Source organism: Abramis brama (assembly GCF_963993115.1).
Source record: "Abramis brama genome assembly, chromosome: 19".
Lineage (NCBI taxonomy): Eukaryota > Metazoa > Chordata > Actinopteri > Cypriniformes > Leuciscidae > Abramis > Abramis brama.
In genome coordinates, this window is record NC_139981.1 from 16,421,850 (window position 1) to 16,482,797 (window position 60,948).

The window sequence follows — 60,948 nt, forward strand, 5'->3', positions numbered from 1 at the left end:
ATTGTTATCTAGTGTGGTTTTTGTCATTTCTGGTTTGGTGCCAGGAACATCCCTCCCAGCCACCTGTCTTTAGATAGAGAGAAACAGAGAGGGAGAGAGAGCAGGGCGAGGGAGAGAGGCAAACTTTGGAGAGAATCTCTTTTGGGCCTCCCATTTGGACACGGGAGAGGTCGTAACCTCCCTCTTTATTTTTCCCAAGGCTGTTGGGCTAATGAAGTAACAACAAACTGGGCCGGCGGCTAATTTGGAGTGGCATTTCCTGGCCCCTCTTGGCCCACGGAGATGTGTTTCATTTTCTCTTATCAGTGCTTCAGTCATGTGGCTTTCCGCATGGACGCCCCTGTCTCCCCCCATCGCTGGCCTAATGGAAACTTCGTTAATGTCATTAATCTGCCGACTAGGACATGCACTAAACACACATCAGCCTGTTTGTACCAGAAAGCACCAGAGGGCTGTTTAGACTTGAGCTTCACACCCAAGAAATGACAATAAGAGAATTTCATCATCTTTATTTGTTTGTGCAGCAAGCCGTTTTGGGAAGATGAGTGGGTTCACGAGTCACATTTGGTGCCCCGTGTAAAGATTTCCAAAAGAACGCAGTTCAACCTGAGAAAAATCCTCAGAGAAGTTAAAATACACACTAAATGTAATGTATAAACACATTTCATTCACAAATGTCCTGCTTAAAGGGATAGTTCACCCAAAAATGAACGTTCTGTCATCCTTTATTCACCCTCATGTTGTTCCAAACCTGTATGGGAACACAAAAGAAGATATTGTATAGATAAATTATTTTTGTTCATATACTCTCAGAATAAGGTAATGATGTGTACATTTAAAGGTACTTATACCCTTTATAGATAAATAAGGTGCACAGATGTACCTTTTGTTCCTTTTTGTCTGAGAGTGTCCAATGTATGGACAACAAAAACGGAGACAATTTTCTAAATATCTTCCTATGCGTTTCACAGAACATGAATGTGAGAAAATGACAGAATTGGGTGAACTGTCCCTTTAACGTCGGGTCCGAGCGCTTCGCTGTCATGCCCGACTCGTGCACAAAGAGACGCTCCCTCCCCTGCCCTGGCCGTATTAAAACAGAGGGCTCGCTTAATACCACCTTAATGACGAGTCAGGTGACTCGCCGAGGCCGCTCTAATTAAGAGGCTTCATTCACACATTCCCTCAACTCCATGAATGGCCACTCTAAGACTGACATGTCATATAGTTCCATTCATCGCGAGCAAAAACACAAGGGGGAGCAGAGCTCAGCTGGGAGGGATGGGTAGCCGAGGGGACATTTTCTTTTGTGCGGCTCTAAGCTTCTGGGGCCAAATGCCAGCGGGCTAACCCCTGCGCTGGCTGCCCATGTGTTTCTCCTTCCTCCCAAACGGAGTAATTAGGAAGATCTTAATGGGTTTCCAGGTTTATTAGTGGCCAAGAAAAGCTTCAAATGTCACTTTAATTAAAGGGGATTCCACAGACAGCTTGTGTGGCAATGTCAACCGCTCGAAAAAATCCTTGTTTGGGCAGGAGGAGTAGAACGGGCCAAGTCTCGAATGCACACAAAGAAACGTGAAGTTCTAAATGGCAGCTGTCTAGACGTGTGGTCAGAGACAAAATAGATCATTTGACCTCAACCAAACATTAAACTGACAGCGATTATCTGCTTATAAATGCCACACATGCGTATACGAGTCCCTTCCTTTTCATATCAGCGGCGGCAATCCGACTCCCCAAAAACCGTCCCATTGAAAACGCGCCCTCCCAAATTATTTTGGGGGATGAATTTATTCCTGGCATATCCTATGCTCGTTCATGCAGGATATAAAATCCTAGATTATTTCTTGCTTGGTTAACCTGCATCCGGTCGCCTCGTTCACAAAACCACTCTAATGTTGCCATTAGTTATGCTTCTATGGTGGCCAAAAGATGAATCCTGAGGTCTCCACATTCAATAAATGTGTACATGAATGGTGGAGGAAGATAAAATATATCTCTGAGATAGAGAAGGGGCCAGTTCATTGCTGGAACGTCAGAGGGGGAGATAATTAATCAATATGAAAATGACATGGGCTCCACTGAAAATCAGAAGCATGTAAAAGCCTCTCTGATCTGCCTTTTTCACCTTGAGGAAGCTTCAATATTAATTATCTTGAGAGAAAAAAGAAAAAAAACACATAAATGGCAACATGGCAAGTTTTTTGCACCACAATACAACACTTCAATATCAGAAAAAGTATAATTGTAAAATATATATACATCATAAATATTTAAATATCTATAATAAATACAAATATTTATATTATTATTACTTTATTATTTAAAGATCCATCCCAGTATATCCCAGATACAATTAAAATAATAATAATAACAATTAAAAAAAAGCCTATAAAAATCTACCTCTAAACAAAAACTGCAAATAGGCCCAACAATAAAAACTATAAAGGTTAGTGTCAATAAAAGTGAGGCTAAAACAACTATGCCTCTTAAAACAGCTTGTAGGACAAACACACTTTAACCTTTAAGCTACAGCTGCTTTTGTGGACGGGGAAGCTAAGTTCAATAACCGGTGTTGTCTCACTGTGTTTTATAGCACAGGTGTGGAATCGTACATACCAGGAGCCTGGAAAGGTGATCTGGTAATTGGCCATAGGAAAAAGACTGTGTGTCAAAGTATTGTCTGTGGTAGATAAGAAACAGGAACTTGCAATCAGGGTTTTACTATTAGTATCATTATTATTATTTGCAACAACAATGGACAGACATATACAAGTAAACTTCAGAACACCCCAGAGATGCAGTATAATCTTCATTCTATATTTGGATGGCAAAATCCATTATATTGTATCTTTAATTATCGAAGCACAAAGTTGGGATGAAATTACATTTTGAAATTATCTGACACTTTCATAGTAAATAAAAACAATAATAAATTCATGAAATCAGATTATGTGTACCTACAGTGTGATCTTCACAATGAGAATGAGACAAATACAAAAAAATATATATAAAAAATGACTACATCTTTGTATCTTTTGAAAATGAAAACGGTGGGTTTTGAGTTGAAAGTGCCCGGCGATTTCTTTTTTTGCACAAAGCGCAGAGACCAGAGACTACCGCCCGTATTTCATGCTGCGAATTGCATCTGGTGGCAGCAAAGCGAAACAGCAAGCTTTATTTTCTTCAGACAGTAATGCTAGCGTACCTTTGGCACAGAAAGCCAGCGTCTCTCATAGCTCACTCGGGGCAACTCAGTCAATGGAACAAAGTTAGAAGAATGGAATACAGTCTCTGAACAAAACACACACATTGGCGAGAGAGCGGGGCAGACCGGGGCTGGAATTCCACTCGCTGTGCAAGATGAGCAATATGGTGACAGGCAAGAGTGGCACAGGGCCCTTACACTGAAGCCAAGCATGTTTTCGTCCTGAAATAACCTGTATTTTCATAAGCAAGGCAATCTTTACAGAGGGCAGGTGAACCCGGTAACCACCTGTGCATCCAACTGCAAAGGTCTGGCTGAGCTTGCCCTGAGTTCATCTGAATGTGAAAGGTGTATTTTGCCAGGACACTTCTTGCGCTGAAAAAAATAAAAATGTTTGAACCAAAGCAGCATTTACAATGACAATAAACAAAGGAGCAAAAAATCAAATCCAATTAAAGCAACTCAAACTACTCAAACTGTGGAGCGATAGCCATGAGCTATTAATAAAGTAACTGTTAAAGTGTCAATAATAGTTGTACCAATGAAATCTTTGTCAATATCTTATTGAAGAAAACAAATGTTCCCAACAGAAATCAGATGCTTGTTTGAGCTATAATGTAGAAATACAAAAGGCTCGTTAGAGATATCAAATGAAAGATAATGAGATCAAGTATAAAATAAGAAATAAAGTCACAATTAAATAGTTGCAATTGTGAGATATAAACTTGTATTTAAGAGAAATAATTTAGTTTCTTGTAAATATGACTATCTCACAATTGCAAATTTATTTATTGTAATTAGGCTATGACTTTATAGTACAGGTGTGACTATCGTAATTGCAACTTTTTATCTTGTAATTGTAACTTTTTTATAGTAATTACAACTTTATATCTCACTATTGTAATTTATAGTCACATTAATAAAAAATAAAAAATTACAATTTCGAAATATAAAGTTTCAATTAAGATAAAGTTACAATTACATTTACAAAAACTGAAGTTACAATTGTAAACTCACAGTTAACTGAAAAGTTGCAAATAGTCACAACAGCGAGATATAAAGTTGTAATTACAATAAAGTCACAACTGTGAACGTCACATTTACAAAAAATAAATTACAATAGTGAGACAAAGTTGCAATTACAAAAAAAAAGTAACAATTGCAAGATAAAAGTTGCAATATGATAAATACGATAAGTATGAAAATACTTTAATACGATAAAGTCACAACTGTGCTATAAAGTCATAATTACAATAAAAAAATTGCAATTGTGAGATAGAAAGTCATATTTACAAGAAACTAAATCTGCAACTGTGAGATATAAAGACTTAAATGCAAGAATAAAGTTACTTGAAGTGATCAGTTGACAACTTAATGCGTAATTGAAAAAATTGAAGTTATGTGGCATTGTCAAGTTCACGTAACTTATTTTTTTCAATTACGCATGATGTTTATTTACTTAAAATGTTTACATCAATGGGTTTCCTCAATTATTTAGTAAAGTCAACTGATCACTTTTTACAGTGTAACAAACAGTGGGCACCCTGAAACAAAACTTTTTCGGTACCTAGTTACGAAAATAGGGATGCAGAGGGATGATTTGCATTACGCAGGCAAATATTCATGAATTTTTTAAAACTATCCAAAAACATTTTTAAACTTAAATCATTTCACCATACACAGCGATGGCAGCACCTTAGTATATTAATAAATGCAGATGAAGGTTGAACCTGTTTTGCTCGGGTTGCATTTTCACCTTTATTTATGGATTCCCTCCAGTGGCATAGACATCATGTTTTGACGCGGCTCTAATGTCAAGATAAGATGAAGAATCACTTCAAGGGTCTCTCTCTCTGACACAAGATAAATGGCAGTTGACCTGAAGACACCGGGAGGTGAGGAGTTTTGTGGCACTGTTTTGGTGCAGCTCTAAAAACATTTCCTGTCTGCCTTGAGACACCACACCTTTGGGCCATTTTAGACATGAGTATATCTCATCTACGAAAACTTTCAGATAAGGCTGAATGAATGAGTGCAATGCATTTGCCTGTCCGTGCAAAAGCGCTTAAGTCTAATTAAGGATTAGGTTTAAACTTGTTGGCTTCTCCAAGTCATTACAAACACAAACAAATAATGTCAGAGCTAGTGACAAATGTCAACATTTAAGATTCAAAGATTTCAAAAAGAGGGGTTTAATTTTGTCTCGCTCTTCAAATTTTGGTTTCAGTGACAAAAACAACATCTCCTCTCGAAACGGAATCTGAAGGAGAAAAAACGTATACGCAGGGAGTTACTCAACTGCATGAACGCATGCCCAATTCTGCTACATTATTCTCTGAGCCGCGTAAATGATCAAACCTGATGACAGTCTCAGTCTGAGGAAGAGACAGAGCCTACAAAAGGGAAAGTGACAGGCCCTTCTACAACAGATGTTTCTACCGAGGGGAGTCTACTCTCCACTGAGCAGTCTCACACATGAGAGACACCCAAAAGCTCTGGAAACAGTCCTGAAAATGTATGTTCACTGGTAAAAACGCTTTCCCCCCCATACGGACTACCCGCCACTGAATATTCAAGGCTTGTTCAAAAACACAGAGGGGTATTAACACATAAAAAGCAAAGTACCATTGCCAAAGTTTGTACAAAAGGCAAAAAAGAAACTGTTAAAGAGCCATCTTAAAGGGATAGTTTACCCAAAAATGAAAATTCTGTCATTCCAAACCTTTCTTTCTTCCATGGAAAACAAAATATGTTAATTAGAAAGACGTTTTTTTCCCCTAGGAACAATCATGGTCATCATTCATACGGGATTAAATATATGGAAAAAAGCAGCTTGAACATTCTGCTAAATCGCTCTTTTTGTGGTTCACATACAAAAGAAAGTCCTGAAGTGAGTAAATAATGAAAGAATTTTCACTTTTGGCTGAACTATCCCTTTAAATCCCACCACACAGAGCGTTTGCCTCTATTGATCCACAATCCAGAGAAGAGCCACACTATTGACGGAAAACAAAACACATTAGAAAGGCCATTTGTCAGAAATGTTGCTCCCCAGATCTATCACAGAAAGAAAAATTTTCCCACTGTAAACGATAACACACGTCTGTTCTTCATTTCCAACAGATCAATGTTAATATGCAGGGGGTCCTGAAGATGGATTGTGGACACACTTTAACCAGTTAAGTGCCAGGGTCATATAAGAAGTATGAGCCATGAAACAAGGTCTTCATTTGATATGAAGCACTTCATACATCATAAGCCATAAGATCTGTCATATATAAACGGTATAGCATGCATATATACTGTATGCTCTATTCGTGTGGAGATTTTCAGAAGAAAGAAAGATGAGTTTATAGTATGACAAGCTGACCTTTCAAATGATTTATATCATAGAACTAAACCTCTCATAGTGGTTTAAGCATGTTTGCCATAAAACTGCCATTAATGTGATCATTTCATATGAAACCTACATAAAAAGCAGAAAATATGCTGTTTTGCACATGCTACATGGCTGCTAAATATCATTTTAGAATCAACACATTCTGACGTGCTTGTTTGTGGTAAATTTACCGCATGTTCAGTGGTCTATTCAAGCATTAAAACTCATCTACATTAGAGTGGGTCGGCGTCCACGGCACAAAACCGCATTATGCCTCTTGTTCGCAGTGGGTCTTAGAGAGCAGTGGCCAGTCTGGTGCCTATTTCCTTGAGACAGGATCTAAGCAGGAGCCAGACGGGAAGGCAAGCATTGCCTTGCAGGAGTCCGGATAAGCCAGCTCTGATGGCTTGATACAGCTCCAGACCCCCAAGCCTGATACCCTGGCCACAGAAGCGGGTCTAAATAATGTTTGCCATGCCTGCAGAATACATGCTACTGTTTGACATTGAGTTTCCTGCTACTAGTCTTTCAGAACAGATAAGAGTCAGAGATCACCACCTGGCAACAAACAAGTGAAAACATGCATAATAATCATTTATTATTATTGAATAAACATAAAATTGTAGTGTAGCATTTAGTTTAAATGGTATATTGTCTCAGAATATAGCAAAGTTAAGTGAAAGACTGTTTAAATGAAAAATACATTAAACTACATGTTCTTCTTAAATATATATATATATATAAAAACTGAATCTAAATTCTTCCCCACTCATATAAGTGATGATGAACTTTAAAGCACAATTTCATGCAGTGTGCCTGTGTGATTCAATTCTATTCATTTATTTCACCATTTGAGGCTTAGGAGGCAAATTGCGAAAGCTTGAAAAAATCTCATTAATAAAACTTGGTGGCTTCAATTACACAATAGATTTGTTCAATTTTTAACAATATCTGTGAGACGAAAAACAAAAATCTGTTGATTTGATTTTGGCACTTGGGTAATTCAATTCAAGATCATTTAATATATAATAATACACATTCACTTCAAAGTATAATAAAGTTAATAAAAAATGTGAAATCGCTGTACCTGAACTGTGAATCAAACATTAATAAAATAATTAGAGATGTGTTCCGACAGACAGCTTCTGGTATTATTGTCTAAAGTTGGGGAAAAGGTAATTAATTTGGCAGTAAATTTATTCGCACCGTGTTTGGCTCCTCTAACGAAGGAGAGGAAATTGCAAAACGGAGATCGAGTCTTCCTCTATTGTGTCTGATCAAATGGAAATCTTTCTTTTTTTAACACAATATGCATATTGTGGATCCCGGCCTTCCATTGCTGGATGACATGCTTGAGCATACCAGTAACTATGAGTGAAAACCCCTTTAATTACTTTTAATGTTTTAAATGCAAAATGTTTTGGATGTAGTTATTCATTTATAACAGATAAATAAAATAATACCATTATAAAATATTAAATAAATGAAAGTTAGAAGTTAACATAAGCTAAAACAGATTTATACTGAAAAAATACGCAAAACTACACCATAATATGTCATTAAATTGTAATTTAAAGGGTTAGCTGGAATGCATGAAAAAAGTTAAATTCATTTTTATCTACAACAATGACATCTATCTATCAGTAATGACATCTATTTATCTACAGTAAATAAAAAATGAATTGACAATAACAAACATAATTAATTATATTTCATAGGAAACTTACTACCAAATTAATCTTGCAAAACTCTTTAAGATTCCTTCTAAAAAAATAATGTATACAGATTTTCACGATACGTCTGTAAGCTCTTGATTTCTCATTTGGTTTCTGAGCGCACAGAGCAACAACCAGGTGTGTAAAACAAACATCAGGGCTGTTAATAACATTTGAACATATGTAAGTGCATTGTTTCTCGTACAGAATGTTAAAGCTCTGTTACGGGATGTGCTTCATGACACAGTGGTCCCAGCAGGTTCAGTACAGGGCCTCAGTGGCCCACCTTGAGCTCAAGGGTTCTGGCACACTGGCAGATGGGACACATCGTGCCTTCAACTGGAAAATAGTTCTCTTGTGTCAGTAATGGCAAATAAGAGAATGCAGAGCAAGACTGGGCGAACTTTAACAGTGCCTCCTCCAGCGCCAGTGAATAAAGAACTAACACGTACTGTTTTGTCGTTTTAGAAAATTAAATAACTTCAATTTAATTTTATCCATACCTCAAACAGCATTTTCATATTAAAATAAAATAAATAAATTATACTATACAAAATAGCTCAAACTCCATTTGGGTATTAAAGAAAGTAGATAAGTAATATTATATTGAAATAAATATTTTTTCCTAAATGTTTGCTATAATCCTCAAACAGCAAACTATTAAACTAAAAATGAACATCCAGAAACTATTTCCTGTACAACCCCATAAATATGCATGTATTCTTTTTTTCTTTTTTACAACCGCTGCAATGTTTTTGTTCAAGTCAGATGTGAAAGTGTAACATGACTCAATGCAGCCACCTAGTGTTCACACCGCGAATCTCACCAAACATTATCTCCAAATATATATCACAATTTATCCTCCAAACTTAAAATCAAGCACCATCTATAGATGTTGGGTAACAACAGACCACAATAAAACGAATATAACTGAAAAGTTAACTGTTCTTAACTGTCATACAGGTCAGACCAGGAATTTAAAATTCAAGTCATCACATTTGTTTTTATTTCAACTATTCATTACTACAATGTCTGTTAGCAAAACAATAGTTTTATATTTTCAGATGTTCCATTCACGGTTTCATGAACTTATTCCACTTGGCTTCCCATACCAAGAAAAAAAACCCCACAAACATACTGCTTTAGACAGATAGATCTTTTTTTCCTATGAATAAGTCAAATGCATTTAAAATTACAAATGCATATTATCTGGTTCATATTAAAAGCTATAGCACCTATATCTATACAGGTAGGCTGTGTTTTTGTAGTCAACATCCTTAACAAGTGAAGTATTAAGCTTAAATGAACACACTGCTATATTCTTAATACAAAGCTACAGTATACATACTTAAGGAATAGGGATGGGTTTCATTTATGCATTCAGTTTGTAAGACAATTCTACATGCAACTGACCCAAGAGGGTTAAATAGAGTCCAGCCAAGATGAGACGTCCTCTCCTAGACTCATTATCAGCCTCATGTACTGTATTTCCCGTACTAATAATGAAACAGTGCAGCTGGATAAAACACACACGCGTGATGAAGCATTAATTATGCAGCGCTAAACATCTATGAAACCAATTTGTAATCAAGAGGCGTGACAGCATACACTAGTGTAATAACACTGAACCACCAGAAACCGCTGGAGCTCTCTGTATCCCTTATATGTGCGCTAACAGATGCTGACCTGGCGTATGTAAGGGCATTACAAAAAATCAGACACTAGAACACCAGACACTGCTTGCTATTAGAGACAGACAATAACTGACATTTTTTGATATTCATACTTTTCTAATTAATCAATATTGGTTCTCCCTAAGTAACATTCTTTGCTAGATCATTAAAAAATAGCAACCAACCATTTATTGCCATTTCACCACTGAGCATTAAACAGAAAACAACTGCATTTCACAGGTAAATTAACTAATTCAATGTATTGTTTGCATAAATTATTCAATTCACATAACAGCCATACATTATCAATGATATTTTTTGTTATTTTTATTATAGTAGTTATAGTTATTTATTTCAACCATAAAAATAGATGTAAAAAATAAATTAAATATGAATAACACTAACATAATAACACTAATAAAAATGTATATAAATATTGTGCATTTATTTGCATTGATTCGTATTGCAATAGTCAAGTTTTTATTTATTATTGAAACAGATGTATATATATATATATATATATATATATATATATATATATATATATATATATATATATATATATATATATATATAAAATAAACGGTTAAAACTGTATCGTTAAACATGAAAATAAATAAAAAAATCTCTAGCTGTTGGGGGGGGGGGCAATTTTGCTTATGGTGACTTTGGCCTTTGTTTGTGAATGAGAGGATGACATTAAGCAATGTTCTATCAAATTATATCCCAATTAAAACTTATAGCAAGCAATCATACTCAAGCACATTCAACCATAGAAAAACAACACAATGCAAAACACATCCAAGTAATGCATCAGAGTCAAGATTTGAACTCCAAGCGTAAAACCCTATTGGGACAACTCTATACACGTAATGCTAAATAATCTGTATCATACAGCAGAATAGTGTATAAAGAGAATAAAATGCGTTTGCGCAAGTCTTTAAATGCAATCAAAACAGTGACACGAGGGTGTGTTTACATTAAAGCGGACGTGACGTATTAGGTTTTGAACCTGAGCGACCGCGCGCAGGGCTAACGAATTAGCGAAGCATTTTACGATTTATTGACAACTTGGCAGCAGAAGTAATCAGTTTTTACGAAAAGATTTTTTTCTTTTTGTTCTTTCAGCTGTGCGATTTGATCCAAAGGTGAGACTGACATGTAAAGGCCTTTGCGCATGTTATGGGACAATGCTAGTTAGCCATCGGCTACCCCTGAGCACAGATAAATCATAATATCGGTATCAAATGTGTCTATTTGACAGCTAATGAATGCATTATTTGTCTGCCTTATTTCTAAAATGTAAACCATAAGATTGATTCTTCAATTGTGTAATTAACGTCGGCTGCCAAAACAGTTTATCGGAATCGCTTGCAAACATGTTTTCCAACACATGTAACGTTAACTTAATAATTTAGTAAAGTGCATGAAAACTGCACTGAATCTGTATCCACGTCGAATCTCGTAAACAATCTATTTTTTAGACTATTTATGCTTTGCATAAGAAAATAGTTTGTTTGCTGTATTTGAAACTGACGTTTTATGCAGACTCTTAACCTTCACATTTTCAGTTGACAACAGTGCTGTCTATTCATAAATAGAGCACAATCTCCTACACGCTGCCACAGTAATGTCGTGTTTGTTTTATGCGACATACTTGCCTTATATAACTTCTCATGATGTGCTTCTCTGACAAGTTGCTATTGCTTCTGTTGTCTTCTTTGTTTTATCCAATTGCAGATAGGATGGATCTCCAAAAAATCATCCACGACGCGCTGTACGACTTCATTTTGTCATATATTCCTCACGCGGATCTGAGGTGAGGGCGTGTGAGTTCATACGTTAGATATTTTTTCCCCCCTTCAATCGTGCAAATCTGTAAATAACGTATTTTTATTTTGACCAGTACGCTAGATGACGTGCTTTTGTCCTATATCACTGGGGTGCTAGAAGATTTGGGATCTCAAGAAAGTGTGGAGGAAAACTTTGATGTCGAGGTGTTTGTTGAAATGTTGGAGGCCTACATTCCTGGTTTCTCGGATATTGACAGGTAATTTTGGGCAGATGTCTTCCAAGTTAAATCCTAACTGAGGTTTACAAATATTTTATATTAAAAGTTTTATCATATTTGAATCGATGCCTTTTCGATTTGTTTTTTACCATGCAGTGTCAAAGTTTGTGAGATGATGTTTAATCTGGCATCAAAGTTGGCCTCAGCCCGGGACACAGGTAATTTTCCTTTCATAACAGAAGTACATTTTTTGTATAATATTATATTGCATTTTGTCATAGCGGATAAAAAAAAAGTCCTCACACCTGAATGACTAATAGCAGGTGTGCAGGACAGTTCAGTTGCATCCCCGCAGCGCCACATGTTTCAGGACACACAAGCCAGACCACACGTCTCAGGCCGGAAGTGAAGACGAACCATAATGGTTTAGACAGCGAGTCTCGCGCCAACTTTTTTTGTGTAATTTTCTTTTGTTTGATGTAGCTATTTTCTCATGGATTAATTTTTTTTTTCGCACGAATTTGATTGGATTTATATTTATGTACTTTTTTTTTATAGCAATATCTGAATTACTAAAAAATACATGGTCTGATTATTTATTGATATTCATTTTGATCAATATAGTTAACTAATGTAACATTATAGTGTTTTCCATTCGACTGTAGGCTATTATAAGATAATATTCACTTCATATTCATTTTGTAACAAATACTTAAAGACACAGAGTATGGATATTTAATGTCAAATATTCATTGCAAAGCCCATTTACTACACCCAATCTAAAAAGTAATCAAACTGTCCGACAAATGCTGAAAACGATAAAGAATGAAAACAATTTTAAGCTTTCCACAGCGCGCGAGTAATAAAATGTGAAATACATGTTATAAATACAATATAAACACAATATAAATAAATTGTTAACCACATAATGACAGAAACATTACAGACAACTCACCTTGCTCTCTGCCATGTTATGTTTTAATAACTCCGCCCCTTCACTTCCAGCCTGAGACGTGTGGCCTGGCTTGTGTGTCCTGAAACGTGTGGCGCTGCAGCTGAATATAGGCAAGAAAATATCCCCCACACTAAACTGATTTGTGTGTGTGTCTTTAAGAATCGGGAGAGATAAAATTAGAGGAAGGTAAATTTCCTCTCTCTGAAAGTTCTGTTTTAACCCACGGAGTGTCAATAGAGAAGTCACACAACCTCACATTACAAGCAGAGGGAGCCACAGCTCAGGTATTGGGCCTTTCAGGAACATTCATAATGTACCAGATTCTGGCAAGCTGGTTTACTAATGAATGCGTCTGGAAATGTGTTTTCAGGTTAGTGAATCTTCGTGGGATAACCAGGAGCAGCATCTTCTCGAGATGTTTCCCAAATGCAGTGTGACTGAGGCCAGAAGTGCATTGTCTATTGCTAAAGGAGACATGGAGGAAGCTGTTCGTCTCATTATTGAGGGAGATGTCCAGCTTGCATGCCCAACGTCTCTCCACGTGAGTTCATTTGAAAAGTTCCATTCACACTGATCATAGATAAAATGATAGACTATTTGCCAGTTATCACTTTAATTTGATTCAAGATGGATGTTTTTTTATATTTTAAAGATGTTAGTGATTTATTTTTTTTTTTTGTTGTTTGTGTAAATCCTTTCTGTGTTGTTATTGTTAACTAAAACTTAGGCTATTAAAAATCATGTTCATTAATTGAAATAATGCTGAAATAAAATATAACTATAAGATGAAAAACTTCAACAAAAAACATAAACGAAAATAAAGTACCAAAATTACTGAAATAAGAAATGAATAAATGAAAAAAATCACATAACAAAAATCTAAATATTAATAACAGGGTTCCTACGCCATTTGGAAAAGTATGGACATATTTTGTTTCCAGACTATTGCCCCTATTCAGTTTTCTAAAATATAAAATTAAGAATTTCAAAAAAAAAATTTAAAAAAAATAATTTATCATACAAGCAGGGTGTTTTCATGACAGACGTTTAGTGATTGTCAAACACGACTGAATGAATTCAAGGCGCACATTTTCATTTTGCAAAACCTCTATTTGGATATTCTTTACCATAAGCAAGTCTCTTTTGAACTCCACTAAACAAATGTGCGTGTGCCACTCAAACCAGCAACAGATAAAGGAACAAACGATAATCTGACTGTACTTCGCTTTTTTGTTGATCGTGCAACATCAAACCATATTTACAGTATCAAACCGATGTGTCAGAGGTGAATATATGCAGGTTATAAAGCGTTTTAGGTTCTTCCCATCATGTTATCACTACAAGAAAACCAATGGAAAAAAAAACAGAAAATGAAATATTTACAGATGACTGTCCTATATACCAAAAATAATGCTGAAAATAATGTTGTATGAACACTTTATGTTAAATATGGTCTGAAAAAATCTACAGACAGGTTTGGAAATTTGAGTCTGGAAAAGAATGGAATTTTGAAATGAAAAAATGTGTATGAACCCAGTATAAAATACTATAATAGTATATAAACAATACTAAAATAACACAGATGCCTTTAAAATGTTATATTTTCAGGCTAACCAAGGGAAGACCATTTCTGCTGAAGTTGATCAGAAACTGAAAGCAAGCATTTTAGAAAAGTGAGTTATCTTGATCTCAGATTCTTTAAAACTATTGCACAAACCTGTTATATTGGATGTCACTGCATGTAGAATAAAAACTTCTCATTTAAACGTTTGGACCCCCCCCCCCCCCCCCCCCCCCATCCCAGGTACATGCTGGTTGATAATGAAGAAGACAAGAAAGTTCACAGACCAGTCACTCCAAAAGATGTGAGTTTTTGCTGTTATTTTTAGTGACTGCATTGCATAACATTGATGAATTGCGTAGATGTTCATTTTCTACATTCCATTTGGTCATCCACAGGCTCCTAAGAAACTGGTGCGCTATCATGGCAGTCAGGTGGTCACTACAAAGGGAGAGCGCTACCATCTAGTCAAGAAAGAAGAACCAGAAGACATGAAGAAGACTTATGTTAGTCTCAAACCAGCACGCAAATATCGCTTTCATTGATGAAAGGCATCTTGTTGAAGGACCAGAGTCAACCCCTCTTGTTTTTGATATTTGTGTCTGGTTATCTGATCTGTTTTTATTGGTCCAAATGTGTGTCCACTTAAATATATGGTGCTGGAGATTTGGTTTCTTGGGAGTTTTATGGGTTTTGATGTGTGAATTTGTTGCTGTTCTGTAAAATCTCCCAGCAGGTCTCTTTTTTTCGAGCCCTTATAAGTTACTGTATTTATTTTTTTAACTACTTTTTACTAAAACATTAAGCTATAGCTAAAAACATGAAGGTGTTTACATTTGACTGTTTTTTTAAAGCCAAACCATATTTTACACATCATTTCAATGAAAGTCTTTGAAATGTTCAGCTAAGTGGTTGTTTTGTTATAAAATCAGCCAATTTAGCTCATTTTCAGTGGCAGGAACATCAGTCTTTGTATTTTGCACTGTTTAATTAAAACGCAGAAATAAAAAGACTCCATATATGTTCCTGAGACTAAATAATAGCAGGGTCTGTGTGACATTTGATTTTTGGGTAACACTTTACAATAAGGTCCCATTTGTTAATATTAGTTAATATATTAACTAACAATGAGCAATACATTTGTTACAGTATTTATTAATCTTTGTTAATGTTAGTTAATACAAAAATACTGTCGTTCATTGTTTGTTCGTGTTAGTTCACAGTGCATTAACTAATGTTAACAAATACAACTTTTGATTTTAAGAATGTATTAGTGAATTATGAAATTAACTAAGATTAGTAAATGCTGTAGAAGTATTTTTCATTCATGTTAACTAATGAAACCTTATTGTAAAGTGTTAGTGATTTTTGTTGCAGTTGTCAACTGAAGGTGAATCTTCCCATACACTGGACAAGCTTTGGACAGACCGAACCTTCACCTGCATATTTCCTAGTTAGTAACTTGTGTAGTTCGCTGGCTTTGCATAGTTTTAGTAATGGATGTGCTTTTTGTTTACTATAAACAACTGTATTGTCATATCCATATTATCACACCAGTATTTTTCAAGATTGTTTGTTTGTGCTTGATGTTCTCTGTTTACATGTTGTCTTTGGCATAGAACCAGTGTCAACGCTACCATTCAACTCCACCATGGCCCTGAAACTTAAGTGCAGTGACTAGAATCAAATATATTAACAGTATTTTTCAAGGACTGATGATGTTTTTGAGAGTAACTAAAGAATTAATGTTTTATGAATCCTGTGTCTTTCCTCAGTTCTGTACTTAAATATGTAAATACTTCTTAAAACTGGTTTAAAAAATGTATTGTTCTAGCTTTAGGTACTTTGAAGAGCATAATGAAATTGTGTCGAAATAATGCTTGACTTTTAGAGTGGGCGAATATACACATCTAAAGACATAAAGGTGAGAAAAGAACACATTTTATGTTTAATTGAAAGACTACATGAAGAACAAAGCTAACGACTTTAACCCCCAGTTTCACAGACCAGGCTTAAGCCTAGTCCTAGATTAAAATGCATTTTTGCACTGATTTAGCTGAAAGCAATTTGAATGGCATATCTTAAATTATGTCAGTGACATTAGTCTCAAGATGCACACCAGTAATATTTTTTCTAAGGCACATTTATAAAAGATACTTAAATGTCCTAATTGAACTAAGACCTAATCCTGGCTTAATCTAAGCCCTGTATGTGAAACCAGGCCTATGCCACTCAGAAATCAGTGCTGAGAACTACAGTGATTAAAGGATCATGCAGATACTTTGAAGTAACAGGTTTTGTTCTCTTTTTTACATGACTAAGGTTGTCCTCTAATGCACAAAGCTACAGCTATGCTTGAACGCCTGTGCAATAATTCTTTATTCAAACTATCTTTTAAGAATTATTCCAGTATATTTTATTCCTTCAAGATCTTTGTAAGAACTTAAATGCTTGTAACAAGACAAATGTTCCCAGAGTTGATTTATTTAATATTGTTTCTGTAATTGGGATTTATATGATAGATGACTGCTATCATTGTCAGTACACTGTTTAACATAATCAAGTTTTGGCAGTATATAAAGTCAGCTAGAACAAGCCCATGATATACCCAAGATCACAACTTTATGATACAAAAACATTGCATACATTTAAAGGATTAAAGTGGCCAGTTGTGTTATTGCTTATTTTCTTCCCTAAACCTGCACTACCATTCAGAATTTTTGGAGTCAGTGTGATCTTATTTTAAGAAATTAAATTGATTGACACATTAAATTGATCAAAAGTGACAGTAAAGTCAAAGGATAATTTGTCTTTGTAAGCATTTGTCCCTCAAATGTTCTGTTGTATTGTCATAAGTTATTTTTTTTTCTTATCTCGTCTTTTTTTTCCTCATTGTTGTCGTTGATCTGTGAAAAAGCAAAAACACTAAAATAAAGGTGTAAACAAAAAGTGACAGTAAAGTCAAAGGATAATTTGTCTTTGTAAGCATTTGTCCTTCAAATGTTCTGTTGTATTGTCATAAGTTATTTTTTTTTCTTATCTCGTCTTTTTTTTCTTCTTTTTTTCCTCATTGTTGTCGTTGATCCGTGAAAAAGCAAAAACACTAAAATAAAGGTGTAAACAAAAAGTGACAGTAAAGATATTTATAATATTACAAAATAATTCAGTTTCAAATAAAAGCTGTTCTTTTTAATTTTCCACTAATCAAGAAAATGTATCATGGCTTCCACAAAAACAATAAAAAGCACAACTGCTTTGAGCTCCGATAATAAGAAGAAATGTTTGAGCACCAAATCAGCATTTTGGAATGATTTCTGAAGGATCATGTGACACTGAAGACTGGAGTAATGATGCTGAAAATTCAGCTTTGCCACCACAGGAATAAATTACATTTAAATTGTAGTAATATTTGACAAAATTATTGCATTTTTGATCATGTAAATGCAGCCTTGGTGAGCATAAGAATCTTCTTTCAAAAACATTTACAAAATCGGTAGTGTAGATAAAAATGTAAATAAATTTCAGCTTTTTAGCACACTCACATTAACAAAAACGATAATAATGACAATCGTAGTTGCAATTTAAAAAAAAACAAAACAGATCAAACCATTCAAAAACTTTTATTTCCTTACAATTCATGGAGACAGTTAACACTTGGCAAGTGTAGTTTGTTCTGAATTACAATCCTTACTGAAATGGTACCATATAATGTTACATTAAAAAAATATAACACCAAGAAACTAAAACATTTGCCTTAATGTACACATAAAAAGAACGAAAGAAAATGCATTTACAAATGCAAAAATTTAATTCAGTGAGTCGCCTACAAAATGATGAGAAATCCCTTGTTTTAAAAACATTGTGGCTGAAACATTGAAGTCATGAGATCAAATTCAAAAGCAAACACACAAAACACCATCAATGATAACATCAACAGTTTAAACCCGTCAATGAACCGATGGTAGGTTTCAAGTTGTAAATCATCCTCCTCTGTGGATATGCTCGAGGCACTCTGCCAGTTTTACTATGCGGACTCAGAACCACAGGAGTTTAGTCATGACATATGGCACCTTCTTTGTCCCAACATGGGACAAAACCTGACAACAGGCGCTCCAGGTGGTGTAAAAGTGCTTTACAGGCTCTGCTAATGCATTAGTCTATTTCTTTAGCATGTAATGCTGCACACATATGGATTTAAGGACTCTTTTTAAGGAGAAATCAAATCAATCAATTTCTCACCAGTGGTTTTCTTACACCAACACAGAACTAGCAATATTGGGTCCAGTAAATGGAAGCAGACAAAAGGCGGAAGTCTTTATACTGCCATGCACTGGCATTTCAACAGTCCGAATGTACACACAAGCATATACTCAAATCCACACATACATATTAACAGACCGTCTTAGCAGCATACTAAAGAGGCTTCAGCTCAGGCCATGATCATATCTGCCCTTGATCATCATGTTCAGCAGTGGACCAACCTGTTGAAAACAGAATAACCAATACAAAAATATGTATTCTGTGAACAAATATATGCTAAACAATGAATTAAATACTGGAAAGAGGAAAAAGGTTATTCACTTTCTGCTCTAGTCACAGTCAAATGTAGGCATGTACAATTTGATTCAGGTTTAAAGCAGGTTAGCCACAAATATACTTGTAATTGGGTTATTGTCAAGGTCAAAATACACAGGGAATTCCTTAATGCATTATTCATATCTGAGGACCTAAAAACGGAAAAGGCTATGATTGACTGTTCTACTTTTCTGTACCTCGTGTGGGTCCCCCAAGGCCTCTCCCAACATCTTCTCTATGTTCCTCATTATGGCCACCTTCTGATGAGCTTTCAAAGGGTACTCTATCCTCTTTGGAGTGGGTGTCCCCTTGAAATATTTGGTTTAATACTGATTGATTTGTGCAAAGATTTATCATGTACGTAAACTAGACTGAGATGGTGCTGCAAAACCATACCTTGTACCAGAAGTTCACTGTGATGGTCACTCCTCCACTTAACAGGGATTCGATGTGATGCCACCTTTACAAAAGAATAAATGCAGACATTTCAGTGTAAAAGTTTAGAACCACTAACATTTTTTTTAAAGAAATGCACACTTATTTATTCTATTTCAAATAAATGCATCAAAGAATCCTGAAAAAAGGGTTTCCGTGAAAATATTAGGCAGCACAACTGTTTAAGTAAGTTCACAATTAATAAGTAAGGGATAATCCACGGCTAGCCTTGCAGAGAGAAAGTCTGAATTATCAATGAATTATAGCATTTATTTGAATTAATTATCGAGAGAGATTCGTACCTGCGTCTTTTCAGCGTCTCTCTCTCTCTATTAACAATGAAGCTGTGAGTTTAATTACTTCAAAATAGAAATGTAACCCCTTCGTTGCTGCTGAGAAATATAATGTAGCGATTCAGTAGCGAAGCTATTTTATTAAAGTCGCGTGGCAGCGTTGATAAATTTATGTGCTCCTGAATATTTGCGCGCTCTGTGCGAGTGATGCATGTGTATGTGTGCTTCAATGAAAACATTAATATAGAACGGTGATAAAACTGTTTTGGAACAACCTGTGCATTAAACGGTTTTATTGCACCTTCCAGCCAATCAGAATCGAGTATTCAGACAGACCATGTTATTGTCTCTCAAAGGCATCAGCGATATCACGTACTATCATCGATACACAATACTATTGCCTATCAGCACAACCCTAATCTCTACTTTAAAGCTATTCTAAAATGAATGAACACATAAAAAAAGTCTTTCACATAGCTTTTAGATAAAATAACATTCAATAGCTATTTATGACAGGCAATTTAGATAAGAGCACCCTGCCCGGAGGAAAGTTGAACTAAAAACAGTTCAGCTCTCAACGTAAAAATTCTCAGGCACACCTGCAACTTTACCCGTAGATGAAGTCATTTATGCAAATCACACAGTACAAGACTAAAGCTTGTTGAACATTTGGAAAATTGTACAGCATTCTATGTTTTTGCCCTAATTCAAATGCAGGGCCTTCTGTGACACTAGGTTAAAAGAAGAGGTGAGATGTTCACACTCATGGGCAGCCATGGGCAAAAAGTATGGACTGTAGAATTACACAGCTGGTTGGCATCATTTTGCCCTCCAGTGACTAGGGGGAGGCAAGGAGTTGGAAGAGGAAGCCGTCATGGCTGATTCACTCTCACAGACTTGAAACTAAGTCAGCAGCCCATGGAAGCAGAGGCTTTCTGAACGAGCCACACAAAACTTAAGTGTGTCATTTCTGCATTACTAACACTTCCTAACTAAAAAATTCCTAACAGCGTTTCCAAACACTCTCCCCTTCTGCCTTTGGTTGGCCAAACAGATAGTCCCGGCCTGGTGTAACTACACACTTCATAATAAAGCAATAATGGTAATCAACCTTTTCTATGTATTTGAAAACAATCTTACCAATACATTGGGATGTATAAGACATCACCCGGTCCCACAACAGCCTCATATCCAACAGCATTTTTGAAATTAGGAAACTTGTCATAATCAGGATTTTCAAAATCAACCTATGAATGCAAAGAAAACAATTAACATTTCGCTTATTTGTTTACGTTATTGTTAGTCTAAAAGAGTTTAATAAAGTTTTTCAGCAAGTGGTTCTCAAACTTTTCAGGCCAAGTACAACATTTAATCTACAATCATATATAACAGCACTATATACGGGCAAAGATTGTGGATTAAATATGTACAAATGTCAGTAAATGTTGCATTTCGTAGGGTTTGTGTTAACTTGACATCTGTAAAAAAAAAAAAAAAGGTAAAAAAAAAAAAAGGTTGGATTAAATTCAATGAGCAACATATTTTTCTTGATATCTCTGTTTATATGTTTAATGGTTTTGTTTTCACCACCACCACTTTGCCCCACTGATGGTCATAAATATGGTGGATGAGTGGAAAATGTCATGTGACTAAAACAGATGAATACAATATTTTTTGTATTAACAAGATACAATGGCAGCGCAAATTACAATATGGTCTATGCAATAAAGCAGTAGACACATAAAGCTATATTAACATTGCAACAAAAATTCTTTTTTTTTTTTTACAATTTATATGCAAACTTGTGGAGTCATGTCACATACCAAAATTTGAGAACCATTGATCTAGGGCGCCATCAAACATATAATACCTGACTCTGTCTGTCACATGGATGATGTACTGGGTAAGGATATAGGCAGTCAAACTGATCCGGAGGAAAGAGGATGCATCTCTTATGTCCTTTGATTTGTGCAAAGAAATTCTGTTGCTCATCATAGTGTGCTGGTGTCACATTGCCTGGCGTGATATTTTAAGAGGAGAAACAAACAAACAAAACTGATATGAACTGACAATTTTAGAAAGACAAATCAACGTTTTATTTCATTTTACTATTTTAAATAATAATCCTAAAAATTTGGATACAGAAAAAGGTGCACTGAAACTGTACCTTCCATGCCTATGAGCAGCAAATTCGAGGTCAGCGGTCCCCAGTTTCGTTTAGATTGCTGTTTGTTAATCCAGTTCCAATTGAATCCGAGGAAATCCACCACAATTTTTCGGCCTACTGTATCATTCAGCGTTTGTTGCAAGTACACTCTACAAATTAAACAACAAAGTCATTTCACATCTTAAAACGTCAAATTAAATCAAGTGATACTTTAGAATGCAATTCTATCCTCTTTAGAAGATTTTAAAAGTTGATATCTACCTGAACTTGCTTAATATTTATCTAGTAAGGTCAACAGTTTAAAGGTATAGAACCAGAAACAAGATGATCACAAATGATATAGCAATAAAGCCACCAAAGTAGAGTATCAAATGGTCAGCGTTGGCAGAATACCACTTGGCAGACTAAACTGCTTAGTCATACAGTCGAGCAATTTCATTTCCTCGATTGGATTTCATGCATCTCAACACTTTTCCACAGTATCACACTTCAACTGTTTATGTTATTATAAATAGCTCAAAACTTTGTAGTCAAGGTAAATTTTAAATATAAACTATACACAAAATGTACACGAATATACACCTATTCAATGCTAAAGGGATGTTTTAACTGTGAAAGGATAAAGAAAGAAAGCAATATTTGTTTAATGACAACAGTCATAAATCACTGTCTACACTTTTGTAGAATTTTTTTTCCTCAGCCAGCAGTTACGAACATGCATATCAGGTACATTAATGTAAATCACATTAACATACCTCTCTGTTCCACCTTGTTCTTCTGTTTGATGCATCTTGTCCACAAACTCAGAAAATTTCATCTCTAGTCGATGAGATTTGGGCACAAAGTCTTGAAAGTTTGCCATTTTCTTCTCATCATAATACAAGAACTTGTGATTTTCTGCTGTGTAAACAGAGAAGTCCCCATTTCCAATGTTCTCTTGCAAGTAGGGTATGTCCCATTTTAGAGCTGGATATACTAAACTGGTGTCTGTTAATACAACAGGTTCCTACAAAAGAAAAACGAAATCATACTTTTTTTTAACAAAATACATCATATTTAAAACAAATTCTTGTAAACAACAGATCAATGAAGCGCTATTCTCAGTTGGTTGGGTGACGTGGGTTATTAGCAGTTTTATTATTTTGTAGGCACAATGACTAAACACACTTCCACACTCATGGCAACATTTAAGTGCAAATATTTAGTCTAGATCTTAAATAATGATAACAGCTGCAAATAAATACTGTCCGGGTCGTGCAGCAACCCCCGCCAACGCTCGTCGTTTATTTGACACAGAATTATACTGATGCCGCAGCATTAAAAAAAAGTGACAAGTGCTACGTGACTAGAAGAACGTACTCTGTTCCAGCGCGCGCGCGGGTAGGCTGCTCTCGCGCTCGGCTGCAACTACACCAGACGACCGCTAAACTAACAAACCACCATGCATCGACTTTTAGGTGTAATCTGCTATCTACTATGTACATGATTTTAAATATTATTTTTATTAACTACTTATTGGACTAATGATTAAGTTAGAAATGTACCTGATCTGATTAAAATTGTGATTATATATATATATATATATATATATATATATATATATATATATATATATATATATATATATATATATATATATATGTAAGGCGATAGAAAGTTAATTAAATCATTCTAAACGTGTTAACACGTACGGACTCGTGCACAGCTACAATAGTCCTATGTCACTGTTTACACTAGACAGCCGTCAACACAACATGAACAACGTGCTTTGACTTTGACTCATCTCATTTTAACGGACTGCCACAGTAGTTCTTAGTGTACAGAGTAAGACTTTGATTATATAATAATATATATAAGGGATTTTTTTCTCATAGCCTACTTTTCCTTTCTGTTTGGTGCAAGAACCCCTCCCTAGGCCATGTAAAAAAAAAACATATATATAAAATTTTATATAAAATAATATGCTCTTCCTATAAAATTCCTATCACTAAGTTATTGGAACAATTGTGTTATATGGTCACAACTTGTAATATTATATAATATAGTTAAAATGTTAAGTAGTTATTTACATTTACTGCAAAAAATGACAGTAAACTTATCACTTTAGCAGAAATTATATATAACGATCCGTTTTAATAATTTTCTACATTTAAAACCTAATATTCAGAATAATCTATGCAATAGGCTATCTTAAGAATAAATTATAACTAATCAAATGTGTCCGCTTATTGGGATATGGAGTAAGTTAACGCTACTGAACGTATACCAAACTCATCAAAGAGTTTCAGCACAACGTAAGACTGTATGTTAAACAAGGACGTTTAATAGTCCACTGCTTGATTTTGGGTAAATCATCCTTTCGTATTAGTGCACCTTGCACCCACAAAATCAGTTGCAGCTCTCCGTTCCTACATTCTGCCGCTTTCTAACTCAATGCAGGGGAAATCTGCCAACATAACGTTAACTTACCTCGTTGTTGATGAGGACCTCGGCACGCGGATCCGTATGGGATAGTCGCGGTATCGGTCGGGTTGGGAAAGTATATTGTCGGAGCTGCGATTCATTCCAGCTTGGGTCGCGTAGATCCGTGAAGGAGCCGGCGGGGGCGGCAGCTTCATCGGTCTCCGCTGGGTCCGCTCCAGCCACGGTCACGGCTGCCATGTCCTCCGCCTGAGGATTGCGGTTACTTCACAATGAAGCTGCGCGAGGCTAGCCGGCACAGCCGTTGAGATGAAAGAGGAGCAGCGAGCGCGAGAACCGCTCCTGGGCTTTCACACACCCCGCCGAAGCACGAACAAACGAGAGCGACCCGAGCAGTCATACAAGCAGCGTGAAAACAGAAATATTGGTGATGTTTCCATAACACCCACCGGAAGTTTTTTTTTTTTTTTTTTTTTTTTCAAAGTAAAAGTCGCTGAAACGTTGGACGCCGGGTGTAAATGAACGAATGAGCGAGCAATAAGGAAACATGATACAAAAAATGTCAATCATTACAAAAATCCAACTCAAAATACCACGGTGCTTCCAAGAGTTGTTGTTCACTGATCTGATTTTTAGAACCAGAATCAATTAGTCCTGAAAGCTGTATGCTAATAGAAATAGAAGCTATGTGAAATGTCTTTTCATATTTTACCCGTTAAAAAAAAAAAAAAAAAGTCTCGCTGTCCCATATAAGACTGGCCATCTAAATCAAAGGTTACATTATTATCTCGTGCGCACACAGCTAGTGGGAAAGAGAAAAATGCAGAGCTGCCAATCGAACAGTAGATGGGGATATTTGACAGCTGCTATTCGTGGTGGTCGGTCATGGGAGAGAAGAATATCCTAGATTCATTCTGGTTAGCTGGATGTGTTTCTTTTTATCTCAACAGATGCATCACATAAAGAGAAATTAAGCTACAGAAAAATACATCCAGTTGATTCAGTTGACATGACTTGGATAACTGGGAAATTTGCAGGCCCAAATATGCTATTAGTCCTGGAAATAAGCCCCAAAACTTTGAACCCTGAGTTTGTTTTTGTTTTTCAGAGACTGGAAGCCTTACAAAGATAATTTGGCAAAACTTATAATACCGGGTTGTTCCAGAGTGTCTGTTTCTGCAGTCTGTCTAAAATATTTAAGAATATCCATCTAATATATATTTCAAACTGTTATGCAAAACACTGACTCTTTCCATCTAATTGACCTGAGGTCACCCTATATATGGGCAGTGTTGAATTTACCCTCTTCAGTGTACAGGGTGAATTCAGGTCAGTTAGAAAGATGATTTGGAATGATGTGTAAATGATGAAAGATTTTTCATTTTAGGGTGAACTATCCATTTATAAATAGCTTTGACCAAATAACAGAAGAGTCTTTTGTATGTAAAAAAAGAAAGAACGAAAAACGACACCAAACAGAGTTAACTTCAGTCGATTTTTACTTTTACTTTTCCCTTTAGCCATCAACCATCAATCATCAATCATGGATGCTTTTCTTGTAACCTCCAGAGGGCCCCAAAACTTTTTTAATTCATTGTCTCTATTTTTATTGTCTCTGGCCTTATATTGTTCAGGGGGTTTCTAATACAGGTTATGTACAATACATTTCTGTATTCTGTAAAATAGGTTGTATCGCTTCCGGTTCTGGTTTTTTGAACGTGCTTAGTTAAATATAGAGCGGTTCCCTTTCGAGATTTGAGCGCTCCGGCGACAAAGAAGACTCAAGTCTGAAGACTCAGACTTCTTCGAGCCGTGGGACAGGAAGCAACGGCAGTCGCACTCAGGAGCCTCTTGAAACGACCTCATGCTGGCCCAGCACCCACGTGTGCCACAACCCTCAGAGTCTCTGCTCTCTTATGCTGAGGACAGTCTTCATCCCCTTGCAGCTCACTCCAGGAAGAGGACGCTTTTCACAGTGAGGTGAGCAAATGGCCGCTCAACCTGCCGACGCTGAGCTGTTGAGGATCCTCAAAAAAGCAGTGGAGGAGCTAGACCTGAATCCCGCAGCTTGGGGTTATGAAAAAGCCGCCGCCCTTTGAGGAAGCCATCACGGCCCACCTCTGCCCTTCATTTTCCTTCCAAACCATGTCGAACTACAACCAACATAACAGAGAAGGCCTTCATTGCAGCAGGTCAGGTAGCTTCCGCGCTTCATACAATGGTTTTCCAGACCAAACTACTCAAGATGGACGAGGATTGATTCAAAGAGTGTTCCGCAACATGAGCAGCTTAGTGGATTTGAACCACCTATGCCTCACCCTCACTGAGATGATATACTCAGAGAAGATGGCTCTGCTGGATGCCCCTGTGAGCCCCCAATGTCTCTTTGGCGACGCCGTGGGGATGTTCTCTGAGAGGTTCTTGGAGGCTCAGAAGCAGTCCAAGGCCATGAGCCACTTCCTGCACAGACACACCGGAGCCCATATGTTTCACACTCAGTTAGGAAATGACAGTGGCTTCCTGCCACAGAGTGTCAAGCCATTTTGAGTAAACACGAGTCATTGCAGCCCTTTTAGCGGTTTTCGAATGCATGCCTTGCTCTGCCAGCAGTGTCACCTTGGGTGCTGAATATGATAGAAAAACGCTATACGCTCCAGTTAATAAGCAGGCCGTCCGGGTTTGCAGGAGCAGGAAGAGCTGGTGCTCTGGACAGAGATACATTCACTTCTTGCCAAACAAGCAATAGAGGTGGTCAAATTCTAGACCCAAGACTGTTGCATTGCATGCTATCAAAGCACTCTTTCAGGATAACTACGATGAAGCAGATTCTCACGCATGTTCAGCCTGGGGAGTGGTTCATATTGGTGGATCTAAAGGATGCTTATTTTCATGGACAGGTGTGCAGATGGCATGTCATAAACCACTTCAAGTTCAATTTCATTTTATTTATATAGCACATTTTATAGCAGCCACTGACTGACCAAAGTGCTTTACAGAAATACAAGATTAAAACAATAATACCATGCATAACAGCACAGCACAGATACAGCAAATCTAAGAGCAGCCAAGAGTAGGAGTAGCAAAGCCAGGAGTAGCAAAAACATTGTCGGACTTAAAATAAAAATAAGAAAACAGAAATGGCAAAACAGTATCAGACTCATCAATAATAAAACAGAAATGGCAGTATCAGACTTAGATAAAAAGGAAGAACAGCATCAGACTCAATAGAGAAATAGTAAAACTAACCAACCTTAATTATAGGCCAAGGAAAACAGGTGCGTTTTTAAAAGTGACTTAAAAGAAATCACGGAAAGGGCTATCCTAACTTCTAGTTCTAACCACTTGGAGCTGATGACAGTTTAGCCCTGCTCTATTTTCTCTTGTATGTTCCGGGCCACTACATTCTCCTCCATATGGACAACATGGCGGTGGTGGAATATCTCAATCACCAAGGTGGTGTGCAGTCTTGCGCATTGCAGAGATTGATGGAATACCGACTGTCCAGAGGGGGTGTAGCCCACAGGGAGTGGAGGCTGCATCTGCATTACTCCAGTCTGCTTACCTAACTTTTCAGTCAAAATATTCTAAGGCAATGATGGCCCAGCGCCATGTTACATAGAGTATAGCTCCACCCATCACGAGCGCTTGATTGGAAATGATCAGTAATTTTTACTTGTTTACTTGCTCAATGCAATAGGGCTTCAGTATTCCAGGAGAAAGAGGTTTCCCCATTATGTCAGCTACTGATGCAATGTCTCGTTCCTTTCCTCGCTTCCTATCCTCGCGTCCCATCTCCACCCGCTTAGGATGGGAGGAAATGAAAAGCGGAGATTGATTAGTTTGCGTCGGAAGAGAACACACACTGCCCACGGTTCTTATCCTGAACATACGCTCCCTTGGAAGGGTTGCCCTGTCAAGCCGCTGGACCAGAAAGCGCAAATATGCTTTTCCTCCAGTCAGAGCCCTGCTGCTTTTGCTGAACAAGGTCAGGATGGAGATGGAGATGTTGCTTACACTGGCTGTGGCCGCTATTGCATCATTTCATGTTCAGGTGGACCAATGCTTGGTTGTGAGGCATAAGTTAGTGACAGGATTTTTGAACGGAGTGAGTCGGTTAAACACCCTTTTTCTTTCTATGATGCCTGTTTGGGACTTGCCGTTAGTTCTGAGATAGTCTCACATAGCCAGACCTTCAGACTGATGGCAGAAGGTCTGGACTCTATCGCAGCTTTTCTTGACCAAGGACCGCCCAAGAGGACGTTTGACTTTAATGCAACCAATGACAGTTCATTTTGTTCCGCGTCATGTTTAGGGGCGTGCCAATATAATGTTGATGTCCCTACAACAACAGACCAGCATGCATCTAATAAATTATTCATTCACTGACGTTGTGCAAGTTTACTGTAACAATGGAGCCGCGAACTTCACATACATTTGAAAAACCAGCATTTAGTTGATTCTGGTAAGCGCTCATTGTCACAGTTGTAAACACAACGGCTTTCTTCTTCCATGAGGGGTTTTGACGTTACGGCATTTGTTTCCATGCGGACCTGTGGAAAGCACGTGGGAGACCTGCAAGCTTTGTCCATTAAACCCACTTGTCTGGAGTTCAGAGGGAATGACTGTGTGGTTAGGCTGAGGCCTAGGCATGTTTATGTGCCTACGGTGCTTACAACGCCTTTTATGGTCCAAGTTATAACACTGCAGGCATTTGCCCCGGAGGAGTTAGTAACAGAGGACACAAAAACATTGCTGCTGTGTCCTGTAGACACGTTGTGCATCTACAGTACAGTAAACGCTCCAGCCTGTTTCGTTTGTCGGAGCAGCTCTTTATTCATTCTGGAGGCCGCACTAAGGATCTGCTAGTTTTAAAACAGAGACTATCTCACTAGATTGTGGAGGCGATTGCTTTGACTTACAAAGGTTAGACTTGCAATGTTAGACTTTCCCATTTGGGTTCCGGGCCCACTCCACTAGAGGCTTGCTGTCCTCATGGGCTTGGGCACGAGGTATATATATTCAGGACATTTGTTTGGCTGCAAGTTGGGCTTCTCATTTGCTAGGTTTTAAAACATTTTATAACTTATTTGCTAGGTTTTATATTCAGTTATAACCATTCTTTGATATGCTGCTGTTTGGTTTCTATTGTTACTTTTCCGTGCTTTGTCGCTGGGAAGTCACTGTAACATGACAGGATTTTACACAATCCCCATAGAGTCAGCTATAGACGCAATGTCAAGAGAAATGATCTTGAGAGGAAATGTCTCTGGTTACCCAACTTTTTTGTCGAAAGATTCTAAGGCAGGGGTGCCCAACCCTGCTCCTGCCGATCGACTGTCCTGCACAGTTCATCTCCAACCCTAATCAACACACCTGCCTTTAATTTTAAAGTGATCCTGAAGACCTTAATTGGTTGCTTCAGGTGTGTTTGATTAGGGTTGGAGATAAACTGTGCAGGACAGTCGATCGGCAGGAGCAGGGTTGGGCACCCCTGTTCTAAGGCAATGATGGCCCTGCACCATGTTATATGGCATATGGCTCCACTGATCATGAGCGCTTGATCGGCATTGGTTAGTAAATATTATTCGCTCAATTCAATAGGCCTTTGTATATTCTAGGAGAAAGAGGTTTCCCCATAATGTCAGCAACTGACGCAATGTCTTGTTTCTTTCATCGCTTCCTATCCTCGCATCTCAGCCCCAACCCATTAGGAAGCAAGGGAAGGATGCAAGGAAAGAAAATGAGGATGGAGGAATCAAAGGAAATCTTATTTGTATTTTGGAACATTCTTGATCACTCAAGCTCCACTTCAAAGCGTCATCAGCTGCGCTTAAGGGAAATGCCCTTTTGTGTTGTTGAAATTTGGTCATTTAAAAATTCATTATAATTTTTGAAATTTGGTAATTTAAAGGAAGATGTCCTGTTGAAATATGTGAAATGAAAGGTTTATTTAAACGGCAAAGAATTCAAATTATTGTGACAGATGTGAAGGGGGAGGAGAATTCATATGTGCGTTAGGTTTTTCGACATGAAAGAATTCCGCACAGGATACATCTGTGCATCCTTGCTCATAGCTCTGCTGAAAGCTTCCTCAATCCTTGTTCCTCGCTTCTTCGCGGTGCAATTAGAGAATTGAGATGTCCTTTCTTTGATCGGTTTCTGGGTCACAGGCTGGAGGATGGAGGAAGCATCAATTTGAGTATTGAGAAGCACCCCGCAAGTGTTTATGGTGCCATTTGGGACAGGGCCTAGCCTATATGAACTAGCAATCTTGTCAGTGGCAATAATTAGTTCAAATAATTAGCTCAAATATTTCTCAAAGTATACCTGTTAATACAAATAAATGTTTTCATGCATCTGCAAAGACAGATATTTAAAAACAACAGCAACAACAACAACAACTGAGCTTTCCTTGTGTGAATAGCTGACAACTTTAGGAATAGGTATCAAATGACTGGACATGATAAAGCTTTAAATATTTTAGCTGTGATTTTGGGGTATAGCCTTTAATCTGGAAGTTATGTGAACCAACTGGTGTACAAAACTAGGGGAATGTCAAAGGGAGAAGACAAATAGTGCTTTCCCACCCACCACCTCACTCACACCCGTTCTGACCTTAGCCACCTCTTGGTGTTCTTCCCCCAGATGTCTTAAGTCTTAAATCCTATTAGTCAAGGGTTCTCAGAGCCTTTAAATGTAATTTTCCCAATTTCTATGGATTGCTTCATCATTTAAGTGAGCTGAGAGTGTATATGCCCAAAAGTCACTCTGCTATATACATATATCATTCTCAACATATAAAAAAAGTGCAACATTGCATAAGCAGAATCATTTTTCATAAAATCTTATGTATTTTTGCAATATATCCTTAGTAGCTTAATAAATGCACACATTTCTACATAAAACTTTTTCTGAGCACATCTCAGAATTCAACCAACAACCAAGCTGACATGGTACATGTCTAACATGACAAAGTCTAATCTTGTTCTCTTCCAGTGTGTCACCTCACTCTCAGCCACCTCAAACTCAATCCCCACTGCAAATCATCCATGGCAAGGCCAACCTTCCAGTCATGACCCTGCTTTCATGTGAACAAATAAAAAACGAAAGTTTAGCAGTAGGGTTTAAGGTTGAATCAACTGGGGCTTGATTTTTCAACCATGCCTTTGGGGCCGTTTTATCACTTAGCTCGGCTAATTTTGAGATTTACTTCCTCTTGTTTCGTATTTGATATCATAGCTTGGCAAGATGAACAGTTATTTTATGCTAACTTTGCTTTAAGATAAAGTGAAATTTGAATGTGAATATCAAAAAACATGTTTCAATTTAATATCTCTATAACAGGGAGTTGCTCTTATTGCCTAACCTAACAAATGGCATGGTGTAAATTGTAGGAGGAATTCACTTCAACTCAAAATTAGCAAGGTGTCAAGGGGAGTTTTTATTTTTGATCTTGATTTTCGTAAATAAGATGTCAATGAGGTGCTTCATTGAAACCAAAGCAAAGAGGAGCGCATCAGAAAAAGCTATCACCAATAAAAAAGACTGAATTAGTTTTTTTTTGACAACTTTTAAAGGGCCACAGTTTTGTCTCTGTGTTTTACTGTAGGGTTGGCACTTCTACAGATGGGACGGTAGCTGGCAAGTATTTGTTTATAAACCCTACTTGTTTGGGTACAATACTTGAACTAACTTCTATTCAGCAAACAGTGTGAATCCATGCAAAGCCTTTTCCCAAAGTCCTTTTGAAGGCGACAGCCCATTGAAGGAGGAGGAGAGAGGGATTAGCGTCTTCAGCAGCAGTGCATTTCCGAGGGAGCTGATTAGCTCGCCATTCATTGTTAAATCGAGCAAAGGAAGGCCCTAGAGGACTGAAAAGAGCCAAATAGGTGGGCCTGGAATAAAACATCCACAGGAAGCCCAACACAGGCTACATGAAATTTTCCCAACATTTTTTTTTTCTCCCGAGATGGTGGCATGAAAAAGGAGATTAGCATACAAAATTAGATGCTAGATGATTTGTGGGGCGACTTGGTTCATGTTTTCCCTCTGTCTCAACAAAGTTAATTAAACTAGTCTTAAACAGTAAAGAAACATCCAAGCGCAAAAGCATTGGGAGTGCTTTGAGGATTACCGAGACAGAAAAGGAGGCATTTGTGAAGAAGAAATTGAGAGAGGCGTGAAGGAAGGAAGACTATAATTAAATCCTCTCTCTCATTGTCTCTCTGCCCCAGGGTTATGTGACATCAAGCTAAAGAATACAGAAAGAAAAGGGTTATATATGCCCAAGACAAAGAAATCATTAGGTCTGACCAACAGTCTACGGTAAATAATTTAATTTTACAATGTGTGGAACTGGGATTTACGATATGGTCTTTCATTTTTTTTACACTTAAAATGTCATTATTGTTATTATGAAGCACATTTATTTCTGAGTAAAATAAATTAGCAGAGGATGTTTTGATACAAAAACAACAAGTGGCTCAGTTAATTCAGATGCATTCATCTGACCTAAATGAATGAAAACATTAAAAGATGATACCTATTACATCATTTTAATTATGAAAGCAAAGTAAAAAAAAACACATAGAAAGAAACTATCATAGAAAAAAACAGCACTATAGTATCTGTGCAATAAATTAACAATATACAAAGTGCTTCCTCTTATTTACAGTTCATATACAGTATCAGGGTAAATCTATTATCAGAATGCTAAAAACAGGCAAGAAAACATTAGGCAAGCAATGATTCTGATGGCAGCTGGAGAAATGTCCCGAATCGTGAATTCAAAACTCCTTTAAAAATGATCATTCCAATAAATGATCCATCAAAGTACATCACTGTTGGTGAATGAAAAGGTTATTCACAGTCTATTGTGCTATATATTGGTTAGATGCGGTGTTCAGTGCTATCCTACAATGTATACAGGAGTAATTTTGAATTGCTTAGGTGAAATAATACAGATCAAATATGTGTTTAAAGTATCAGCTCTGGAAGGTGTCCATTAAAGCATTCAGATGGACCTTTGAGCTCATTTCATTCTCAAGCTCAGGGTGTATTGTAGACAAAAACATCTGCTTAACTTCTAGACCACCGTAGCGAACAGTTCAGGACATATCTAGTGCTTCTTCTTCAACCTATAGCTTTTCCTGCGGCTGGCACTATCGTTCGTGACCCGTTTGGCCCTCTTCACACAATAGTACTTTGTGACCGTTTTGCGGCACTGCTCGCATTTTACAGCACAGCACCAGTGGAACTTGCAGTTGCAGCTGGACACGGTCTCGGCCCTGCGTTCCTCCACAGCCAGGCCGCACTCTCCGCACAGTCGCTTGCAGCTACGCTTCTCCCACTTGCTCAGATTCTTGCCCTTCCTCAAGCACTCACGGCCCTCAGTGCCCGGCAAGCCCAGAGTGCGGTTCTCCAAGCAGTAGTCGGGGGAATCCTCCAAGTGCACCAGCTCTTTACGCGAGATGGAGCTGAAGGTCTCGGCGATCGCTCCACGGCTGGCTGCGCTGTTCCCTGCGCCACGCAGCAGGTCCACCTTCACGGCCCTGTGATACTTCTCCTTTAGGTAGTTGCCCACCTCGCGAAACTCGGGCAACTGCAGCCAGCAGGTCTGAGTGGTGCAGCTGCCAGACACTCCATGGCACTTGCACGTCCTCTGCATGGTTCCTTTCACTGCCTGGTTGAAGAGAGGATCTCACGTTAAAGAACGCACTCATTCATGCATTCTAGAGGCAAATGTTCATGTTTCAAAACATTCTAATTAGGTTTGAACTCATCAGTCGAAATATACAATGCGCTCTTTATAGGCACCCTATACATCCACTTAAACAAGCAGAAGGAAACTCTGAGTTAAGAGGAAGTGGTTCAAAGTTCAAGTCTGGGGATTTCTCTTTTCTTGGTGGTCGTACAAGAATTCCTGACTTCGGCTGAAACAAACAGCTGTCCTTAAAAAAGGAACGCCTCTTTCTCATTCACTCGGCGCAAGACGCAGAATCAGGGTTTCACATCGAGCTAGATTGTTAGGCGCAGGAAAGGGGTGTATTTATTTTGCATAGCCATTGTCAACATGTTTTCTGTCATAGGCAGACCCAGTGGCAAGTCCATTGAGGAGGAAGTGAAAAAGAATTCTTTCACATTTTTTCAGTTACAATGATGCTCCAGGTGCCAATGAATTGACAAAACCTGCAGACGGGGCACAGACAGGATAAACAAAGAGCACTTGAGCCACATGGCTGTGATCCCCGTGGCTCTCTCAAGTACAACAAAGACCAACATAAATGTAAGATCCTTATTGCAAGAATAAAACTAAACACTTATTTGGGAAGCAACAGAATACAGAACCTTTGCAATGTGCGGACCCCTAGGTCGTCTAATTAAGCTTGCACCACTGATCCCAAGAATCTCAAGTTAAGGCCTCGTCATAAAGGACATTCACAGGCTGTAAATAGGCCCTTCTGGTACAGCGCACACTATTGGGAGAACGAGTGGCACCTTGCTTATGGGGCCGTGAATGAAACTCTTGGGTGGTAAGCTATCATTAGAAGCACTGAAAAATGATTCAAAAGCCACTCTGCGAGCTGTCGGTGGCCAACAGGCATTCCTGAAATTTAGGCCCCAGCCAGCCCAGATGACTTCATATACCTTGCGTCCTACTTCGTTGTTGTGCAGGTTCATGGCGGCTCGTGCGTCCTGTCCGGTTTCCAGTGCATCCACAAACTGCTTGGAGATCGCCTCTCCGAATCCTACGTTATCGCTGCAGCCTCCCCATAGCCATCCCGGACCACCTGAGATGACAACAGAATGTTTTTGCAAGACTAAATTGAACATTTCTACTTATGTGACATCTAATTTTTTTAAATTCCTTCCCTGCATTTATGGCACAATATTGATTACCAGAAAAAAAGAATTCCACTATGAGTGGGGCCAATTATTGGAGAATTTAAGAGCAAAAATTTGAAGCTTATATATAATTACATTTATACACTTCAAAAGTAGGGGTTAGTAAGATTTTTTTTTTAAATCAATACTTTTATTCAGCAAGGATGCATTAAATGCTGTTCTTGTAGTGTAGAACAGTAGTGTATCTATAAAAGCACTTGCATTAATGGGATAGTTCACCCAAAAATTCTGGCATTAATTTCTCAGCCTCATGTCGTTCCAAACCCGTAAGACTTTCGTTCATCTTTGGAACACAAATGAAGATATTTTAATGAAATCTGAGAGCGCTTCCTGTCCCTCCATAGACAGCTACGCAACTGACACTTTGACGCTTCAAAAAGTTAATAAAGAGATCGTAAAACTAATCCATATGAATTGAGAGGTTTAGTCCAAATTCCTGAAGATCACTTTATATGAACAGATTGAATTTAGGCTTTTATTCACATAAACACTGATCAGTGAACATAAACAGAAGCTCAACCGAACCTGCCTGATGCACGAGAGCAAACCTCATTGGTTCTTGCGGAAACTCCGTGATGTGCGAGTTGATGAATGTTTATATGTGAATAAAAGCCTAAATTTAATCTGTTCATCTTATAAAGCGATCATATCTCTTCAGAAAATTTGGTCTAAACCGCTCAATTCATATGGATTTTTAGATCGCTTCATGAAGTTTTGAAGCGTCAAAGTGATGCGTAGCTGTCAGTGGAGGGACAGAAAGCTCTCAGATTCCATCAAAAATATCTTCGTTTGTGTTTGAAGATGAACAAATGTCTTACGGGTTTGGAACAGCATCAGGGTAAATAATTAATGACAGAATTTAAATTTTTAGGTGAACTATCCCTTTAATTCTTCTGTTAAAACTTGTGTTTTATTTGAACTGTGATGCTGTGAACATCATTTCTAGAGTTTTTTAGGGTTTTAGCCATTAGATTCTCATGGGAACAAAGTTGAAAAACTGAATATAACTTTACAGAAAAAAAAGGTTAGTAAGTGATTGTCTACATTAAAATGATGTTAACATGCTTAACCCAGAACATTGACTTTCCATCTATGTTGAGACGTAGTTTATCACCTCGCTGGCCGTTCCTGGTGTCATCACATCCGCAGTTATCAAAGTCACCGAGGCTGCAGTTCCTGGTGAGGGTATACATGACTCCAGCAGAGCTGATGGCATGGAAAAACGCTGTTTCTCTGTTTGCTGTGATTAGAAACAACACTGAAATTAATATTCTGTGCAAATGCCATTTTATTTATCTGGTCTATGAAATACAATGTTCTATGTATGCTGGTCAAACCCTAGTGCATGTCATTTTTACTAACATCCTGAACACTATAAATCATGATTTACTCAGATGCTCAGCCTCTATCTCAGTAGGGATGGCTTTTGACTCTTATTTCCCATGCATCAAACAGAGAGTAGCGCTGTTGGTCTACTCTCATATACATGTATTGTCGGTCTGGGGTCGGCACTGGACTGCGACAGGTCCCCTCTTTGGCACTTAAGGAATGCTTAATGAAAGGAGTCTGAAGCAAACCTTTGACCCACACCCTTTGACTTGAGAGGGCGTCCATTTCACTCACTCATTCTGATGCACAATATCCCCTTGGTGGCTTTTCTACTTGCCTATTAACAGACCGGGTTTAATTGACTCAAGAATGCAGTGTTTTCAGGCACATCAACATTGGGAGACGCTTCTCTGTGGTTTAAACAGGATCAATGTGTTTGTTTTAAGAGCTGTTTCTGTGATTGATACAGATGGGCTTTGAGTCACTAAACACACAGTAGACATAACACACACTTGCACTTTTATTCTATTAAAATGTATGCATTTTTAAAGATCTGAAAGCACAATATATATAAAACGATCATCAACAGAGGTCATAGTTCTCACCGCTTCTGAGTCCACTGTGGGTGGAGAGCTGAAGAGCTCTCTCCGGGCAGTTCCAGCGGTCCCACGCAAACTGATACTTGCACTCTTCAATCCCACTTTGAGCTCCTGCGGCCACACTGCTGGAGTAGATCAAGTAGGCCTGAAACAATGCAAACCACACAAAAAGATTTGGGATGAAATACACACTCACTATGAAGTGGTTACAAAAAAACCTCACTAAAACTAATGATACTTTTTTTTTTTTATTCTCAGCATGCACAATTCATATATAAATGCACCTGTATGCTAATTTATTAAATTATTATATTTAAAAGTTGCTGTGGAACAATAGTGAAATATTTACATTTAATATTATATTCATTAAGCTTTAATATAATTCCTAAAATTACTATTATAGATATCATGGAGTCATTTTCATGCTTTTTAATTTTTTAGATAACACTTTACAATAAGGTTTCATTTGTTTACATAAGTTAACTTAATTTTTCAAATGAACTAACGCTAAACAGTTCTTCTACGGCATTTATTAATCTTAGTTAATGTTAACATTTACTAATGTATCATTAAAATCAAAAGTTGTGTCTGGTAACATTAGTTAATGCACTGTGAAATAACATGAACAAACAATGAACAATTGTTATTTTATTAACCAACATTAACAAATAATTAATGCAGTAAAAAGTATATGCATCATAGTAAGTTAATTAATGCATTAATTAATGTTATCAAATTAGTATTTATAGTTAAGTGTTACCTAAAAAATTATATTTCCCTATGGTTCCACAGTGGTTTGCTGGATATTCTTTTATATATATATATATATAATTTTTTTTTTTTTTTTTTTTTTTTTTTTTTTTAAGAGCACCAAAACGACACATTAGAGTAGGGTAATTGTTTTTTGTGTGTGTGTGTGTGTTTTTTTTTTTGTTTTTTTTTATGTATTTGTTTTTTCTTCTTTTTTGTTCCACAATGGTACAAACTCAGAGATTGATCAGAAATGCACACAAAAAGTAAACAAAAAGGGTCTATGTGACTGTGAAACTGTGGTTCATACAATCTAATATGTCTCAAGTGGTTTAGAAGAGACAGCACCACAAGTGCTCTCACGGGCGGCTGGGTTGCTAATGATGACCACCCACCAAAGGCCCCTTCCCTTGCCACTCAGTAAAAAGTCCTCACAACTTCACATTGTGAATGAGCTGAAGTGTGTGAAAGCTATATGGTCCAGTCCACCCCAAGCAGCAAGTAATACCTAATCCACAAAGATACATGTTCAAGAAATACAGCACCCGTGGTGGTGTGCGAATCTTTTTAATTTGCCACTTGCTTGCATTGCAGGGTCACCGTCAAACATTAACCACCCAAATCCATAAATGATTTCAACATTTTGAAGTTTCTCTCTCCTGGTAAAGATCAGCAAAGCAGATCAAAAGATGTTGGCTTACCTTTGGGCCAGTCATCAGGAAATTATTCACTGACCTGGAAGATAGAGCAGCCTATTAAGTCAGATGACCCAAAACTTGCATTATGTTCCCTTTGAAATTACAAGTAACACTTCAAATTGATAAAACATCATTTTTTAAACATTTTAAAATAAGTTTATCTAATTACAAATAGGCATACTGATCTTAAAAGTACATTTTCAAATGGAAATTGTGTGTCATATATATATATATATATCCCAATGTAAGTTAAAAAAGAAGAACATAGCTTCATAGCTTCTCCTCATGCATGCTAACCAATGAAACGAGGCTCAAAGCTTCTTTATCGCGGAACATAACAGAAAACCGATCATTTGAAATCTGTTTCACCCCGATTTTTTTAATCCAGAGATTAGCACAGAATGTCAACGTTCGATATATAAAAATCATTAATAAATCAATCGCTTGCCTAAAATAAAATAAAACGCGGAACTCACCAACTGCAGCAAGACTTCATGTGAGCCATCAGGATGAAAGCGTAATAATAAAATTCCAAATGCATGAACATCCTGAGAGAGAGAGGACTGGCAGACTTATCTTCACCTTGGAAAGCAGAGGGGTCTGCAAGAGCTCTATATAACCTACATCCAGAATTCAGAGGCTGGGGGTCTCATGTGTGAGCCAAGGGGGTTCTGAAATGGAGCTCCTCTCATCCCAACAAGAGATTATCTACTTAATTAAAGATTTTCCCTTTTCTTACTCGTTCAGCCAATCAGAACTATTGTACCAGAGAGAGATTGAAATGATCAAAAGGGCACCCTGGGCTCCTCCAGGACAAATAGCTGGGAAGAGCTCCCTGTGTGCTAACAGTTGGAGTGAATTAATATGAAATCAGGATGGCATCTCTAAGGTTGTGCCTTAAAACTCAATTTCAAGAGCAGCATGAAAGGAGCTGATAGGCTACAGTATGTGGTTGATAACGCTCAGGGATTACTGACATTAGCCTATCTACTGGATCAAACGACAAATGTTATTTGTAGCGTTCACAGGAATTTATAGGCTTATAAGCAAGTTAAATTCAAACTTACGAATAGAGTTCCGCTGAAATCCGGTTAAATGCACAGAAAGGCTGATAAATTGAATTTCAGTAAAATAGTTTAAAAAATAAATGCGCAGGACAGGGGCTAACTTTTTTTGTTTAGCCTGACTGCGTTAAAAGTTATAATATATATATATATATATATATATAATTATTATTATGTTTTAAAATGGCACATTGTTATTTAATGTAGCTATCCGAGGAGTTGAATTAAAAGATAAACAGCTGGAATTAACATAGCGATAATCGACACAATCGTGTTTGCGTTTTTCAGGAGGACTTCATAACTCTTTTTAAATTGTTCTTTTACCTTTTCTCTCAGTTTAGTCCTTAGCTGACGCTTCATGACCTTTAGGTTCAGCTTCTTTGACGTCCGCGTATCTTCTCTTGTGCAAATTAGGATTAGGAAAGTTATTTGGGAGATTCCAGAGGGATGTTTTTGGATTAGGCTTTGAAAGGCTTTCATATGAAGTAAAGCGAATTTGCCACTATATTCTAAATCCACTGTTTGAATGCGAGTATTAATGTTATCAATGAATGTTAAACTAAATATATATGGCTTATTCATGATTGTAAAATGATGTTGCAATGGCCGTTTTACTTAAAATCTTATATGCATACATTTAGTTAGTGGTTTTAGCATGTGCTCGCAAGTTTTTACCTTTTTCCCCATAGATGAAATATAAATACAACTAGCCTACCAACCAACAGGTTTAGTATCAGTTTTCATATTAAAATTTTAATAGGTTAACTATTTTATTTAAATTTATGGGTCCATAGAAAATCATTATTTTATGTTAAAACATGTTTCAGGAAGCTTATGCAGCGCTATACAGACAGACATTTTCGCACGCGGGTGAACGTTTCATTCATTGTATAAATCGCAATGAATAAGCTGCATTAACTTTTTTGTCTTAAAAATTACATCCATTTATCATAAATGATTAATGAATGTACAATATGGTCGGTGTGCCAAAAGAAAGTTCGTTGAGACAACATTTTCAGACATACACACATTTTATTCAATTAAGAAAAGATTAATATTGATTCATAACAAAACTCACGGTACAACTCGTAAAACTCTCCCACTTATAGAAATTTTGGTTTATGGTACATGAAACAACATTCCTTGTAAATGTGCCCATTAAGGCTCCCAGACATCAAAGGTCACTGTATAAATAATTGAGCTGTAAAATATAGCCAATTTGTGTCTTCTTCCTAAACATGAATGAATGTTTTAAATATCGCATTTGGTGAGAATATGTTTTCTTATATTTGGAGAAATCTAACAACCTATCAAACATTTATAAGAAGGAATATTTGTAGGTTGTCATTCATTCATCACAGAAGAGCCAAGAAAAAAGCCCACCCCGAATAATACATCTGATTTAAAACTTCATTAGTTTATAACAATTCTTCAGATGCGATAGGCCTACATCATTTTTGCATTTTCAATTTTGAGTCTAACCCAAAATCTCCCTATTCTATAAGGCAAAGGGCAAGATACTATCTAATGAAGACAATTAAATATTCCAATCCTTGGATTATATAATAAGGACAAATAAATATCCTGTAATAAATCTGCTAGAATAAATGGACCTTAATACATTTACCTCAACAGATACATTTCTTTCAAAATATTTTCTGGTTAAATATATTCCACAATACTTGAAATAGTCATTTGGTGCTTCAGAGTATTTAATTAGAAAAGAGGTCAACATATTCCTGGTCACCACATTTGCCAGGTACTCTTTTACAGGACCAAAAGAGGCCATGGAAACCAGATAGAGAGCTATGCAATATGGAAAATGAAATACAAATTTCTGATGATTTGCTAATTTCACTTGAGGAAATTCCTCATTATAAACATCACTGATCTGAAGACATTTGCATTGGCATGTAGAATAATTTATTTAAATAATAATAATGTGAATAAATATGATCAATAATGTAATCGGTAAGATGTATTTACATGTATAGGCATACTGTCAGAACTAACAAAACTATTCGAAACAGAACTTATCACTGTTGATGTGTTGTGCATACTGTTGGGTCTATCACCTAAGAAAATGTAGTGGCAATATATTGATAGCTTAACTTAATTTTACAGCTTGCATAGCTCTCTGGAATGATATTTTTTTTAAATCAGAACCGTAACTGCTAAGCCAGAGAAACCTATTCATGAGAGGGGCTGTAATGAGGCACATGGCTGTTTAACTAGTGAAGTACCATCTCTTGCCTCTTGAGGCAGACTGAGACATAATTATCCTCCCAATCTATGGCCTTTACCATCTCCAAAAATAATCCCCCACAGTCATGAAAAGGAAAGAATTCTTAAGAACACATATTAGTCCAACACACTCTAGAGCTTCTTATTTCATATGAGAGTGTATACAGATCAATCTTCATTGCACACTAAGAAATGCTTTTGTATATGTTGGCTTATAACTTTTTTTTGTTTTGTTTTGTTTGTTTTTGATATGTAATGATCAAATCAACCACTTTTGTGGCTGCCATCACCGGTGCGTTGAACGCGGGCTATGATGGTCTCATGAGTTACCCTCTTGCAATCCTTGGCCAGCCCAAAGAAGCACATAAGATCGATAAACGCTTTGGTCAGGTTCAGCCGACTGCCAAACTCACTTGTAGCATAATCATGGGGGAATGTGTGATGATAGTTGTGAAATCCTTCACCTGAAATTAAATTGCATATTTAAAAGTTTATTTAAAGTTTATAAATTCAAATAAATTCTGTTCTTTCTATTCATAAAAAAAAAAAAAAAAAAACGTATCACGGTTTCCACAAAAAAATTAAGCAGCACAACTGTTTTTAACATAGATAATAATAATAAAAAATGTTTTTCAACACCAAATCAGCATATTAGAATGATTTCTGAAGGATCATGTACAGTGTTGGGGGTAGTTACACATTACAAGTTACATAATCAGATTACTTTTTAAGGTAACAAGTAACACATTACTTTTAAATTCACAACAAAATATCTGAGATTCTTTTTTCAGATAAGTAACGCAAGTTTGTTTTCCCGTTTATTGACCTCTACTGTACAAGCATTTGAATTTGAATTTGCATTTCCTTCAGTCTGAGGTGTGAAAGGACCTTTACATTTGCCAAAAATAGAACAAGCAAGCCCAGCCTATAGGTGAGAAAAAGTATCTTCCCCATAAAAAGTCACGCAATTAGTAACATTTCCAGGGAGTAATGCAATAATTATAATAACTTTCCCCAGCACTGATCATGTGACACTGAAGACTACAGTAATGGCTGCTGAAAAATCAGCTTTGCCATCACAGGAATACATTACATTTTAAAAATGCATTCAAATAGAAAACAGTTATTTTAAATAGCAATAGTATTTCACAATATTACAGTCTTTACTGTAATTTTGATTAAATAAAAGCAGCCTTGGTGAGCAGAAGAGACTTCTTAAAAACAAATATTACTGACCACCAACTTTTGAATAGTACATACTGTTGCTGTTTGGTTTACTTGTGCATTCAAATACAATATTCTGTACTTTTTTGTGTGATTGAATGTGTCTGTATGGCTTTAATAATATGAATATTACTTAATATATACTATTCATATATTTTATTTAAAAAAACATAAAGCAACTGTTACAAAGTAAATGTGCAAACAAGAAGATTTTTAAAAAGTTATTAATTAATAAATTATGAATGAATGATTGAATGAATATTAAGCTGGAAAAGAAAATACATTGTTCTTACCAATGGCACTGAAGGCAACAAACGTGTTCTCTCTGGGATTGATGTTGTTGTCATAGGGCCTCATTCCCCACATGTGAGCTGCACTGTTGACCAGCCAGGTCGCATTAAGGACCACAGTGTATCTCAACAGACAAGGGACAAAGTAACTGTTCAAAAGACTCTCTTCCCAAAAGTACCAAGGTACAAGCGTAGGGAAGAGAAAGCACATCACCACCACAGATAACTTGTAATGCCTAGGGACAAAGAAATGTAAGATATTCAAAACAAACATTCCGATTGCTATTCTTCTACTGTATGTAACAGATTTTCTGAATTAACAACAGCTGTTAAACATCAGCTAGACCACAACACGCAGTTTGAAATGCTGAATAACTAGTTTTTCTTCCATTATCTGATCTGGCAAGAGACATTCTTAAACCCTTATCAAAAAGCTTGGCACTTTTTCTGTTGTATGTCATTCAAAGTGATGGAAAGGGATATTGATTATTCCACACTAGCTAGTGCCAAATATGTGGCCTGGTTTAGATGGGCACTCTTAATAACGGGGTCACAGAGGTGTAGTGAATATTTTAAATACAAAAAACTTTTTAGCTAATAAGAACTGACAAAACCTGGATCAAAGTTTGTCCTGTCTTGTACATTCACAGGTTTTCACCCAGTAAATACTGATAAAAAACTATTATCAAGATTTACTAAGACACGCAGTCAAACATTTGCGATGAAAAGGTGTGGACAAAGGAATTTTTGGATTTGCACTCTCACGCTAATTTGCCCTGTTTAGTAAATCTGGCCCATAGTGTTCATCAATTGAACCAATTGATGAAAGCTAAAATAAAGCATTAAATTATATTATTATAAAGAGGAAAACGTTTTATGAAGAATGTATTTGTAATTTTTTCAGTGATAATTATGTCAATACAAATGTAGTGTATGTACTCCACTGTTCAAAAGTTTGAGGTCGGTAAGAAGACATAGTTTCTCTGTATTTATTGGATCAAAAATACATTAAAATAGTAATTGAGAAATGTTATTATTTTTTTTTCTATTGTGTTATATTTTAAAATGTAATTTATTCCTGTGATAATAAAGCTGAATTACTCCAGTCTTCAGTGTAACGTGATGCTTCAAAAAACATTCTAATATGCTAATTTCTTGTCATTATACTTTTTTTAAGAGTACTTTGATGAATAGAAAGTTCAATAGAACAGCATTTATTTAAAATATAAACCTTGGTCTAATTCTAAAGGTCTTTACTGACCCCAAAACCTTTGAACTTTAGGTAATAAGATTTATAAAAGTGAATCGGAAGTGTCACATTTTCTTACTGACCTTCTCTGAAACATTACAACCCAATCTGCTTTAAGGTCAGTGAGCTCCAGCTTGCGTCCTTTCTCAATAACTTCCGGGTGTTTGCGGACCAGCAACCAGCCGATGTGAGCAAAGAAGAATCCTCTGCGGGCGTTGTGTGGGTCCGCATCAGTCTCAGAAAACTTGTGGTGGGCACGATGATCTCTGGCCCACTCATAGACATCATTCTAAAAGGATATAAGTATACATCAGTGGAGTACAAGTGAATGAAAGCTACAAAAAGAAAAATAAACCTATCCAGCAAGTATAAGTAGTACTTTTATCCAAAGTGACTTACAGTCCACATTTTACAGGGACAATCTCAGGTGAACATCCTGGGGTTAATTGCTTTGCTCAAAAGGCACAAATGGTGATCGTTCGGCTCTTGTGGGGTTTGAACCTACTAGCCCAGATCTTTAACCACTACGCCCTACCACCTGCATTCACATTGCATAATTTAATGTGGAATATGGTTTTATTCACTTAAAAAAAAAATTACCTGAAAAGCCATAGAGTTTGCAACCCCTAGGAAGATTCGTAATGGCAATGAGGCTTTGTAGGACCTGTGGCTCCAAAGGCGATGGGCACCGGCGGTTATTCCAAGAGCACTTACCATGAAACACACTCCCGCTGTCACATTAAGAGAGAAAACAGAAAAGAATGTTTAAAAACACATTAGCCTGAACTACACACAGATTCTATAATGTGTAACGGTGTGTGCCCTTGATTCGTTCTATGAGAGGACAGAATGTCTCGCTGTGTGTTGTCAGACCAGGCTGCAAGGGATGTGGGAGAACAGGCCACAGACTGTGAAGAAGGCCACACTGTTATGACCCCGCTCAATTTACAATGGAGTGCTTATTTCAACAGCAATTGTTCTTTGTTCGTCTGGGTGCAATATTATGCGTTGCTGTGATGCCAAAAATGTACACAACAGTGCAGCCCAGTTCAGATTTTGGTTGGATTTCAAGTTACTCACGGGACTGTCTCGCTATCACTCAAGCACACTTACAATGTTTTTAACATTGTTCTACATAACAAATTTAGCTGAGACATAGTGGCCTGACTTTCACTTTTGGATAAAGTATGACACATTAATGATAATATCTAAGAATAGTAATCACAACTTTAAATCTGTAACAGAATAAATTCACCTGCTTAGCACAAAAAGAAGGGGGAACCAGGGAGTGTTTTTCCGTTTAACCCGTTATGCATGAGCTATAGGGGGTTAAAAACTATCACACATGACCACCAGCATCCTGTGAGGTGACAGCAGACATTGTGAGGATGTAAGAAAGTAAGATTACATGTCTGATTAATCATTTGATTTGTAATCATGTTAATGGATGTTAAATGACAGAACTGAGATCATCCAAATGTTTAATTTGACATAAAATCCACATAAAAGCACTTCTACTGTACACATATAGCACAAAATATACTTTTACTGAACTTAATTGTGAAAGTAACTTTACTTTTTTTTATTATCAGCCTATTTGTCTTAATATAGTTTATTTCTAGGTTTTTTCCTGATTGTATTAACAGTTTTGAATTAAATCTGTAGGCTATTCTTTGTTTAAATGAGAGTTATGTGGGGATGGGGATGGCATTGTAAATATTTACAAGTAGCCTACTTATATTAGTACATTTGATTATCACAATAAATTAAGGCACTCAATTTAAAATATCCATATTTGCTTGTGTTAGGTTGTAGGTTGTAATAATAGCACTAACATTGCATTAGTTTGAAGAATTTAGAGATAAATGTTAGATGTTTTAGCAAACAAAGATAGGAATATTATAAACCTGAGATGCATGAAAACTCAGTTACAGATCATCTATACATTATCATTAGGCCATATATAGGCCATAATAGAAACGTAATAAACACAGGAACAGGTTGCTATTACAAACCTAAAAAATAAACAGTCAGTTCAATTACAGAGTCAAAATAAGCGCAACATACTCACTCCATATGAGTGTTAAGAAAGAGACAGATGGAAGAAGCTTCAATCCATAAAGAGCTCCTATGTGCAACAGAGTCATTAATAAAACGTTTCTCCATACGATTTGTAGTGGTAATTTCGGGCCCTGTTTCTCCTCATAAGCATCATCATAAACATCCTCTGTCGTCGTCGTCGTTTCGGCCATTGCTTTCATGCTCGTTGCAGTCTCCTGTGAAGAGAACGAATCGATTATATTTTCACGACCGTCGGCAAAGAAGAACCATCTACCATTTCATTAAACTTACTATTATTTTAAAAGACAAATCCCTTAAACCATTCATACAATGCACACGTATTAAATTCTGCGCAAAATGGGTGTGACTTCTGTCACAAAAAAAGGCACGCGACGAGATAAACGCGCATTCACGCAGCTGTTACGCGCTTACCTTGTTTCCGATACAACTGTAAAAAAATATCGCAATTTGATTGATGCGAGCAGGTTCTCACGTCGAGTGGATGAATTTTTTGCGTGTCTAAGCCTCTGATTTCGTTTAAAATGATGCAATTGGGCGAGGCTGAAAGGATGCCATCCAGCCCTGCCAGTTTCATTGGTTGCTCGGTTATCTGATGTTCATGATGTGGACGCCATGAACGCTGGTTTTCTGATAGCCAACACCTCTGCTGTTTAATCTCACTGTGTGATACAGATCAGGTCACAACAAAGCTTGTGCCTTTTAATGCCCTCGAGTAAATTAGGAAATCCAAATCTCCAAACAATGTTTTTATTACCAGCGACATAAAAAATTTATATGTTATGGGCATCTGTTGAGTTAGAATTGCTATATGTGTACATATGTAGCCAATGCACATACATTTGCCACTGTTTCAGTGTAATACTTTATGCATATAAATAGCCTATCGGTAGCCTAAATGTGGTGACATTGAAGAACTTTAACATCCATGGAACTTTTTCATTGCACAAAATGTTCTTTATTTTGGAAAAAGTTTCAGTTCTTTTAAGATCTCTTCACTGAAAGGTTCTCTGGGGAACCCAAAATGGTTGTTCTGCATCACTGTGAAAACCTGCTTTTGGAACTGCTTTTTTGGAGTAGCCTACAGTAAGCCTTACGACGCTAAAACACAAATAGGTTTGTATGTAACTGTGATTAAAATGCAAACATTTAAATATTCTCCAAGAATAAGAGATTATTTTGTTGCTAGTTCAGCCCTACTGGAAAACATAAGCCATTTTCCAACCTCTGTTTCTAACATGTTCCTCTAAAGAAGAGCTACTCGTGCTAAAACAGTTAAGGTTTCCTCAAGAGAGGAACTACTGATCTTTACGTGCTCTAATTTCAAAATGTACTGCTGAACACATTACTGTAATTGAATGGGATTGTATTTTGCACTCATATGATATTAACTGTGACATAGGCTACTGCACAAAACGGCTTAGCCTTGTGAATCTGGTCAAAAATCAACCATTTACATAATGTTTTCTCGATCAGTGCACTTATTAGTTTGCCTAATTCAGTAAGTGATTTTGTTGTAAGTGCTTCATCCAAATCATCAGCCCTTCTCAGTCACACATCATTGTGCCATACTCCATGTCTAAACTAAAAGAGAGAGTGTGGCATGTGAAAATGGCTACGGCACATATTTGTGCTAGTCAGACTCATAGGCTATGTTTATTCTGTGGTTCAAATGTGAACTTTCTGTTAATGCTTAAGGAATGTGTCCAATTGTCACAACTTATCAGACTTCAAAAATCCTGTGAGTAAATACAGGCTTGTCTTATCATGTACATATTCATGTATGTATAGCATAGCACTACACAAGATGGAGGGATGACGCAATAGTACCCCCTAGTGATAATGCAAGGGGCCTGCTAGTATTTTATATATTTTTATTTATATGAGCGCTAGCACCACTGAGATACTATTATAGTTTCTATTAATATATTGATTTATTTTTTCCATTTAAATGTTTGTTAAAGTTTCAGTAAATTTGTTATTTTCGTCGTTTTTATTTGTTTTGTTTTTATATGTCTACCATTTTTATTCCAGTTTAAGTTATTTTAGTACAATACTGAGCTGAAGATATATTTTAATTTATTTACAGTTTATTTTATTTCAAGTAACAAACTTTTTTCAAACAAACTTTTATGGTTTTAGTTCATATAACACATATAGGTTATAATAACAGTATATCTATCTATCTATCTATCTATCTATCTATCTATCTATCTATCTATCTATCTGTCTATCTATCTATCTATCTATCTATCTATCTATCTATCTATCTATCTATCTATCTATCTATCTATCTATCTATCTATAGTGACAGCATGAGAGGTTCAGGATCTTTAGCTTTTGCAATTTCCCAGTAAACACTGCTTCAACAGTGTCTTCAGTATGCAGGTGTGGGTTTAATATTCAAACCGAAGGTTTTCAAACTCAAAGCACTTCAGCTCACAACAAAATAACTTAATCTTCTTTGTTTCACACAGACTTGTCTTTTCCCAGCCACACACACCTACAGCATTCTCTCAGACCCTGCTGCCAGTCTTATGAGCTGCAGCTGGAACTGCTATCTCTGGCAGCCTGGGTTTTGTAGTCCTTAATAGGCGGCCATCTTGCTTCCCAGCTTCCATGTGTGGTGACCTGGGAGTGGTAGTTCTTAACAAGAAGCCCTCTTGCTCCAGCCATCTTAGAGCAATGTATCTGCCCTCTAGATAGAACATGCCCTCTCATGATGCCACAATATGTAATTAAGAGCAGGCTAACTGCATTGAAAATTTTCCATAGACATTTAATGGCATAGATAAACAGACATTCACTGGAAAAGCAGCCACTCTTTTTTTATTTTTTTATTTAAACAATCGCTATCGCTCAAAAACAAGCACTAGTTCACAGTGAGTAGTGTGTGGAAACAGGTCCACAGGGACAGCCACAGTTGGTTTGAAGGCTTCACCAGTGATTTTTCTCTTAAAACCAGAACCACAGCAGAGCTCTCTAAAGTTCCTCATTGCCTCCCCATCAGGTTTGCATGATATATAGACCAGCCTTCTTATGGCTGGGTGGTTCCTTAAAGCTCTGACAACTCGATAATGTAGGCCAGCCCGGGACGGATTCACAACAGCTGTCAGTCCGCCATCAGAATTCAAAGTGGGCATCATATTTGGCAGAACAACTTCTGCTTTGCCTGAGAGAAATTCACAGTTATGAACTCTGTTTAGCGCTGCATTACACTTGGCGTCCTCGACCGCCTGCTCAATGAGCTCTACGCCAATGACTCTCTCCATCTGTGGGGATAACGAAATGCCAATGGCTCCAGTACCACAGCATACATCCAACAGCGTGCCCCCAACACAAGCCCGATTCAGCTCCGCAACAGTTTTGTACAAAGCTTCCGCTGCTCCCCGATTCACCTGGAAGAAAGAATCAGCAGAAATGCGGAACTTGAAGCCAAGCACCTCCTCAAAGATATGGGGCTGTCCGTACAGAAGCTGATAGGGGGATTGTTCATTACTGCAACGGGTCATTGTGCTCTCCTGGAAATAAAGAGAATCCAGCTGACAAACTGCTCCGGGACCTTGTGTGAAGTACTCCACCAGAGCAACTTTATGGATGCCAATATCCTCAGGCCTTAGGTTTTGAGGATGGAAGTAAACAATGGCCATGGTGTGACCGGCAGAATTGGTTCTTATCGTGATTTCTCTCCAGTGGCCACCATCATGAAACAAAATGCATGGTCGGAGTGGTGAGCGGCGTATAAAATCTTCATAGTACCTTGCAACCACGCTGTGTTTTGAAGGCATGTTCAGGAGATGGTCACCATGGACACATACAATGTTACCCGTTCTTCCATTGCCTATATAAAATCCAACAGTTTTTGGATTCCCATCTACCCCTTTGTTAACAGAGAAGGTTGATTTATTGCGGTACCCATCTCTCACTGGTGAGGGTACTATGGAAAGGAGAGGGAATCTTAAGTCCTTTGAAAAAGGGAGCATTGAATCCTGAGCTAGCTGCTTTGTCATCTCAAGCAAGATGTTGTGCTGCTGCTCTTGTTTCCACTGGAGCTGCTTCTCATAATTCATTCTCCACAAAGGAGTCACAGTGTCAGCCAGTCTTTCTTCCCAGGAAAGAGTGTGCCAGTCAGCAGGTAGTTTGGGGTTCCTTTCATTTCTTCTCTTTACAGGCTTACAGCAAGTATTGACAACACAGCGGCTGGTTATTAAATAACCGAAACATATTTTTGGTACAGTGACGACTTTTTTCAACAATGGCCAGGTTAAATGTAAGCGCATTGTTTCATATGCACGCGACATTGGTGCAGACTTCTAGCCTAGTCAGTGTCAGTGAGCCCGTGGGGTCACACGCTCAAACAGTGCTGTAGTCTAGATATATTCCGCCTCGCTATTTAAACGTGTAAACAGTCCGGTAAAACAAATATTGTTCCTTCTACCTTTTTTCCATGTGCCAACTTGACAACATTTTGATACGGCGCTCTAATGACGCTACTTTCTTTACTAGTGCGCCCACTCTGCTTTCAGACCGTAACAGTCGGTTACCGGAAGTACTACTTTTAACTTTTTTTTTTTAATTATTATTTTTATTTTATTATTATGCTTCAACAACACAAACAAACAAGGTACATTATCACATCTCTAAATATAACCCCAATTGTTCAGCCTTAGGTTGAGCAGTACTATTTTTAACGATTTATTTTGTTTTGCTATTTTATTTTATTTTATTTTTATTATCTTAAAAGTCTACTATAATCTGTAGCTATAATTATAGGTTCCCATCGTGACAACCTACACCGTAAAATGTGAATAAATATCTAAAAACAATAAAACAAAAAGAAAAATAAATTTTAGATATAAAAAAACCCCTAAAGAACAACTTTATTTCGCGACTTATTGCTTAATTTTATCACAAGTAGGCCTAATTTAGTATTATTTATACTTTTTAGTTAAATAGCCTAAAGAAAAGATTTAAGAAGTGAGTCTTTTATAGCAATTTATATTGTAACGTTTTTATTTTATCACAAGTAATTTATTATTATTATTATTATTATTATCATCATCATCATCATTATGTATACATTTTAGTAATTTTACAATAATAGGAAACCTTAGCTTACAGAGTGGACGTTCTATCCACTAGTGAAAAACTCTTGACGTTGTTGTAAACGTCATCAAACTGCGTCTTTTGAGTCAGTAAAGAGATCAGTCATCAGTTCCGCCGTCGCAATGGAATCAAACAAGGACGAAGCGGAACGCTGCATCGAAATAGCAATCGCAGCGCTGCGAGATAATGAGCTCGACAAATCCAGACGGTTCCTCGAGAAGGCACAGAGACTGTTTCCCACGGACAAGGCGAGATGTGCGTGTAATATAAATAAGTGTATAGTGGAGATCGTAGGAGGTCTGTTAAAGGGCCACCGGAAAACCTGAAGCCTGTAGTTAGATGGTAATTAAGGCCCTGAGATGTCGATCTCTTATAACAGCGAAATAAACGCATTTTCTACTTTTAAATGATCAAACTGTATGTTAAAAAAACACGAACCATATATTTGGTGCTCTTGGTTCTATATCACTTCTGTTGGATGTCAATATAGGCCACTATTTACATATGTAGGTAATGTAATCTAACATAACATAAGGTAAATTGAAATTTAATCTTAATTATATTTCACTGATAGATAGATAGATAGATAGATAGATAGATAGACAGATAGACAGACACACAGACAGACAGACAGACATGCAGATAGATAGATAGATAGATAGATAGACAGATAGACAGACACACAGACAGACAGACAGACATGCAGATAGATAGATAGATAAATAGATAGATAGACAGACACATAGATAGATGGATAGATAGATAGATAGATAGATAAACAAGACATACAAACACCAGTGCTTCTTGTTAAAATGTAAGTGCTCTTGTCCCAGCTTTACTAGAGTCTATTGCTGAGAATGGAGGACCTTCTACAAGTGAAGAAAACTTCGGAGAACATGATGGTTTACGAAACAGAAGCCACAACGCTGAAGATCACTCCTCTGGACATGGTGCCACAGAATCTGCCAAACCATACACATCAGAGCAGCTAGATGCTGTCAAAAGGTCTGTTATTTGTTTCCGACTACTTGCTTAAAAGTCGAGGCTCTGGTCATTATTTCTGTGATGAAGATTTTGATGTATATGTGTGCATAGTGATTTCATCACCTAATTACGTTCTTCCTGTTATACTGTGATCTGTCTCAGAATTAAGAGGTGTAAGGACTATTATGAGATTCTTGGAGTCAGTAAAGAAGCCTCTGAGGAGGATCTGAAAAAATCCTACCGAAAGTTGGCTCTAAAGTTTCATCCAGATAAAAACCACGCACCCGGTGCCACTGAAGCATTTAAAGGTATAATACATTAAACTCATGCATTCAGCGTTTCTTCTCAGTATGGATAAAGTTTGCATGTGGTCTTCTCATTTGTTCTGTTTCCTGGTCTTCAACAGCTATAGGTAATGCTTACGCAGTTCTCAGTAACCCTGAAAAAAGAAGGCAGTATGACGTCTACGGTGAAGAAAAAGCCCACCCAACTCACAGGCATAGGACAAATCATAGAAATTTCGAGGCAGATATTTCTCCCGAGGACCTTTTCAATATGTTCTTTGGAGGTGGATTTCCAACCAGTGAGTCATGTGACTTTTGAAATGTGGTATTAGAAATGCAACATGTTAGTGGTTGTGGTGGAATACATTCAAAATCCACAAATGTGTCATTGTGCCATTTCTGTTTATGTTTCTAGGTAATGTGCATGTGTACAGCAATGGCAGGATGAGGTTTGGCCATCAGCAGCGACCCGAACGACGAGAACAACAGAGAGAAGTAAGAGTATTCCAAGTTTATAAGAGTTTTTTGTGCAGATTTTTTACTAGTAGGGAAAGATGCCCCACTTAAATGGTAAATGGACTGCATTTATATAGCGCTTTCACAGACCTATGGCCACCAAAGCGCTTTACATTGCCTCACATTCACCCATTCACTCACTCATTCATACACCGACGGCGGTGTCAGCCATGCAAGACACTTGAGTACCGTGTGCATTTAGTTAGTTATTGTAACATATTTAGATATAAGTTTTCCATTTACAGAAAGTTGATGCATCAGCCAGTGTGTTAATAATGGAAATAAATAGAAACATTTGCTAATTTAGTAATTATTAAACTTTTTCCAAATGTATACATGACTTTTGATATCATTCCTCATAAAACATTCATATATTTTTTTAACGTGTCATTAATATGAAATACTAATCAACTGTTAAAATTGTGTTTCAGCAATAATTTGTACAATTAATTTGAAAGGTACATTTATTCCATGACTTGCTTATAAACAGGCCTATGATGCTTCTTTATTTGCCCATATTTTAAATGAAGATATGGTATAATAGCTTCACGGGAGGTGACAGAGATGGTACGCAAACAAAATTGCTGAGTTTTTCCATAATTCTACTCCACCTTAAAATTACATTAAAACCAAGCATGTATTTCTAACAGGCAGAATGCCAACTCTGGTGTAAAAACAGGAAAATGCTAGTGGCGTAAAAGGTCAAATAAATGACATCCAATCAATTGACCTCATCTTTTGCGTTCAAAACTTACTGCATCCACACAAGCAGTGTGCTTATGAGCAGAGTATGCAAATCACGCCACATTACTGCTGTTCTCAACAATGTACATTTGTAAAAGTGGGGTTTTAGCATTTACTAGTATGAAGAACAAATATAGACACCGACTGTGCATAGAGATCGATAGAAGACTCGAACTCTCTTCAATACTCAAATATACCCTGTGTGAGTTCTTGTTTTAAATGTTGATAATGGGTTATAGCTATTATACGAGCAACAATGCCCAACAGTTCAACAAACAAAAATGTAATATTAAGTGATGGTCATTTTAAACACTATTGTTAGCTCTATTTTGCAACGAAATAATAGTTCCAACGAAGTCACATCAGAACTGTTGTGCGTCTCCAACACAGCGGTGTTTCATTAGTGAGCGAATCTGCGGCTTTGGACAAATTGGAAGAGTCATTATTCATAAATACTGCCAGTTGCTTTGTTAATGAACGAGTGATGATATGACTCACTCATTAAAACAGTGACTTGCCTGGCGTGATTTTAAAAGTATCACTTTTTTACCACCACTTCATATTTTTCTCTATTGAACTTTTTTTATTTCAAACATTAGGCCTATCTCATAACATTTTTTGTGCCATTGTAATTGCATTCATGCCACATCTGAGCAGGATTAAATGGTGTGTAAATGCATTCTAGATGCAGCTTGTACCACTGCAGTGCAAAGTGGCTTTTGTTGATGAGGATTTCATTTGATTCAAATTATTGATTTAGTTTAATTTAATGCTTTATTATATTAATTATATTAATGGAATTTTAAGAATTTGACATAAAACATGACATAAGTTTAATAGGGTTAGAAAAACTTTGCCTTAATGAAGGTAAAAAATGCACCTGAAAATTAATTTAAGGGGGCAGATATTGTCCCTTAATGGAAAATGTGACTGCAGGGGGGTATGCAATGAGAATGTGTAATGCCCCATGGGGTATGCCACTCTAAAGAGTTTGGGAACCAGAGGCCTAACTAATTTAATTGAATAATTACCCCATGAATTATATTAAGTATTAAATCATTAAAAAAAAAATAACACTAACAAAAACATGCCACTTGGGCTCTTTTGTCCCAATTCTAGGATTTTACCTTTTCAGTTCAAAATAATAAAAAAAAATTACTCCACAAATCTAAAAAATATGAATGTCCACAAATCCTACATTGATTAATGGACACAAAAACCTTTGATATTCAACATAATATAATGTCATTCATAGATAACAATTTTCCAGATACACAAAATGAGATCAGTTAACTTTATAAACTGTTTTGAGTGACCAAATAGCATATATAGAGATGAAATGACAAAATTATGAAGAGCATAGTGAAATATTGTACCATCTATGGCTAAAAGAAAATAAATTACAATTGTTTACAGAATTTTACTTTGCATTAACTGAACTGTTGTTATGCATTTAAAAGAATTATTCAGTATAATGGCAGCTTTTTCATTCTGTCATGATGTAACTTTTATTTTAATAAATGATTTTCATTATCCAGGGTGGCCTTGCCTTGTTTGTACAGCTGATGCCCATACTCATTCTGATCATAGTCTCAGCTCTCAGCCAGATGATGGTTTCCAGTCCTCCATACAGCCTCAGCCACAGACCGTAAGACCAAACATTGACCGAAATGTGCATTAGTGTGCTTGGTTTATTATTATTATTATTATTATTATAATACACTAGTATTTTAAACTGGTGTGTGACAATACTTGCTTTAAATGCTTTTTTAAAATAATTGCATGTAGTTTGCAATATTGCCGTTTGTGAATGTAAAAGGTCTGCAGAGTTTTAAAGATCAAAGTGCACAACAAATAAAGTTATTGTCTCCTAAAAGAAAGAATCGATTATGAACTGCTGAAACGATTCCTCAGCAATTCCAGTCTCACTTCCTGTTACAAATGTAACCTACTTGACCCGCTTCAAGTGGGATTCAAACGGGCATCTGTGGCATGGGAGGAATGCGCGTTATCAAGGACGCTAAAGACCGCAGTCTCTAGCGTCAGTCGCTAGCACGCCTCTTGAAGCCAGGGGACTGAGGTTTACTCGCACAGCTCTTACTAGCTTGCCACTCATCCCCTTAAAGGTCCCGTTCTTCGTGATCCCATGTTTCAAACTTTAGTTAGTGTGTAATGTTGCTGTTAGAGCATAAATAATATCTGTAAAATTATAAAGCTCAAAGTTCAGTGCCAAGCGAGATATTTTATTTAACAGAAGTCGCCTACAGCGAACGGCCCGTTTGGACTACATCCCTCTACTTCCTTCTTTAATGACGTCACTAGAACCGTTTTTTGACTAACCTCCGCCCACAGGAATGCTCCCTCAACTCTACCGAAATTCGTTTATGTACTTGCGCACTTCTTATAACTTACTGTGTTTACTCAGCTCTTAAGGTGATTTTCTGAAGTAAAACTGACGCTTCATCTTTTGTGTGATGTACAATAAACTTTATTAAACTCATCAGTAACTTATATGTTTGATCATCATTCAGACAGCAGACTTGTAGGCTATTAATAAATAATGGATACATACAAGCAGATGACAAATACGTTATAATAACCGTAATTAAACTACTAAACTATACCTGTTCCATCTCTATACAGCACTCTGACTGTAGGCATTATTGTCCGACTCGAAATGAACACCGTTACTGAGAGTTTCTGATATTATCATCATTCTGTGAGATGAAATTGTCCTGAGAGACTGAGCGCGAGCTCATGAAGCTCCGCCCCCTGGGTCGTGCAGCAGCAGCTTATTTGCATTTAAAGGGCACACACTAAAACAGCGCGTTTTTCTGAGCCCCAAAAAATGACAATTTAAACATGCTGTAAAAAATGATCTGTTGGGTATTTTGAGCTGAAACTTCACATACACACTCTGGGGACATCAGAGACTTATTTTACATCTTGTGAAAATGGGCATAATACGGGACCTTTAAACATCTCTCCCATCCGGGTCACGGCACCAAATGTAACCGCCTAGTCGACCCGCCCCGAGCGGGATTCAAACCGGATTCTTGCCCTTAAACTCTGTAGTTGTAGCTGAGTTAGAGACTGAATCTTCGAAAAAAAAAAAAAAAAAAACATTTTCAGAAGCTTTGAGAAATGAGGTGATGTGCAATTTATATTAGGAGACAATTGAAGTGTTTTTTGACCTTTGATGCATGTAAACCTATTGTAGGAGACCTCCAAAAACAAAATTAGGAACCTTTAAAATAGCATTATAGAGGCACTTTAAAAGCTCTTTCTCTATCCCATTGTGCATTTTGAGCTAGCTGTCAAAGTACGTTATATATTGTTTGTTTTCATTTTGAAACCTCAATTTTACAGAGAAATGTTTAAAGTGAAAGCAAAAACATGTTTATTTTGAAGAATGATGGTTGTCTTGCGGGTGATAAATATCTCTGACGTTATTGTACATTCCACCTGCTTTAGATCCATGGGCCACACAAACAGGCGACACACTCCTACTCTGAAGGTGCCTTACTACGTTGGCGACCACTTCTCAGAAGAATATACGGGAATGAATCTCAAGAATGTTGAACAAAGTGTGGAGGATGACTATATATCAAACCTGAGAAACAACTGCTGGAAGGAGAAACAACAAAGTATGTGATGCATATGAAGCTGCTTAACAATGTGTGATGTAAAAAGAAAGGAATACAAGTGTAATTTTGCTAAATATTCTGAAACCTAGACATCTGTGCTCTTATTTGCAGAGGAAGGCTTGTTGTATCGGGCACGTTACTTTGGGGACACAGACTTGTACCAAAGAGCGCAGAAAATGGCAACACCCAGTTGCTCGAAACTTTCAGAAATACAGATTCTGTTACATGGACACTGAGTAGCAGAAAGTGAGTCGACGGTTTACTTTCCTTTTCTGAATTTTAGCTTGTTTATCGAGTGCGTTCTTACCTGTGGACTTTCTTTGACCGTTTGTGTTTGTTTCAGGTAGTGTCCTGTTGTGACGTCATTTGAAGATGTTTGTGTACAGAAATGTTCTGTTCTCTTTGCTAAAACGGGACATTGCATTGCACCAGTTTAAGAGAAGCAAAGATAGCCCATCCTGGTGCCACAGGAGTTCGCTCTCATCTCTCCTTCAAAATTTTCGGAAATTACAAGTCGTGGAAGATCTTAACATCTGTGAAGTAGTTTTAAGTATGGATTTAAAAATGTAATGAATTAAGAATGAAAAATTAGATGATTTGCTGGTAGAGAGGAAAGTAAACTGCTGTTAAATGGTAATCAATGCTGCTAGCTTACTGCTTTTCCTTTTTTTATTTACACCTCGTTTTTTCTTAAAGCATTTTTTCAACACCCATATTTGGGCTTTCTGAGCCAACTCTGAAATTTCTAGTAGTGTTTAAATCTGTTGATCTGACCACAGAAAGTCAAATGATTATGTCGGTGTCATTCAGCATTTAATGAATTGTTTTGCCTGTTGGATTTTTAAAAAGAATGTTTGAGATTTATGCAAATGGAAAATTAATTATTTATTAAATGGTGTCATACTATTTCTTCCATTTTAATTTATTTTTTTTAGAAAATGTATTAACATTAATTTAACAGTGTGTTTTGCGAAGTGTAGATTGAAGGTTCTAAAGCATAATCAAGTGCCTTGCCAGCTCCAGTCTTGTTGTATACACTCCCTGCATATATGTAATATAGGAAGGAAAAACATCCCTGCTTGACTTGATAGTTAGTGCTTAGACTAATTAGCTACTGAAATTCAAATTTTCCTGGAGATTTTTCTTTTTTATATACGTATATATTATGTTCTTTCGGTTCAGTGCAACATTTTATGTTTTTGTGTGTATGTATGTAATATAACATAGTTACCCAAAAGGAAATAAACAATAAGAATACATTTTCTTTTTAACAAATTTAGAGTTAAAATATAAGCATGCTTAATTTCCATACTCCAATAAGTCTGTTTGGACATACATTTCTTTTAATGTTTCTTAAATGCTCCCCAAAGGTGCATTTAACCAATCAAAAGTACATTAAAATCAGCAATGTTGTTAAATGTTTATGATTTCAAATATCTGTTTTCTATTATAATATATTTTAAAACGTAGAAAGATGAATTTTTAGCATCATTACTCCAGTCTTCAGAAATCATTCTCATATGCTGATTTGTTGCTCGAGAAACATTTCTTATTATCTAGGCCTATGTTATTTTCATGGAAACCGTGATACATTTCTGTTAAGATTATTTGATAAATAGAAAGTTCAAAATCGATTTTTGTAACAATTTAAGTCTTTACTGTCACTTTTATAGAGTCCTTGCTGTATGAAACTACAAGGAAAGAATTAATTTAAAAAAATAAATCGTACTGACTATAAAAGATCAGCAGTCGACATGTCAGTTTTGGAATTGCACACCAGGAGGCAGTCATGAGCTTCGCCGCTAGAAATCAATAAAGAAATACACGCTATTTCCTCATCAACATCTCTGTTATGGGCATAACAATACATACAAAACAAAAATGCACATTCAAATCATGAACTGTCCTATCAAGACCTTAAAAAAAGAAGCATAAATGCCTTTTTAGGTCTTGATTGGGTAGGTCTATATTAATCTTCTCTAAGCATTGATATGGATCATACCTCTGTGTGTGTTGTTGATCATACAGTTATAGCCACTCAGATTTGAGATGGCAATTCCAACACTGACGTGTCGACTGCATATCCCAATCTATTTATATAAACATATAGATTTATTTATACTTGCCTTGTAATTTCATTCATACTTTCCTTGTAGCTTCATTAAGCAAGGACATCCAGGCTGACTAAAAGGCCCTGCGAGTGTCCGGACTGATGCAGGTGGGCTCAGTGTTGATGGTCAGAGTTTCGTGAAATCATGAATTGAACTGATTTTATGGGCAGCACAGTGAAGGAAGGAGCAACAGAAAAATCCCTGGACTGCTTTGAGTGGTCTGTAACCATAGAAACACCATGCTTTTAGTAAAGAAGACAGACTCCTGTTTTGTCTGTGGTCACTGATGTTTAAAGTCTTGGAAACCATTATTATCTCCAGAAGAACTATGAACCGATTGTGAATGCATTATGGCATGATAATGGCACCTGACTGCAAAATACTGGAGCATCAAGGTTTTCTTTTCTTTCTTTTTTTTCTGAGGGAGAGGAATGTGTTTGATTATTAATTTGAAGTCTAACCCAGTATGCACACTGCATCTAAATAATGTGTGTCTCTGTGTGTGTCTTCATCCAAAACACTGTTCCATTTAAGATTTGATTTATTGCAGGAGAGGACGAAAAAGATCCCAGCTCCCAGAGGGGCCAGGAGAAACTCTGATGTTGGATAATTCTTGCTGAGATGTAGTGTTCTTTCATGCAGTTCCAATACGCTGCACAACAAGTTTAGGTGTAAAGTTACACTTAAGGTTAACATAGAGATCCGAGCCACTTATCTAGTGGACCATGAGGA

At 36.9% G+C, this 60,948-nt stretch overlaps 6 protein-coding genes across 9 annotated transcripts; 2 read left to right on the forward strand and 4 right to left on the reverse strand.

Annotated features, from left to right (window-relative positions):
• The first annotated feature begins 10,952 nt into the window (after nt 1–10,952).
• On the forward strand, nt 10,953–16,259 carry cuedc2 (CUE domain containing 2). Of its 2 annotated transcripts, XM_084094023.1 has the most exons (10): nt 10,953–11,123; nt 11,716–11,794; nt 11,882–12,025; nt 12,143–12,204; nt 13,101–13,225; nt 13,312–13,482; nt 14,550–14,614; nt 14,746–14,806; nt 14,901–15,008; nt 15,880–16,259. In XM_084094023.1, exons 2-10 carry the CDS (start codon nt 11,721–11,723, stop codon nt 15,958–15,960), a joined length of 891 nt encoding a protein of 296 aa, XP_083950149.1. In that variant the 5' UTR covers nt 10,953–11,123; nt 11,716–11,720; the 3' UTR covers nt 15,961–16,259. The 2 variants fall into 2 exon arrangements, with proteins under 2 accessions (XP_083950149.1, XP_083950150.1); XM_084094024.1 differs by lacking the exon at nt 15,880–16,259 and having other exon boundaries at nt 10,963–11,123; nt 14,901–15,503.
• Nucleotides 16,260–18,106: 1,847 nt separating this feature from the next.
• hif1an (hypoxia inducible factor 1 subunit alpha inhibitor) lies at nt 18,107–24,810 on the reverse strand. Its single transcript, XM_084094022.1, has 8 exons — nt 24,442–24,810; nt 22,728–22,978; nt 21,973–22,121; nt 21,676–21,821; nt 20,946–21,052; nt 19,474–19,537; nt 19,275–19,385; nt 18,107–18,983 (listed from the first exon to the last, which is right to left on the reverse strand). The coding sequence occupies exons 1-8, from the start codon at nt 24,631–24,633 to the stop codon at nt 18,927–18,929; spliced, it is 1,077 nt and encodes a 358-aa protein (XP_083950148.1). The 5' UTR covers nt 24,634–24,810; the 3' UTR covers nt 18,107–18,926.
• A 7,851-nt stretch (nt 24,811–32,661) lies between these two features.
• wnt8b (wingless-type MMTV integration site family, member 8b) lies at nt 32,662–39,850 on the reverse strand. The gene is made up of 6 exons (XM_084092710.1): nt 39,151–39,850; nt 38,678–38,711; nt 37,233–37,371; nt 36,413–36,538; nt 35,041–35,183; nt 32,662–34,075 (listed from the first exon to the last, which is right to left on the reverse strand). The coding sequence occupies exons 1-6, from the start codon at nt 39,219–39,221 to the stop codon at nt 33,512–33,514; spliced, it is 1,077 nt and encodes a 358-aa protein (XP_083948836.1). The 5' UTR covers nt 39,222–39,850; the 3' UTR covers nt 32,662–33,511.
• Nucleotides 39,851–40,750: 900 nt separating this feature from the next.
• scdb (stearoyl-CoA desaturase b) lies at nt 40,751–47,459 on the reverse strand. Of its 2 annotated transcripts, none has more exons than XM_084092712.1 (6): nt 47,098–47,459; nt 46,817–47,021; nt 45,346–45,476; nt 44,829–45,034; nt 43,500–43,732; nt 40,751–42,446 (listed from the first exon to the last, which is right to left on the reverse strand). In XM_084092712.1, the coding sequence occupies exons 1-6, from the start codon at nt 47,131–47,133 to the stop codon at nt 42,247–42,249; spliced, it is 1,011 nt and encodes a 336-aa protein (XP_083948838.1). In that variant the 5' UTR covers nt 47,134–47,459; the 3' UTR covers nt 40,751–42,246. The 2 variants fall into 2 exon arrangements, with proteins under 2 accessions (XP_083948838.1, XP_083948837.1); XM_084092711.1 differs by having other exon boundaries at nt 47,239–47,378.
• A 1,642-nt stretch (nt 47,460–49,101) lies between these two features.
• Nucleotides 49,102–51,347, reverse strand: trmt2b (tRNA methyltransferase 2 homolog B). Its single transcript, XM_084093915.1, has one exon. The coding sequence runs from the start codon at nt 51,123–51,125 to the stop codon at nt 49,677–49,679; it is 1,449 nt and encodes a 482-aa protein (XP_083950041.1). The 5' UTR covers nt 51,126–51,347; the 3' UTR covers nt 49,102–49,676.
• Nucleotides 51,348–52,009: 662 nt separating this feature from the next.
• On the forward strand, nt 52,010–59,011 carry dnajb12a (DnaJ heat shock protein family (Hsp40) member B12a). Of its 2 annotated transcripts, none has more exons than XM_084092881.1 (9): nt 52,010–52,185; nt 52,764–52,935; nt 53,077–53,222; nt 53,321–53,497; nt 53,614–53,693; nt 55,997–56,106; nt 57,933–58,105; nt 58,217–58,351; nt 58,449–59,011. In XM_084092881.1, exons 1-8 carry the CDS (start codon nt 52,053–52,055, stop codon nt 58,339–58,341), a joined length of 1,116 nt encoding a protein of 371 aa, XP_083949007.1. In that variant the 5' UTR covers nt 52,010–52,052; the 3' UTR covers nt 58,342–58,351; nt 58,449–59,011. The 2 variants fall into 2 exon arrangements, with proteins under 2 accessions (XP_083949007.1, XP_083949008.1); XM_084092882.1 differs by having other exon boundaries at nt 52,013–52,185; nt 58,453–58,588.
• Nucleotides 59,012–60,948: the final 1,937 nt, after the last annotated feature.

Excerpts from the sequence above, each read along its gene's own strand:
- cuedc2 (XM_084094023.1), top strand. The coding sequence starts at position 11,721 with ATGGATCTCCAAAAAATCATCCACGACGCGCTGTACGACTTCATTTTG. Across the intron at positions 12,205-13,100 it reads GGCCTCAGCCCGGGACACAG|AATCGGGAGAGATAAAATTA; the intron begins GTAATTTTCCTT and ends TGTGTCTTTAAG. Across the intron at positions 15,009-15,879 it reads AAGACATGAAGAAGACTTAT|TTGTCAACTGAAGGTGAATC; the intron begins GTTAGTCTCAAA and ends TTTTTGTTGCAG.
- hif1an (XM_084094022.1), bottom strand. The coding sequence starts at position 24,633 with ATGGCAGCCGTGACCGTGGCTGGAGCGGACCCAGCGGAGACCGATGAA. Across the intron at positions 22,979-24,441 it reads AGGTCCTCATCAACAACGAG|GAACCTGTTGTATTAACAGA; the intron begins GTAAGTTAACGT and ends TTTCTTTTGTAG. Across the intron at positions 22,122-22,727 it reads GAACAAGGTGGAACAGAGAG|AGTGTACTTGCAACAAACGC; the intron begins GTATGTTAATGT and ends TTTAATTTGTAG.
- wnt8b (XM_084092710.1), bottom strand. The coding sequence starts at position 39,221 with ATGTTCATGCATTTGGAATTTTATTATTACGCTTTCATCCTGATGGCT. Across the intron at positions 35,184-36,412 it reads CACCAGGAACGGCCAGCGAG|GTGGTCCGGGATGGCTATGG; the intron begins GTGATAAACTAC and ends TTGTCATCTCAG. Across the intron at positions 34,076-35,040 it reads ACAACGAAGTAGGACGCAAG|GCAGTGAAAGGAACCATGCA; the intron begins GTATATGAAGTC and ends CTCTTCAACCAG.
- scdb (XM_084092712.1), bottom strand. The coding sequence starts at position 47,133 with ATGAATGGTTTAAGGGATTTGTCTTTTAAAATAATA. Across the intron at positions 45,035-45,345 it reads CAAACTCTATGGCTTTTCAG|AATGATGTCTATGAGTGGGC; the intron begins GTAATTTTTTTT and ends ATATCCTTTTAG. Across the intron at positions 42,447-43,499 it reads TGTTGCCTTCAGTGCCATTG|GTGAAGGATTTCACAACTAT; the intron begins GTAAGAACAATG and ends ATTTAATTTCAG.
- trmt2b (XM_084093915.1), bottom strand. The coding sequence starts at position 51,125 with ATGTCGCGTGCATATGAAACAATGCGCTTACATTTAACCTGGCCATTG.
- dnajb12a (XM_084092881.1), top strand. The coding sequence starts at position 52,053 with ATGGAATCAAACAAGGACGAAGCGGAACGCTGCATCGAAATAGCAATC. Across the intron at positions 52,936-53,076 it reads CAGCTAGATGCTGTCAAAAG|AATTAAGAGGTGTAAGGACT; the intron begins GTCTGTTATTTG and ends GATCTGTCTCAG. Across the intron at positions 53,694-55,996 it reads GACGAGAACAACAGAGAGAA|GGTGGCCTTGCCTTGTTTGT; the intron begins GTAAGAGTATTC and ends TTCATTATCCAG.